At 41.7% G+C, this 60,948-nt stretch overlaps 2 long non-coding RNA genes across 3 annotated transcripts; both read left to right on the top strand.

Annotated features, from left to right (window-relative positions):
• The first annotated feature begins 7,805 nt into the window (after nt 1-7,805).
• Nucleotides 7,806-10,043, top strand: LOC123627423. The gene is made up of 3 exons (XR_006731281.1): nt 7,806-7,927; nt 9,795-9,871; nt 9,975-10,043. It is a non-coding gene; the product is annotated as an uncharacterized LOC123627423 (long non-coding RNA).
• A 2,479-nt stretch (nt 10,044-12,522) lies between these two features.
• LOC123627424 lies at nt 12,523-22,003 on the top strand. Of its 2 annotated transcripts, XR_006731283.1 has the most exons (3): nt 12,523-13,235; nt 19,230-19,338; nt 21,931-22,003. It is a non-coding gene; the product is annotated as an uncharacterized LOC123627424 (long non-coding RNA). The 2 variants fall into 2 exon arrangements; XR_006731282.1 differs by lacking the exon at nt 19,230-19,338.
• The last annotated feature ends 38,945 nt before the right edge of the window (nt 22,004-60,948 follow it).

Below are 60,948 nucleotides of genomic sequence, written 5' to 3'. Positions count from 1 at the left end.
GGATCATTCCTGTCAGCATGTAGATATATATGCAGCATGTAGATACTGCTATCTCCCATCTTTAAAAAACCTTGTTCACATCTTTCTTTAGTTACTACTCTCCAGAAAAGTTGGTATTTGTGGTCTTCAGTACTCCCTCTCTCTCTTGGATCCACTACAGTGAGGTTTTTTTTCTCTTCTATTCTACCATAGCAGCTCTTTTTTGAGGTTACTAGTGACCTCTTTGGTGAATTCTAAGGTCAGTGAATATAGCAGCAATAACAGCATTTGATGTGGTTGATAATGTTCTCTTGTTTGAAACCTTCTTTCCTTTGCTTCTGGGATATTACTGCTTATTTTCAGTTTCTTTTGCTGGTTCCTTTTCATCTCTCCAACTTCTAAAAAATGAGGCAGTGTTCCAGGGATATATGTTTGGACCTCTTCTGTATTTATATTTAGTCCCTTGTGATCTCATCTAGCTAGAATTATATATTTCTAACTAAAAATTTTATCTTTAGTCTGAATTTCTTTCCTAATCTCCAGACTTGTATGTTTGTCTGCTCACTCAACATTTTCAGCTAGATGTCTAATTTAACTAGACATCTAGATCCCAAATTTAACATGTCACAACTGAACAACTCGTCGCCTCCTCCTTCTCTCCCACCCCCTCCAATAATAGTTTCCATTCCATTCTTCCTCATCTTTTAAATGTCCACTCGCTCTTGCAGTATCTCTGGCCCCAAACCTCATAGACATCTTGACTGCTTTCCTTCTGATACTCCCACGTCTAATTCAAATAATTATCATGAAAGTACATTCTTTATATACTTTAAATGCTGCCATAACTATAAATGGAACCACAATTTGCTGCCACCACTGCAAGCAACCATAATCTCTTGCTTGTGTTACTTTCATAGTCACTAGTCTCCCCGCTGCTTCTGTACTTTTCTATTCTCAACCCAGCAACCAGGGTGATCCTTTTAACATGAAAGTCTGATTATTTTACTCTTGTGTTCACACCGTTCAGTGGCTTTCTATATCCTTGAGAGTAAAAGCCAGAATATTTACTGTGCCTATAAGAGCCTCTGTTGATCTGTACCTCCTGCCTCTCAGGTTTTGTGTCCTACACAATCAGGTTTATCCTTGGCTTCCTCTACTCTGGCCCCCAGGCATCCTCCAGGTTTCTTGAACCTGCCAAGCGCAGGCTTGCTTTCATGCCCTCAGCGATAGAGCATTGTTTTATTCACTGCAGAGTCCCCAGGACCGTGGCTGGCTCTTGATGGGCACTCACAGTTCCTGAATGAATGGCTGCTTGTGTTGTTACTCCTGATTCTGGTTACAGCCTATATGCATGTTTCTGTAACAAAAGTATTTGAACTTCACCTAAAACTGTATAGTCCTGTAAGAATTAAGTAGAAACAAATTTAGATACAAGAATATAAAGTAAGTTTTAACTCAATTTTTGTGTATGGGAAGTGAAAATACACAGTGAAATGGTAAGGAACAGAGGAGGTGGGAAAGGAATGAAGAGAGCTAAGGCAAATGAAATAAAGAAGAGGAAAACCTGGTTTGGAAATAGGGTGACAACATGTAAAAAATGTATTTTGGGCTTGCCCCGTATTTCTTTTAAGTTACATTTCTTGAGTTCTGAGTGTTGGTGATATTCATGGACTAGACACTTCAAGTTGGACTATATGATACCCTTCTTTTTATCAGGGATGTAGGCTCAGGTGAGATCAGAAGCCAAAACTTCATTGTTCTTCTGTGTTTTGCTCAACTCTTTTTGTTAAAGAAAAGGAGAAATTACTGAGAAAGCCTAATGGTATTCTTAGCAGTTTTTATTTTTTTTGTAGAAACCTCCAATAGAAGTCTCATAGTTTTAGGGAGGAATTTTCAGTGTACAAAAATGTATTGGTATGCCTGTCCTCTTGGTACTGTGCCGCCTATTTAGTCCCCCCTTAAAAAAGGAGAGGAATATAAGTACATTTATTGTTTTGCACAGTAAACTAGCAGCTGGCTACAGTAATCACAAGTTTATTGAGTAGTATTAAATGCATATACTTATTTGTGCTCTTAAATGAAAAAAAAAATGCTTGTACAGACTTAAATGCATCGTCTAAAAATGCAGTTTAACTGATATTTAGTTGGGAAATGAAAGTGCAAGGGGAATTAATGATATGCAGATTTTTAGTATTTCATTCTGCTAAGACAAGATTTTTTTCTTTTAACCTTTTTCCCTGAGCTATAGGTCTCATTTCCTGTTGGTTGATTAAAAAAAAAAAATCTTTTAGATAAATTGTTGAAATGAGTAGCTCAGTAGTTCCTGAATGAATAAATAATTTTATGTGCAAGTATAAATTCTCCTTAAACCAGTCTCCACAGTTTCCTATTTTTGTGTAATATGCAAAAATTTGTCTTTATTGACTTGGGGGACTTTTATGTGGCCATAATGTGGACTTGGTTTTCATGGCTATAGGGAGTGTGGGTGTATATGTGTGTATTTCTTTACAGTTTTTGTAATATGAACATGTAATTTAGACTGATAGGCTGATATTTTACTTTAACTCCTAAGCACTAATTTGAACCAAAATTGGATTTGGTATTATATTTTTCTTTCACGTTAAAATAAACATGACCTTTATAATTCTTAAAAAGTCTATTTACATACCAAATAAAATGATTTTGGATGATACACTAGAAGTGTTTGCCTATGGTTTTGAAATAATCCTAGCCTGAACAACATAGTGAATCTATTTTATGGACTAATTAGGTCATCTTCATTAGAATTCAACATTGATGTACTTGAATTCATATGTTAGCATTTCACATATGAAGTAACCATCTTGGGTTAATAAGATCCTTATTTCTGAGCTGGTGTGTAGTCCTACCACTAAGTTTATTTCAGCTGTAGTCACAGTTTTTTTTTTTTTTTTTTAAAGAGACATAGTTTTGCTCTGTTGCCCAGGCTGGAGTGTAGTGGTGTGATCATAACTCCTGGGATTTTTGTAGCTAGCTACTAATTTACCATGCAAAACAATAAATGTACTTATATTCCTCTCCTTTTTTGAGGGGGGGCTAAATAGGCAGTACAGTACCAAGAGGACAGGTATACCAATACATTTTTGTACACTGAAAATCCCTCCCTAAAACTATGAGACTTCTATTGGAGGTTTTTAGATTGGCAATCTCCTGCCATTGCCTCTTGAGTAGCTGGGACTACAGGCATGTACCACCATGCTCAGCTGAGCAGAATTTTTTTTTTTTTTTTTTTTTAGAGATGGGGTCTTGCTCTGTTGCCCAGGCTGGTCTTGAATTTTTGGGCTCAGGAGATCTTCCTGCCTCTGACAACCTCTCAGACAATCTCACCTTTGCTCATTACACTCTATCCAAGTTAGTCTGTTCAATTTCTCAAACATGCCACGCTTGGTCTTGCCTTAGGACTTTTACACTAGTCGTTTCCTTTGTCTGAATGGTCTTTCCCAGATCTTGAGCCTGGCCCCTTAACTTTAAGGTCTCAGCTTAAGTATCGCCTAACTCACCACTCAGTTTAAAATAGCTTCCCCATTACTGTTTTAATTTCTTCATGGCATTTCTCAGTCCTTGAAATTATATATTTTTATATATATTTCTTATGAGAGCAGGGACCTCCTTTGTCTTGTTCCCTGCTGTCCACAATGCCCAGAACGCTACCTGGCACCAAACAGGTGTGCAGTAAAGTGTTGAATGGATGAAACCGGGTACCAGTCTCATCTGTTCTGTTATGAATGATCTTAGTGTACTAGTATTTTAAACTGTCAACAAGCATATTTCTTCTATCCTGGGGAAGACAGAAACTGGATCAGTCAGACAAAAGCCTGGTTTTTAGAAAAGGGTGAGACAGTGTGGGACCTGCTCTGGTCCTCAGCGTGTCCCGTGGAGCCAGTGGCGCTGGCATCGGTGGGTGCCTGTGCCTCTCGCTCCGACTCCGCGGCCGGTGCCTCGTCTGCAGCTTGGACTGGCCGTGGGGGGACGGTTACAGCACGGGAGTGGGCCAAAGCTGCAGATCAGGGCTCTGTCTTTCAAAAGAGGTGGTGGTTCAGTATTTATCAGGAGACCACTGGGTGGGCCCATGTGAAATTGCTGGGTTTTGCTTGAATATTGGCAATTTCTTATGTTTTAACCTAGTAGAGTTACTTGGTTTGGTTTAAAGATAATTTCTTCGTAGGAGTTAGTGAAATTACCTCAGTGCTTTACCTTTTTTCTTTTCCAAAATTATGTTTCCTTCACATCTGATGATTACTTGAGATTCATTTAATGCATAAAATTAGCTATTTATATGTTTGTATGTTAATTATTTAACTGTATATCTAATAGTTTAGCTTATTCCAAAGCAGGCACGAAAGATCTTCAGATTCCTCTGAGAGTGTTCTTGGTTTTGCTGCTGAGCAGTAACTAAGCCTTTTGAAAGGTGTTCCTTTTCTAGTCAAGAAAGCAGATCCAATTCAGTTAGTGATACGGCATTATCTACCCTTTTTTTCCCCCCAGAATGATTTACATAAATACGTCTGAGTTCAGTTCTTTGGTTTTTTTTTTTTTCTGGCTTTTTTCTTCTTTTGCCCATTATTACTCTTGAAGTGCTTGCTTACATTTTCTGATCATTTACTTCTGCTACTCTGTGATTTCTTCTACAAATAAATGTCACTAAATCAATGAAATGATTTTGTCTTGTTTCTCGAGTTTTTTCCTGTTATCTTTCCTGTGGTTACTTGGACATTCCAGCCCATTTCCAACCCTCCCCCCAGCTCTCCAGTAAAGAGACATGAAATTACAGGCATTATTTTCTTATCTGAGGAAGTTTATTGTTTAAAAATTGAACTTTGTTGGCTCAGGGGAATTTATTGGTATTTCTTGAGCAACATTTGCTTTATGTTAATTCCGAGTAAGTGGATTTGAACTGGTGGTATTGAATTATTATAAAATATGACACCCACGTTTCCTATCCTTTAACTCAAATTGTTCTCTCTGTTATGTGCGTATGAAAAAAAAGTGTTTAATATAGAGCATCAGAAAGTACATATAAGGTAAAGAAGAAACCTTTACTCCTACCACCGCAAGATAACCAACCACTGGTAATATTTTGCTGAGTGTCCTTCCAGATAAATCAGTGAATATATGCTTTTTCACAAAAGTAAGATCTTATTATACACACTATTCTATAACATTTTGCCTTACCAAATGTTATGATCATGTAAGCATTGCTTTTTATTACTTCAGTTTGAAAGGGTCTTATTGGAAAGTGAAAATTTTGTTTGACAAGGGTAAAGCTGTCAGTAAAGTTGTGATTAAAAACAATGGTGTTTATGGAGAGCAGAATGTGGCAGTCAACTGGAGACAAGAATTACTTAAGCAGTAATTTTTTTCTTAAGAGCTCTCTCACCATTGTACAATAGCCTGATTGTTTTATACTAGCTAACAAAAACCGTTCCTGATTCTATGTAAAGTAGAATTATTTTAAATAGCCGTATGGTGAAATATGAGCCTGTACCTATGTTCATATTTTTTAGACTGCCCAAGTCCTACTGATGTCTTAATATTAAAAACTTCTAGAAGAAAAATGTGTTTTTTTGACAGCCTTCATCTATGTGTAGTATGACAGTATTATTAGATATTGCTACCCTTTTTATGTGTTAGAGTGAGGGAGTTCTTAGAAAAAGAAAATTTAGCATGTAAGAATTCTTATGTTAATGTTTGATTTGACTTTTGTTTTATGATTGTGAAAATTGTTGTGGAAGAATTGCTGATATGTATTGCTGTGTTGCATTCTTGGAAATTACCAGTCCCAATCTTGTCAAGTAATTGTTCAGATCTTAAGGTAGCAATTTTTTTTTTTTTTTTTTTTTTGGGACAGAGTCTCACTCTGTTGCCTGGGCTAGAGTGCCGTGGCATCAGCCTAGCTCACAGCAACCTCAGGCTCCTGGGCTCAGGCAATCCTCCTGCCTCAGCCTCCAGAGTAGCTGGGACTACAGGCATGTACCACCATGCCCGGCTAATTTTTCTGTATATATTTTTAGCTGTCCGTATAATTTCTTTCTATGTTTAGTAGAGACCGGGGTCTTGCTCTTGCTCAGGCTGGTCTCGAACTCCTGAGCTCAAACGATCCACCTGCCTCGGCCTCCCAGAGTGCTAGGATTACAGGCATGAGCCACCGTGCCCGGCCAGCAATTTTTTTTTTGAGACAGCTCTTACTCCTTTGCTGGGGCTAGAGTGCTGGTGGAGTCGTCATCTCTGCAACCTCCTACTTCTCGGCTCAAGTGATCCTCCTGTCGCAGCCTCCCGAGTAGTTGAGACTACAGGCATGCACCACCATGCCCAGCTAATTTTTTCTGTTTGTGGTAGAGATGGGATCTCACTCTGGTCTTGAACTCCTGAACTGAAGGCATCCTCCTCCTTCGGCCTCCCAGAGTGCTAGGATTACAGGTGCCAGCCACTGTGCTGGGCCTAAAGTAGCAATTTTTAAAGCCAATCAAATATCCTTTAAGGGTTTTATAATTTAAATGTTTTTTCCTTTGCCACAGGAAAGGTACCTGTTACCTAGGGTAGAGTAGGCTGTTGATGTTTTGCCTTGTTTTTAGCTGTCATTTTCTGTGTTGTATTACTGCTTGCTCGCAAGCTCTTGTAGTCTTTTTCTGTTCAGTAGCCATTTCTCTTACCCCGCAATGCTACATCCTGGACGGTGCATGTGTTGCAGAAAGCACTTCTCACATGGTAAAGAAAAATAAAAAGCAGTGTAGTCAATGTGGACTTTTTTACTGAGAAATGATGTATTTCTTGTTTAGAGACTGGCAGTGTAGTCACTAAAAAATGTTTTTCATCCACATTATATGTTTGTGAATGGATATGCAGGCGTCTCTGTTTGTTGGAAGGTAAAGTGAATCTTGAGATAAATTCGAGAAAAGTGTTTAGAATTATTTCATACATTTTGCTGTTTTAAAAAAATGTCATTTTTTAAAAAGTTTCATTCCACAGTGAGTTTTTAGCCTCTTCTTTTTACATTTATTTTGTTTTTGTAAACTGTTCTAAAGAAGCTTAGAAACTAGTCACACAGTAAGTGGCAGAACTCACGTTTGAAGTCTTTTCTGATTTTTCAGAGTCAGTAAGCTTGGGAAGCGCTGTACAGTGGCAGAAAGAATATGGACTTTGGAGTTAGACACACCTCAGTTTCATCCCTAACTCTGGCACATATTTGCTGCATGGCAAGTTCTTACCCTTGGTGATTTTTATTTTTCTTTTCATTTAAGATTTTTATTTTTCTTTTCATTTAAGTGAGGGTAATAGGCTAATTAAGATTAAATGAAGTAATACACATAAAGCACTTGGCTTGTAGAAGATGCTGATAAATGTTTCATTTCCTTTCTGCCACACCTTATGGTTTTACAATATCTTGGGAGCCACTTGGACGTTTCACTTGAAAGTGAATTGCAGTCAGGAAACTGGAAATAGACGTAACCCAGGTGGACTCGTATTGTAGTGACCCTCTTAATTTCCCTGTCTGAGAAGCAGAGTGGTTCTTACAACTGTTCAAAATATTTGACTTCAAGTCAGGTTTTATTGTTAAAAGCTGAAATGGAACCCATTGGGATGAGTTAATTATTGCTTGACCAAAATGGCGAGAAAGTAACTATTTCTACATTTCCTGAGAAATTGAAGCATTTGTGCTGTATGCATAAAGATGGTAAATTTTAAAGGCTAAGAACTGACCCTTTGAAAAGAAATATATGATGAAAATAGGAGGGGAAAGTGTTTAACCAATAATAAAATTTTTTTTATCAGATTTAAGAGATGGTGCTGACTCAGACATGTGCACAGTGACACAGGTGCTAAATGCAGTGCTGGAGGGAGTACAGATCTGTGGAACCTGTTTCAGAAGCACTTTGGCAATGTCACAGAGCAGAACTTAGTACTTCCGAGAGTACGTCCTAAGTAACCGATTTTTCTGTTTTGCGGGAGTGAGGGGAGAAATTATTTTTTTTACTGTAACAGCCTTATTGAGATTACTCATATAGCATAATCACTTTTTTAAAGTACATAAGTCAGTGTTATACAGCCCTTGCCACTATCTAATTTTTCAATATTCTCATCACTCTCCCCCCCTCAAAAAAAGAAATTAGTAGTCATTCCCCGTTCTTCCCTCTCCTCAGCCCCTGGCAACCACTAACATATTTCGTCTTTCTAGATTTGCCTCTTTGGATATGTGGTATAAATGGAATTATATACTGTGTGGCCAACTGGCTTTTTTTCATTTCACATAATGTTTCAAGTGTGATCTGGACAGTGTATGTCAGTACATCATTCTCTTTTATGGCTAAATATTATTCCATTGTAGGATATACAACATTTGACTTATCTATTCACTGATGAATAGATAGTGAGTGAGTGAACCCAAACAACTATGATGAACAACACTGCTATGAAAATTCACGTACAGGTTTTTTTGTGTGGATATGTTTTTTTTTTTTTTTTTTTTGAGACAGAGTCTCACTCTGTTGCCTGGGCTAGAGTGAGTGCCGTGGTGTCAGCCTAGCTCACAGCAACCTCAAACTCCTGGGCTCAAGCAATCCTTCTGCCTCAGCCTCCCGAAACCTGGGACTACAGGCATGCGCCACCATGCCCGGCTAATTTTTTTCTATATAGATTTTTAGCTGTCCAAATCATTTCTTTCTATTTTTAGTACAGATGGGATCTCGCTCTTGCTCAGGCTGCTCTCGAAATCCTGAGCTCAAACGATCTGCCTGCCTTGGCCTCCCAGAGTGCTAGGATTACAGGCGTGAGTCACCGTGCCTGGCCATCAAATCTCAATTTAGGGAATCTTTTTTGATTTCAGACCAGGTTCCCTTCACAATATTGACTATGAGATTGCAGTCTAAGAATTTTGAATTTTTTTTTGTCAAGCAAGAAAAAAATTACCTATAATCCTCATATGTGTGGTTTCCAAAATCATGCTGTCTAACTCAAGTAATTTGTCTCCTTTTTTCGTATGTGCTCTTAACATTATCACAAGCTATATAATCCCTGCTGTTGATATTTGTCTGATTGAAAGGTTTTCCTGGTGCGCTATTTCCCCAGCAAAGGAATGTGTGTAAAGAGGTCTCTGAAACCACTAGCTCTAGCCAGTGCTAACACTAAGGAGTTAAGATCCTGTACATCCAGTGTTCTCATAGCACTTCTCTGAACCAAGGAGAAATGACAGACTGTTTTAGTCGTGATGTACAGTCAGCCCATGGGTTCTGTATTCATGGATTCAACCAACCTTCTTGTCATTATTTGCTAAACAATGCAGCATAACAACTATTTACATAGAATTTACATTGTATTAGGTAGTATAAGTAAGCTAGAGATGATTTAAAGTATACAGGAAGATGTGTGTGGATTATATGCAAATACTGTGCCATTTTATATAAGGGATTTGAGCATCCTCAGATCTTGGTATCTGCAAGGAGTCCTAGAACCAGTCCCCCAGGGATACCAAGGGACAGTAATCAGCTGTAACTGATTACTCCTTTTAGATGTAATTTATTTATTTGAGCTATGAGAGACTTAATATTAACTAATCCAACCCATTTATTTTTTAAGATATGATTAGGACCCCGAAATCTTAGCACTGTACTCCAGGTTTTTGGTCTTTAGTCTGGTCATGCTGATATTTGCTGATAACTTTATAATAAGCTTTGTGATAGTAAAAAGAAACCATGAAATATTTAGCAATTTTTCATTTCCTTTTAAACATCTCAATACAATAATGATCATTTCTGTGGTATATTGTGTTTTTCTACAAGCAGAAATGAATGCTGAACCCTTACGAAGAGATAAAGGTTATTTGGTACATATTGGTGGTCTCTGCCCTTCAGTATCTGAGGTATGCCAAGATTTCTTTTTTGAACTTCATTTTTAAATTTGTTAATTGTTCATATTATTATTTGTTGTGTTTCTACTTTTCACAAAGTTATTTCTTTTTTTAGGCTGATTGAAGGTCTCATTTCCAGAAATACCAAGTTTCTGAAATTTCAATTTATGATTCTTCTACTAATATTACAGGTGTGTTTCCCAAATTCAGTCAAATGTGCATTGCTCTGTGCCTGCTGTTCACTAGAGGTTCTGTACCAGACATCGGCCACAGTGGTGATAAAGTCAAAGGCCATTCCCACAGGAGTGTCCCAGGCTAGTATAGGGGGACACGTAGACAAATAGTTGCAGTCATTATAGACAAATAGTTGCAGTCATTAGTTTGTGCTGTTCTTAATCAGATCTTTGGTTATTAGAGTGCCATGGGCTCCAGAAATAGATAACTTTGGCTCAATTCCCAGGTCTGTCAGCAACTTCATGAATAAATTTGGGCAATTTACTTAACCTTTTTGTACCTCAGCCTCCTCTTTGTCTATATAGTGAGGTTAATAGTACTGTCATAGTGTTGTTGTGAAACTATGAGTTAAGTATGTAAAGCACTAGGAGTAAAGCCTGGCACATAGTAGATGTGCAGAAATAGAATAAAATTGTATTCTATGATTTTTAATTTTAATTGCTTTTTAGATTATACTTTTTAGGTAGATAGGTACATCATCTATGTATAATCTCTTCTAATATATACATTGCTACTTTCTATTTTGTGACATTCTCAGATCATTCAAATCACAGTGGTGATGGAAATACCTTTACTGTCTTCTGATAAAAAGTGATGGCTGTTCATTTCAAATATGAAAATCTTTATCAATTAAGAGAATCCTGTTTGTAGTTGGGGTTGAAATTTGTTAAAAAGTAGGTGTTTAATTTTATTTAATGGAGTCACCTAAGACTATGTGCTTTTTAAATTTTACTCACTAATGTGGTATTAATACATTTCACTATAGTAAAGTACTATTATCATTCTAGTAGTATTACTTGATGTGAAAGAGTCTTTCAGTATCTTGTTGAATCCTTAAAACAAACTGTGGGTTTTTTTTTCCTTAAGTATTATACATACTGTGTGGAAATTTAGAAAATACAATTAAATGCAAAAATATAAGGAGGTTATAAAAAATTATCCATAGTCCCATCATTTAGAACAACCACTGTTCAGATTTGGTACGTATCCTGCCACTGTCTAGGTCTGTGCTTTTGAAGGAATAGCTCTTGCCCGGCTGTCTCAATTATATGGCTAAAATTCTGATTAGATGTTCCAGCTCTTTTTTTGGTCTACATATTTCCCCACAACAAGGCCATAAAGATATTGTCTTAAATATTCTGGTAAATGTTTTAAATTTTGACGTTCACATTGCTAGCCTTTGAGTCATCTGGAGGTTAGGTTTGAACATAGGAATTAATTTTAATCTTTTTAGTATAAATAGTCCCCAGATTGCTAATCTCTGCAACTTTATCATATATCAGCTTTGCAAATATTTTACATTAAATTTTAGTATAAAATTAATAGGAGATAATTCATGAGAAATGGTTACTATCTTTTATTTCTCATCTTTAATTTGGTTTTTATTTAGTTATCCTAAATAAACATTCTTCCTGATTTCAAGCTAAGTATATCAACCATTTTTTTTTTTTTTTTTGAGACAGAGTCTCACTCTTGCCCGGGCTAGAGTGCCCTGGAATCAGTGTAGCTCACAGCAACCTCAAACTCCTGGGCTTAAGCAATCCTACTGCATCAGCCTCCCGAGTAGCTGGGAGTACAGGCATGCATCACCATGCTCGGCTAATGTTTTCTATATATATATTTTAGTTGGCCAGATAATTTCTTTGTATTTTTAGTAGAGACGGGGTCTCGCTCTTGCTCAGGCTCGTCTCAAACTCCTGACCTCAAGCAATCCACCCGCCTCGGCCTCCCAGAATGCTAGGATTACAGGTGTGAGCCACCGCACCTGGCCAGAGCAATGTTTTTAATAAATGTACCACAAACCACATGTAATCCAACTCAATGAAAAAAACCAACTGAAATCTCAAGGTATTTTGAAACAGGAAGGAGAAAACTTGCAAATATAAGGTTTTCCCAACTAAAGCAGAGAAGGCAAAACAAATGAACCCTTTGGAAGGTATTAAAGAGGCTGTCACAATCTGACTTGCGAAGCAAGGTCATTGTCAGTCCTCAAATGCCCTTGGTCTCTGCCTCCCAAAAGAAAAAAAAAAAATCATTTTTTCTAAGTTACAATAGTCAAGCCTGTAAATAAATATTTTTAAATTTCTGAAGCTGTATCTCCCCACTAAAAGATGCTCAAAATTAGAAAAAAAAAATAAATCAAAATATTTTTTAGCTACTTTTGTCAAAAAGCTAAATGTTTCATAAGGTCTTAGTATCATGTTGGCCCTCTCTTTATCACGCTGTAACACACCATCTCTCAGGTTTCGCCGTGACAGCTTTCAGGCTCTCTTCAACGCCTCCAGGCTCCCTTCTCCAAACCCAAAAGGAAGAAGAAAACTACAAATCCCCATCTGCCCGCCCTGCAGTTCCTGGGAAGAGACGGTCCTCAAATTGTTCCTGCTTAGACCCCTGAAGCCTGGAGAAGGAGATGGGGACAGGGGTGCCAGCGGGCGAGGAAGGACGTCCAATGAGGGGGAGGAAATTTGGCCGAGGGGACAGACGGGAGAAGGGACATGGAGAGGAGGGGTCAGCGGAGATAAACCGCTGAGGAGGGTGAGAAGGAAGAGCAAAAAAACAGGGAGAAAGGAGTGAGGATCACAGGAGAAAAAGATAAAATGGAAGAGAAAAAGAAGGAAGGGTCAGAGTTAAAGGACGGGGAGACGGTGGCAAAGAGAACGCGGAAAGGCTGTCACTGGGAAGAAGGGAGGTTAAGGGGGTGTCACCTACAGGGCTTTACCCCAGCGGGTGAATGGGCTGCACGGGGAAGGGGGAACTGGAAACCGAGTAGGTGGTAACAAGGGGCTGTGGGCGAAGGCAGGAGCCTGAGGGGGATGCCTGAGCCAGGGAGCGACAGGCCCGCCAGGGACGTGGGGGTGGCGGTGGCTGGGGTGGGTCCCGCTACCTCACTGTGGCTGAGCCGGCCTGATCCTGGGCGCAGCCTCTGCCCCGGGTGCGGCGGTGGCCAGACCAGAGCCCACACCCAGGCTGAGCCTTGTCTGTAGGTTTCCTTCATAGAACTGCAAAGAAATGTCAAGCACATGAACACAGCTAGACAACAATCCAAGGCAAGATGAATGCCAGAAGATTTTGGCATCCTGGAAAAAACTCACCATGGACTTTAGTTATTCAGAATTAGCTACTTCTTCTGTAAGGCTATCAGGTAAAATAAAATAGTAGTGATAACAGTGGTAAAGTATACCTGCCAATCCACTTTCACAATAAGATACGTAAGAATAATAAATCAATATAGATTGAAAGGAGAATACAATGAGTAATTCCATGAAGAATCCTTGGAATTACATAAGCAGCATAATAACAGGTAGTTTTTCAAACTAACTTAGGAAGGGCCATTCTCCTCCTCTCTGAGAGAGAGAGACATAACAAACTTTAACTTACATAAACAGTTCCTGGAAATTGGGCTTCAACAAGTTAAATTATAATACATAAAAAAAGAAGTAATATGTACCTAGTTGCAACTTCAAAGTCAAGCTACACACAAAGAGGACTTACAGTTTGGGCTTATGTATATCTGTAGCAACAGGAAGAACTCCAGGAGAACTCAGAAATTTCAATGCCAAACATGTCACAAGAGGTCAGAGGTCACATTTTTCTAACTGGGGTTTGACCCTAAAGTAAGCAATACATGTAATTATTGGATGCCCTATTCTGAAACATTAACTTGAATGGGACTAGTCTACCAATCCGCTGTTAGTCTAATCATGCTAGTCACAATGTGATCACCTCTAAAAACACAAAGTCAAAGTTACTCAAGACAGAAAGGAAACATAGGTTGACTATTTTGATTGCTTTTTCCTAGTAGTCAATAAAAAATAAGTTAACCTCCCCAATCACACTGCCTAGCTAATAATGCCAGTAGAGACTAGTAAAAAAATCCATATCTGTTCCAAAAGCATGTCTTTAAACTATAAATATTACTTAAAATAATTATAAACTTCTAATGCCATGTTATAATTACCCAAATTAGATGTGCATAATTTGGATTAAAGAAAAGGAAGTGATATATGTAACTTGATTTTATTGGACATTAAACTATACATGGCATTTAGAGAACATGACAATGAGTTATGAATCATATTAGGAATCTGCATGATTGAAAGGCTTAAATTTCACTTGTTACTGATTCTTTGTTCTTTGATTCTTCACCCTTTACATCTTGATTGGAAATCTGTAAAACAAGGGCATCATGTGAAGCATAAAAACATTTTATAAATATTTAATAGAAATGTTAAGTAACTGAGTATTTCAAAGCTTTAATGACACCTATCCAAATTACATAAAAGTGATGAATTAGTGTTTACAGACATTTAAACTGAAAAGAGGACTATTATCATGCATATCTTCGTACATTTCCTTTTTTAATAATAAAATGACTCAATTGTTTCAATTTTATGATGACTAAACATTAGAAGACATCCTTCCATTTCTAGAAATGTAAAACATTTTTACTGAGAGGCCAAAATTCGTGCTTATTTAGTTCCCAAATGAAGTCATCTATAGAATTTATGTTATTAATTTATAAACATGAGCTGTAAATCAGAGGGACAGCTTCACTATTAATCAAAATATCAGACTTAATCCCAGATATGTATTTTGAGCTCATATTGATCTTTTTAGTAAAAACATTTTCCATAGCAAAATAATAAAACTTGTGAAAGAAGTTTCCCTTAGGTATATTTTTTTAAAGATTTGAATTACTGAATAAATCTCAGCAGTGATTCTGTAACTTACAGCACCTTTCCTACTTTCTCGGATACAGCACTAGCAGTTCTTTTAAAAAAGGAAAATTAAAAGAAAATGGTAAAAAGGACTCAGAACACTCTTTTCTGGGGAGATATCATGGACAGGTACTGCTATGAACTCTGAATGTTGGATATCATCATACTTAGGTGGAATAAACATCTAGAATGAACACAGATACATTCTCCTATTTTGTTATTGAGATAAGAAGATCATTAGTTCCAATTAGCTGGGCATGGTGGCACATGCCTGTAGTCCCAGGTACTCGGGAGGCTGAGGCAGTAGGATCACTTAAGCCCAGGAGTTTGAGGTTGCTGTGAGCTAGGCTGACACCACGGCACTCACTCTAGCCCAGGCAACACAGCGAGACTCTGTCTCAAAAAAAAAAAAGATTATTATTAGTTCCTAAGAGTTCAATCAATTATGAGGATCTGAGGCTTAACTGCTTTAAAAGGCCACAAATTCTACTCATGGAATTTCCTTTTAAAATTGCAACGTAAGTCTTACTACATTCAGGATCCTGTATTTGATGATGATGATATTGCTATGGATTTTGAGGTGTCCAGTGTTATATACAAACACGAAGAACATGCCTTGGGTTTGTTTCTGCTAAAAAGGGATTTTTTAAATTGCTTTTAGCTCTGCTTTTGAACTTCAGAAAATATCCAGTGCCTTTAGTAACAACTTTTTTTTTTTTTAAAGAAAAATCACAAGATTGTTGTCAGCTGGGAAGATGGTGAAGGTAACAGTTTTAAACTCGCCCCCGAACCTCCTAGACAGAGTTACTGGAAGAGAAGCAAACACAACAAAGCAAAAGGCCCTGGGACAACATATACAGTACCAAAAAAATTAAGCGATAAGGAGTCCTGTGAATCCCAAAATTTGAGCAGTCAGGACAAATCTGCAAGAGCTACAGTTGCAATCGGTACTTACAGCTACGGAGGACAAGGAGGGACACGGTGGGGAATCTAGGGGAGCTGAGCACAGGAAGACCAACCTTGCAGCTGCAATGGACAGGGTGAGACACCCTCACGTGAGACGATTCACAGTAACGCACGGATCCACGGTAAAGTCCTCAGGAGCTGGAGCACAACAGTCCTCTGGACACCCAAAATTAGGCAAAGCTCCCTTCCAGGACAAAGCTCCACATTATAGAGAAATGTGAGGAATTAAAGTATCAAATACTACTGGAGTCAGTTAAAAAGACCTTTAGTATAAGAAAGGGTGGTTCAAGGAAAAATGGGGGAAAGAGAGAGAAAAACCTAGGAAATCTCAAGAAATATGAGGCCATATTTTTAGCACTTCATAAAACTCGCATAAGAAGAGCATTAGAGCCATAAATCTAGTAAAAGGATTCAGACCCACTTCTCCCTGCTACAAGTTTGGGAAAACAGATTTTCACACCAGAATGACAACAGGAAGGACTGCGGCTCACAGGACAGAGTGACACCCTTACGATGAAGGCATGTCAGAAAGATATGCCTGCAAAACAGAGGAAAACCAGGATCCACTGTTTCAAGAAATGAGAAAAGACATTAAGAAAATGACATAATAGGAATGCTGTAAATCAGAATTAGAAAAACTCAGGAAGGAGTTAAACATTTGAAGTAAGTGGAAAAGAAATCACTTCAGAAGTGAAGTCTAAACTAGAAGCTACACAAGAGTGATTATAACAGCAGATAATATCAGATAAACAGAAGTTGCAAAGAATGAAAAAATTAAAAATCACAAAGAAAAAAGATGAAAAGAATTCAACTGAAAATTACAAACACAGAAGACAGGAAAAGAAGACTGAACACACGAAGACAGGCCTCAAATAATAAAAACTATATATATAATAGTAATATAATCATAACTATATATAATATAATTTTAAGTTTCTTATCCTCAGATAGCTGTGTATATAGTGTTGCATAAAATATTGACTAATTATATGATATTCTAAAATTTTATTGTTCATGATATCCACAATTCTCACCATGTCAGAGAGGAGGTAAGATTTTAGATAGAAGAGATACATAAAACCCAGTAGCCATAAATTTCAATGGAAAATATCAGTATGAATTAATGAGGTGTCTTTATCTTTTAAAAGTATATTGATTTCCTAACTCTGTCCATTCCAAGGCCTAGAGAGACAACACAGTAGCAACACGGAGTGGCCAGAAAGTATTCTTGAAATACAATTTCAAGCTAAAAGAAACCGGAGCCCCTGGAAGAAACCAGTGGTTGAGGATGTGTACAAAATGGGCCTTAAACCTTGTCACCCGAGAAAGCAGGAATGAACTTTGGGATCCAACACAGAGGCTCCCGCTGGTCAAAGATGGGAAAAACCTCAGCATCAGAAAGGGTTTTGTCAAAAACGGACTCAAGTATCAAGTGTATTTAAGTCCATGGATTGCAAATGCCAACTAAAAGAAAAAACCTAGCTGGTTACCACTGGAGGATGCTATTTTGAAAACTGGTAAATACATAAAGAGAAGGAATTAAACACTTCTACTTTTCCCATGTGAACCATACCACAGCATAACCAAATAGCAGATAATGGGAAGCCTATGTCCTTACAGAGGCATTCCAGTTAGCCAAGGAAAGAAAATTAGATTACCACCATTTTGCAATTCTTAATGAATTACTGGATCTAGCATCAATAGCTACATATATCACAAAACGAGACAACTAACACACGTGCCTCCTGAAAACACAACTTTCCACAGCCTGTGCAACAGCCTCGACCCACCCACAGCCTCTGGACCAACCATCAATTTCCAGGAAATACAGAGGACTGAGCAGCAGGTCAAACTGGACCACAGTGCTGCGATCCTTGAAAGCCAGACTACGAGAAACCAAATGACCCAGTTTCCCCAATCAATAAATCCCAAATGAAAGCCACAACAAAAAAGATGGATGAGAAATCCATGAATCAAAAGAACAGAAACAAGCAGAATGAAGCCATTATATCAAAGTAAACAATAATGTTTAGGACGCAGGATGCAGGACTGCCTAAGAGGGAGTCACACCAAATCGCATAACTTTGAATGCATGACTCAAACTATGTAGCTTTCAATTTTTTTTATAAGGGAGTCACCAGTCAAAGAGTGAAACTTAATGACTACATATGCAATCCTAACAATAATTCTTCTGCAGCCTTCTGTAACTTCAGCCATTTCTAAAGTTTAAAAGACACCTCTATGTTCAGACTTACCTGTAAATAAGCAGAACAACTTGACTTAAAATGAATCCAAGGCTTGACAGTGCAGAATAGGAATATCAGGCTTTACAGCAAAAGATCAGACTTCCTGTCCTTGTCCCATGCCACTTCCTAACTGACCTCAGGCAAGCGCAACAGGCAAGAAAGTTGACATTAGCCAGGAAGCAAAGGCACTGGGTCAGGCAGTTCTGTGCACAGACCCCCCTGGAGCCAACTGTCCAGCAGGGAAATAGTTACGACTGTGACTGATGTTGGGAAAAAAGCACAGAGCGCTCGGACATGAGCCACTGCGATGGGAGGAAACACCACACAGCTCTCAGAGGGGACGAGGCAGAGGACACACGGGGAACCAACCCCTCATGAGCACTTAACCTCGGATTTTCTTCCTTTCTTTTCGTCCATCTTTAGATGACACTAATAAAACTAAGACTATTTACTAGGTAAAATAAATTTATTGACATTTAATTTAGGAACTGTGGACCTCACAACATGAAGGAAAATAAGCCTTGGCATCATTTAAGGCTATACCGATGAAGCAAGGAGAGAAAGGAACACTTACCGACAAGCCGCGATACAAAAGGAGAAGGTGTATGCAATGCTGTTTAACAACCTTCGCATCTTTTGTCACAGTTTAACTTGTGCACACACGTACACACATAAGTGTTGCGATAATCCAACAGATGTCTGCACCCGGCATTGTGGGGTTAATTCTCTGCGGCTCACACAGCAGGTGGTCACAATCTAACAGCAACATTCACTAGGAGAGTCTGACAGCTTCTTAGGGAACATCCCTAGAGCTTCTAGAAAGATGCTACATGTGAGCTCTAGAAAGATGCTACACGTGAGAAAAAGGAATAGTCTGAAAAACTGAAATGTTTCAGTCAAGCTTACATGATTTTAATTTTTAAAAACAAATCCAAAGAACAGTATTTTATTTCAGCAGTCTTCTTTGAGCAATTTGATATACAAAAACTGTTTTGTTAAAAGTCTCAACCGTAAGAAAATACTACTTTTTATTCTTTGAGATTTTTTTAAATGTTTTTATCAACATCACCTCTCTGTAATTTGTATTTAGCTACCACACCTCAAATTATTTGCTTTAATTAAAACTATAATAATTAAAACAATGTACTATTTATTTTATTCTTATTTTTCATACAGTATTCTTTTGTTCCTTCCGCTAACCTACAGTAGCTAAGAGTTGAACATGGTCAGCATTAAAGTATTCTGAGGGTGAGTGTAGAGTCAGAGCCACACAGAGCCCGAACCCTTTCTCCATCTTCTGTTCCTTCCCTTGCAGGTAATTTTATGATCTTCTTCACCACAATACAGGGAAGGGACAAAAATATATGGAATTCAATTTTATTACTTATTAACAAAAGCCAACAAAAAGCCTTTAAGTGAGCTTTTGTAAATTATCTGTTTTCCATTTTTACACATAGCATTTAGAGAATATGGAGAAATAGATATAAAGAAATTTTATCTAAGTTAACAACAACAAAAAAAAAACAACCTCCAAACATTTAAAAAGATAAATTTGTCTTTTTTTTTTTTTTTTTTTTTGAGACAGAGTCTCACTCTGCTGCCTGGGCTAGAGTGCCGTGGCATCAGCCTAGCTCACAGCAACCTCAAACTCCTGGGCTCAAGCAATCCTCCTGCCTCAGCCTCCTGAGTAGCTGGGACTATAGGCATGCGCCACCATGCCCGGCTAACTTTTTCTATATATATTTTTAGCTGTCCATATAATTTCTTTCTATTTTTAGTAGAGACAGGTCTCACACTTGCTCAGGCTGGTCTCGAACTCCTGAGTTCAAACAATCTGCCCACCTCGGCCTCCCAGAGTGCTAGGATAAATTTGGCTTTATTCGTTTAAAAATACCCAGAGAAACAAAATAAAACCAAGTTCTTATTTTAAGTCATCCTTATAATTAGTATATAACAAGTAAATAGAAGAGTCATGAATTAGTTTGATTTTTCTTTTGTATCCTGAATCTTTGTCTACCAATATAAATAGCATTAGAAACTGGGGTGGGGAGGAACTTTCTTTTTAAAAACTGAGTGGTTTGGCCGGGCGCAGTGGCTCATGCCTGTAATCCCAGCACTCTGGGAGGCTGAGGTGGGTGGATTGTTTGAGCTCAGGAGTTCGAGACCAGCCTGAGCAAGAGCGAGACCCGTCTCTACTAAAATAGAAAGAAATCATATGGACAGCTAAAAATATATATAGAAAAATTAGCTGGGCATGGTGGTGCATGCCTGTAGTCCCAACTACTCGGGAGGCTGAGGCAGGAGGATTGCTTAAGCCCAGGAGTTTGAGGTTGCTGTGACCTAGGCTGATGCCACGGCACTCACTCTAGCCCGGGCAGCAGAGTGAGATTCTGTCTCAAAAAAAAACAAACAAAAAAACCAAAAACAACAACAACAACAAAAAACTGAGTTGTTTATTTAATAATTTCTAAAATATAGAATGAAATTGTTAAAAATTCTGTCAGTGGGCTATGACCTAATACAATTTTGCTTTGTTTTGTTTTGAGGGTCTTTGAGGGGCTCTGTGGCCCCAGTTAGAGTACAGTGCCATCATCATAGCTCACTGCAGCCTCCAACTCCTGGGCTAAGGTGATATCCTCCTGCCTCAGCCTCCCAAAGTGCTAGTATTACAAGCATGAGCACACAGCCAAGATGTTATTTACTTACTGCACATACCATGCTTGTCCTGTATTACAATGAGTAATGAACAGTATACTATTTTTAGACAGCTTCACTACATAAAAGCAAATGATTAACTAAAAGCCATTTTAATAGAAGACCTAAATAAAGTTACCAAGAGTTAAAAATTCTGATAATTGCAAAACTATTATAAATAGTACATACTGATATTTTACTTATGTAATATTTATTTTATAAACACAAGTTGCTTGTGTATGTTTTTGTATTTGTTTTTCTAAGAACTATATATTCCTGCAAGAAAAGTGACTTCAGTCCTTTGTAATATATGTTGATTAGCATAATAAAGTATTTTTGGACTTTTCACCAAGGTCTCACATGAAATTTTACAGGGATTTTTTTGTTTGTTTGTTTAAATTTACTTACTTTGTAATACAGTCAATGTTGGCAATTTGCTTCTGGTTCCGTATAATCTCAATGGCTGCCCAAAGATGCTGGATAGCTTTTGTATCCGCCTGTCATCTTTTTGTTAAACGTGCCATGACCTGCTTACTTCTTCAGCTGTAGTAATACATAAAAACATAAGGGAAAAAAAGATTACAAATTGAATTATTATCAACACAAGTGAGTACCATCATCAGTGCCTCTTGACTACTGATCATACCAAGGTAGCAGGTAGCACTGCCAACTTTCTGCCTCATTCCCTACCATCCACCTCACCACCTTCTTCATACAAGTTACCATTTGCTTCGTTACTTCATAAAAAGTGACAGTCTAAAAATGAAAGGGTTAAGGTTTTCCCAAGGAGGACAAATGGCTACCTTATGCCAACATGTTTTTTTAAATAAATTTAAGTTTTATTCTAATGCACAGAAATATTACAAGACAAAATTTCATTTATCAATAATGCATTGTTTGTAATTTGATCAATATAAAATGGAATTTAAATGCCCTAATTGTTTGTACTTTGCTGTATTATAATCATGGCTTAAAAAGCCCAATTCTGTATGTATATATTGATAAATGAAAGCATTTCAATAAAATAAAACCATGAACAGAAAATGCAAAAAGTATTAATAGTTACTTCTGGGGTAACATGGGAAAAGCTGCCAAACAGGATACCAGAGGGCCACAAATTATTAGGAACAATCATATTCTTGAATAGATGTTAGTTTCAGGGGTATTTATTACATTATTAAGAAACAACATTGCTATTTTATTCAAATTTCAGTATTCTGGATTAACAGAAGAAAATAGCCACCCGACCTCCAGATGATTTTCCACCTGTGCCTGGCAAGACTGGGGAAAACCCTGGGGCTACTACACTCGGGTGTCTGATGACTGAGGGTTTTACAGAAGAGGCCTCTCCTGACTCAGCTTGGAGGGACTCGTCTGTCAGGAACAGCGTGAGCCTAGGAAACCTTCACTATGAACTTGTGTTAGATCATGAGTCCCAGCATTTGGCAACAACTGAAACATATCTCTAAATCTTACAGATTATAGTACTAAGTTTAAAATCTAGGCCTTAAAAATACAGTAAACGTTAAAGCTTCTGGGATTCCTAAAATCTCTTTGCCTGGACCTTTTCTGTCCCCTAAGGGAAGAGAATGAGCGAGGGAAGCTCATTCTCGGCACTTCACTGTGTTCCGTGATTGCAACTGAGCCCTGTGAATCTCCTCTTTCTCCACCTCCACACTTCCTTTCACAGCCCCCTCAGTCCTCCCTTTCCTTGACAAACCCAAGTAAACCCCACAGTTGCCATCAAAGCTTATTCTGCGAAGATCCACTTCCAGTTAGTCTCGGGTCAGTGAGGCGCCTAGAATGAGATGGTTTTCAGAATTACACTACCGACAGAATACATTTTGAACATGTTTTAAAAGGTATTCTTGAATATCCTACTTCTTCACACTATTACTTATAATAGTTCCAGACTTTGCTCCAAGAAAATAAATAAAAAATGATGCCAGTATTCAAATTTAAAGAAAACTTAAGGAAAATCAGTTGGTTCTGTACAAACTTAGATGTAAAACAAAAAGATAATAAAAATTACAATTAAGGAACACTTCTGTTTTAGAGTAATCACTTTAAGAGGAAAGAAACTTCAAGATGAAAAAAGACAGAAACTTCTCAGTTTAAGTGCACTCACAGAGGAGTGCCAACTTTCAGGATCTGATAAGTCGGACAGTAGGAATTCAGTGGTAAGAACATATGTTAGAAAGTGACATCTAATGGTGAACTGTAATAATACAACTTAACCCTGTGAGATTATACAAAGACTCAAACAAAACAACAAAATTTCAGTCATTCCTACACACTTAAAAAAAAAAAAATACATAGTTGCCCACTTTGTGTAAGGCACTGTGCTAAACATAATGAAGTATTGAAAAATGTATAAATAATGGCCAGGCATGGTGGCTCATGACTGTAAACCTAGCACTTTGGGAGGCCAAGGCAGGAAGATTGCTTGAGGCCAGCAGTTCAAGACCAGCCCGAGCAAAAGCAAGACCTCATCTCTATAAAAATTAGGAAAAAAAAAATTAGTCAGGCATGGTGGCACATGCTTGTAGTTCCAGGTACTCAGGAGGCTGAGGCAGGAGGATCACTTGAGCCCAGAAATTTGAGGTTGCTTTGAGTTGTGATGACACCACTGCACTTTAGAATAGGCAACTGAGTGAGATCCTGTCTCCAAAAAAAAAAAAAAAGTAAAAATACTGATGCTTGCCAAAAAATAACCTAAAACCAGTAGAGAAAATTTGGCATGTGCATGAAACTATGAATTGTACAGTGATATATGACATATAAATTGTCCACAATATGACAATTTGGATGGCGAGACATTACTTCTAGCTTCAGTAAAAATTAAGCAGAAAGAAAGATATCTTCTGCAAAATGGTAAATATATGGAAAAATATAAGAGCCAATCTTGTCCTTTCTTAATTTCTTTAAAAGATAATTGGCTGCTTAAAGCAAAAATAAAAATAATTGGTAGGTGTCATTAGGTTTATAATACATGTAGAAGTAAAATACATGAGAACCACAGCAAACAGATGGGAAAGGAGGAATAAACAGAATTATACTATTGCAAATGTCTTACAGTTTTTGTGAAGTGGTATTATGTTACAATGTTATATATTATATATTGTAAATGAATTATATTAATTCATGGGAGACTATGGTACATTAAGCATGCATATTGTAATTTCTAGAACACTAAGGAATAATACAAACAGGTATGGCTAATATATAATGAAACTTATAAGTTTTTTCAAAATACACATGTATAAAATTATACATAATTTATTCAGAACTATCAAATATGAAGCAGCAAAGCTAACATTTCTAAATAATATTAAAATAGGAAACACAACTATTTATAGAATATAACAAGCAGAAGAACACAGTGGGAACCAATGGCAAAAACTCTAAAAGTGATGTCACATATTCCTAGAAATGATTAAAATCGAGATTAAAGAATGATGCAATGCTACACACCTCAGGAAAAGAGATGTAATGTTAAAATCAAAGATTTGTGAGCTCTGCCTGAATCAAGACACACAAAGTAGATACACCTTGCAATACAATACAGGTACGCTGTGGGGAGAGTCTAGAAGCCCAAGTAGGGAAGTAAAAGCGACAGGGCCAGGAGGTGGCGGAGAAGAGCGACCTTTTCACTGCTGCCTTCGCGGGAGCGAGCGGCGTGGAAGGTTCTGCAGGGCGGGGAGTCGGCATCTCAGCTCCGGGGGCTGCAGAAACTTCAAGGCCGCGGTTTTGTTCCTGGCCGCCTGCGGCCCGTGGCGGGGACAGGAGACGCCGGCGCGGCTGCAGGCGGCCCTGGCCCAGCGGCGCCCAGAGCTGCAGCCCAAGAAGCGTTTCGCTTCCAAGAACCGGAGTCGGGATGGCGCTTCCGCCACCTAAGTGGATGCGGCTCCCGGTGCCCCGGCGGCCAGCAGCGTCCTGGCCCCTCCGCGGCCCTGGGAGGAGGAGAGAGGCTTTGGCTCCAGCTGGGTCTGCGGCTTCTCCCACCTGGAGTCCCGAGTCTCGCAGAAGGAGGCCGATGAGCCGCGCCGCGCGAGCCCTTTTGGCCGAACTGAGTAACACGCGGGTCGAGCCCCGTGGTGACCCCAGCGCCCTGCGGCCGCCCGAGGCCCGCGGCTGCCAGCTGCTCTGTGGCCCTAGGTCCGCCCCCATGTCCCTGCAGGACCGCAGCGACTGCGTGCTGGCCGCGGCCGGCGACAGCCCCGCATCACGGCACAGGAGACTCCCGCGTCTTCCCGCAGGCGGTCAGCGGGGCCAACGCGGAGAGCCACAGTGGGACCCAGGCCGCCCCTTCCACCTGGACCTCCCCGGGGGTGCACAGAGACCCCGAGGCTCTGGTTTAGACAGGAGCAAAAATAACTGGAACGACGCTGACGATTTCAACTGGCTGGCCCGGGATGTGGCTTCCTCACACCAGAGTATCCTTCCTGAAGACGAGCGAGGATCCGGTGAGACTAAGCAGTTGCCACTCTATTCTTCGCTCCTACCACACACTTTCCACGTGGACCTGGCTCCAGCGAATGGGGGCCCTAAGTTTACCTACTGGTATCACACTGTACATGTATTCCGTATTTTAAAGCTTGAGATTGTCACAGGCTCCTACTTGTAGTTTACATTAAATTCCTGACAAGTAATAAAAAAAAAAAAAAAGCCCAAGTAGAGCATTACAAAGAACACAAGGGAAAGACAAATCCAAGTGAGGTGAATACCATGAAGTTTGGGGCATACTATAAAAGTATCTAAAACAGCTAGGCCGGCACGGTGGCTCACACCTGTAATCCTAGCACTCTGGGAGGCCAAGGTGGGTGGATCGCTCGAGGTCAGGAGTTCGAGACCAGCCTGAGCAAGAGCGAGACCCCGTCTCTACTAAAAATAGAAAGAAATTATCTGGCCAACAAAAATATATATGGAAAAAATTAGCCGGGCATGGTGGCACATGCCTGTAGTCCCAGCTACTCACGGGAGGCTGAGGCAGGAGGATCGCTTAAGCCCAGGAGTTTGAGGTTGCTGTGAGCTAGGCTGACGCCATGGCACTCACTCTAGCCCGGGCAACAAAATGACACTCTGTCTCAAAAAAAAAAAAAAAAATCTCCAGACAATATGTATTCATTAACTTTCCAGTGCAAAGTCTGGCAGACATCATCTTACCAAATGATAAAAGTAAATTTCATCAGCAATGGGACAAATCAACATCATGTGCCTTCTGATAGGATGCATTGAGAAGAATACAGCATCACTTCTGTGGTATTCCTGCCAAAAATGCATGTCCTGAGTACATTGGTGGTATAATGGTGAGCACAGCTGCCTTTCAAAATGCATGTCCTAAATCCAGTCATGAGGAAACATCAGGCAAACACAAACTGGTGGACATTCTGCAAAGTAATTGGCCTGTCCTCTCCAAAATATCAAGGTCATGAAAGGAAGGAGAGACTCGGAACTGTTCCAGATAGAAGGAAACTAATGAGACATGACAGTTAAATGCAACATGTGATCCTATATTGGATCCTGGATCTATAGAAGACTTTATTGGAGAAAATCAGTAAAATTTGAATGAGGTTTGTGGATTAGAATGTGCTATTGTATTAATTTCCTGATTTTGATGGGCATAATGTGATTCATGTAGAAAAGTGTCTCTATTTTTTAGGAAACAGACACTGAAGTATTGAGGGGTCCTGTGACATCATGTCTGTGACTTACTGTCAAATGGTTCCAAAAAAAATGACTTGTGTCTACACAAAGAGAAAGAGAGTGATAAGGCAGATATGGTAAATTTCTAACAACTGGGAAATCAGGCTGAGGGAACACAGGATATCTTTGTACTGTTCTTGAAACTGTTTTGAAGAGTTTAATTATTTCCACTTTAACAGTTTTGAAATATTTTTAATAACCCTATTGTAACATCCCCTTCAGCAATTTAATTCAAAATCAGTATAAAATAAGAGCATGAAGCTAATAAGAAATAAGTCATGCACAAAGAAGAGAATTTATAAAGATAAATAGATAAGAGTTACTAAATATATTAAGACCTATAAATCTTGGATGCTATTTTTTAATTGCATATTAAATTTTACTGTTAAAGAGTCATGGGGGGCCAGAAAAGTCCTAAGAGGTCTTTTCTTCGTATATTTTTATATTAGGATCAAGAATAAAGTACAGTGATCCCAAGAGGATTATGTATCAGAGAGTTCTTCTGGAGTTAACTCATATAAGGTTTTTATTTTATTTCATCATAAAACAAGTCAAGCAAAAAGAAGCCTAGCTCTCTTTTTCTGCTGTGACAATGGGTCTGGTTGTCATCTGTGGAGTATGTATCACACTCTGTAAACCTGTATCTTGCTCTTGCCCTATAATCCTATCTTTCTCTCCTCAATGAACCTCATTTCCATGCTTCCCTTACAAAAAAAAAAAAAAGCCTAGAGAAAACATCACCAGGACTTAATTTTGGACGGGGAATGAGGGAGAGGCAAGTCTCAAGGACAAAGCTTCCATTTCCGACTTACACGGGGTACTGAAGTAAGGACTGTGGGATGAAGACTAAGTTGGCAGAAGGCAGTAGTGTGTGCGTGTGTGTGCTGAGTTCAGTTTGGGGCAGACCAAGTTCAGATGCCTTTTAGAAATCCAAGGGAAGATGCCAAGCAGCTATGTGGAGATATAGCTGGGGAGTTCTGGAGAGCACATGCCGAAGATCTGTGAGACACCCAAGAATAGCAACCAAAACCATAAATGCAGATTTGACTTCCCCAGGACAGAATATGGCAGAAAGAGAACTAGGCCCCAAGAACTAAGAGCAAATCCAGGAGAGCTATCCTATAGAAATCCAGTGAAGATAGGGTTTCAAAAAGTGCAGAGTATCACTGAAAAGTCAAAAAGCAAAAGGAACTGAAAAGTCCACTAGATTTAGCAAACTGTTGGTCACTGATGACTTTAGCAAGAGCAATATTATTTTGTTGAAATAATATTGTTCCAAATCAGATCAGGGTGGGTTAAGGAGTGAGTGACAGGTGGTGAAACTGAAACAGAAATAGAGCTCTTCCCAGAAGACAGACTGAACAAAGGGAGGAGGCAGATGGGAAAGGACCTGGAAACAGATGAGAAGGCACAGGAAGGTCTATGGTTATGCAAATTTTATCCTCATTTTAATTCAAATACGTACATATGATTTTTCAAAAATCAAACAATCCCAAACCCTGTACCCCTATTGCTGCTACCCTATGGTAATCCCTGCCCTCTATTTTAGTTTTGTTTTTTGGTACTTATCTCTGTATTTATGAGCCCCACCCTTACCTACTGACATCCTATCTCAAGTCAATTAATCTCTTCCACATACACCCACCCCCAACACAAATGCACATACACTATCCTTCCTCTTATCTTCTCAATAAAGTCATACCCCACTTTCTAGTTAAACCAGCATTCACTGTATGTATGTATGTTTTATTTATTTATTTATTTGTTTATTTAACAGAGTCTCGCTTTTTTGCCCGGGCTACAGTGAGTGTCCTGGCATCAGCCTAGGTCACAGCAACCTCAAACTCCTGGGCTTAAGCGATCCTACTGCCTCAGCCTCCCAAGTAGCTGGGACTACAGGCATGTGCCACCATGCCCGGCTAATTTTTTCTATATATATTTTTAGTTGTCCAGATAATTTCTTTCTATTTTTAGTAGAGACGGCGTCTCGCTCTTGCTCAGGCCGGTCTCAAACTCCTAACCTTGAGTGATCCACCTGTCTCGGCCTCCCAGAGGGCTGGGATTACAGGTGTGAGCCACCGCGCCTGGCCCAGCATTCACTGTTTTAATTACCAGGACAACGTGCTGACACTCACAACTGTTCTGAACTCTTATCGCATCTCCAGTGCCCCAAGACCCAGTCAAGACATTTTCCCAGACACAGAGCAGGGCAACTGTGGGCTCATCTCCTCTATTTACTTCCTCTTGGGACTGCAGTCTTATACTGCCTATTGCCCAGTACTGGAAAACAACAGTCTCGTGTATTTTACCCAGTTTCATCATGGATGCTGGGAATGTAAGTCCATTAGTAGTTGCTCTGCCATGGCCAGAAGTCCAAGTCTAGACTGTCTCCTAGTACCCCTGTTTGTAGAAGGGCATCACCCACTTTCAAGACAGTCTAAATGAGAACTGTTCTCATTTGCCCTTTTCAGAAAACACACCTCAAGGCTTTTGCAGTATAGAAAAGGGGAGTGAGGTGGCTGCAGGTGCTGGGGAAGGACTCTGCACACGTAACTACCACAGACTGGGAACAATCACCCTATTCTCAGCCCCCTTCACTTCCCCACCCCCAGAGGGACCTGGTGCCTCTAATTCTTGAGATTTCTGTGGTTTTGAGGCTCAGACTGGCATATTCCTTGACCTTCTCTCTCAGGCACTTACCTTTCCTGCTAAATCAAAAGACACTTCCACCACTTTCTTTCCAGTTTCCAAAATGTCATCTTTTCTACACTCTAGTCTCTCATTCTTTTTGTCTCTCTATATGGATTCACACACACACACACACACCAACACTCATTTCAATAGGGTTTCAGGAAAGAATGCACATTCAGTTAATCATGTTTCAACAAAGGATTCATTTCAAATACTAAAGGCTTCAAAATGCTTGAGATCCTATAAAAAGATTCAGGTGAGAGGATGAGGTTGACTATATAAGAGAGAAAAGACATAAACTTTTTTTAAAACCAGAAGATCAAATTCAAGCCAGAGAAAACATAGTTTTTAATAACAAAAAAGTATATCACATGTAAATTAATAACTTTGGCCATATTTGAAAAGATTTATTAATATTTATAAATCTAAAGAATCCTGGCCGGGCGCGGTGGCTCACGCCTGTAATCCTAGCACTCTGGGATGCCGAGGCAGGTGGATTGCTCGAGGTCAGGAGTTCAAGACCAGCCTCAGCAAGAGCGAGACCCCGTCTCTACTAAAAATAGAAAGAAATTATCTGGCCAACTAAAAAATATATATAGAAAAAAAATTAGACGGGCATGGTGGCGCATGCCTGTAGTCCCAGCTACTTGGGAGGCTGAGGCAGGAGGATCGCTTAAGCCTAGGAGTCTGAGGTTGCTGTGAGCTAGGCTGACGCCACGGCACTCACTCTAGCCCGGGCAACGCAGCGAGACTCTGTCTCAAAAAAAAAAAAAAAAAGAATCCTAAGGAAAATAATTATCTTCTCCTAAATAGAAATTCAGGAATATGCCATAAAATTATTGAAATCAATATAAAAGAATAGTGAAAAGAAAGTATTCAATTTTCTCCTGCTTAATCATAAAAAGTGGGGAACTATAAAGGGCTTCTCTGTTAGCCTCAAGTATTTGATGCATAAAAATGTCCTATGTACCTATACAACCTGCACTGTACCTGCCAGAGCACAGCACAGTTCCCATAAGAGTTAGTTTGTTTTGACACTTTCTTTACATTCTGTGGGACAGAGACCCTACACCATTCTGCATGGGATCCATAGCTTAACATGGAAAAGTCTGAGTTTAATAATTCCAAAACACTGTACAACACTGTATCCTGGGGAAGCAAATAAATCTATATAAACAGAAATTTTGGGTGCAGATTGCATAATTCAAGTTTTTGCTTTCTTTCTTTTTTTTTTTGAAACAGAGTCTCACTCTGTGGCCTGGGCCAGTGTACAGTGGTGTCATCACAGCCCACTGCAACCTCAGACTACTGGGCTCCAGCGATTCTCCTGCCTCAGCCTCCTGAGTCGCTGGGACTACAGGCGTGCACCACTACACCTGGCTAATTTTTCTATTTTTTGTAGAGACAGCATCTCGCTCTTTCTCAGGATGGTCTTGAACTCCTGGCCTCAAACAATTCTCCCACCTCAGCCTCCCAGAGTGCAAAGATTACAGGTTTGAGCCAAATTTTTGCATTCTAAACATGTCAAAAATACTATCACATACAAAAATGACCTAAAGCACAGTTTTGCTGTCTACACATTTCTCCATAAAAATGGAAGTCTGCAAAAAATCATAAATTATGGAAGAGATTTGAGTTGTAATAGCTTATCAACAATTTACTACATTAAAAAGATGAGTATATCACTTTGATCTAAAAATTTTAGAACTACATTATGAAACCTAGGCTGTTAGTTCCTCTACTTGCTATAAATTATTTTGGTTTTATCCAAAGTGGGTTATGTGTCCAAACCTAACAAATATTAAATTACAAACTTCCTCCATTAAAAACCCTAATATTTTACACTTCTAATAGAAAGCAGCCTATAAATATATAAAGCTAAAATTTCAAAATGTAAAAAATTCTTTATTCATAGGAAGGAAAAACTCTTTCATAAGGAAGAATGTCATTTACAAGCAAAAGGGAGTAATAATTATTAGTGACTATTCATTTCTGCAGGGACAGAAAGAACTAGAAGGAGGTTAAAAGGGGTTTTTTTTTTTACATCTTGTCATGTAAAATTATGATTAAATATAACATAAATATCTCCCTATTCAGCAAAGATAAACAAGTATTCTCATAAAAATATAGCTAAGAGCTGAAAATATTTGCTGTTAGACAATGCTACTAATTTTGCATCATTTTGCACTCCACGTTGTTGGGCCAGCGAAGTTTTTTACCAGTGATCTAAATCAATACTGCAATTGGAAGTTTATGGAATTATAAGCATAATACATTGTATTTTTGTGATAACTTTCTGGTTTGTATTGATTAATGATGGTCATTTCTAAAGACTTTTCCTAAAATGTTTTTGAATACTTAAAAATTAACTCTATTACTATCAAAGAAAATTACTCTCAGTTGTCTATAGCAATTCATATGAAAAGCACACCTAATTTTGTTTAATGGACATTAAATAGGAAAAGGGCCCAGTTCTATTAAAGTGCGTATTCCCGTTAGTGGGAAGTGTAAAATTTTGCTTATTTCAAAAATTAACCTAGAATCATTCATCCAATGTTTTTGAGCACCTACTATTTGCTAAGCACTGCTCTAGGAACTCAGGATATAGTGGTGAATGATTCAGAAAGGTTCCTACACTTATATGGCTTACTGTTAATATTTGAGGGTATTGGGGGAACAGACAATAAATGTGAAAACAAAAAGATGATTTCAGATAGTGACAAGTGCTGTTAAAAAAAGAAAAGAAAAGGAAAAAAACAGCAGGCAATGGGGAGGGCCACTTTAGATTGGGTGGTCAAAGTTGCTGTGGTGGTCGGTTATCAGTGTTGTTCACTAAATACTTCTAGTTGTCCTAAGCATCAGCAGTATTGCACTTGTAAAGGAAAATCAAAACCTCAAGACCCTCCAACTCCTTATGCCAAAAGGGAAGGTCAAGCCCAGATGCTGAGTCATGCAACACCCTCTTGCAAATGAACAGCTGTTACTAACACTACCGGCCAGATTGCCACCGAAAGGTAAAAGGCTTCAGGCATCCCATAAGAACACTGTTTGCTGGCCTCCCATCAAAGAGGACATGCAAATTGTAACTTCTGGGTCTGCAGGCTAACTCTAGCTCCTAAAACTAAAATCCACTTCGATTCCACACTAATAATGTGGATTACAAGTTTATCTTCCCAAGTGCAGAACAGAGACAAGACCATTTTTTCTTCCAGCTACCCAGGGACATCTGCATAACCGATTCTTCCTTTACTCCCTTTTCTCTTCAAACATTTACCTAATCTTGTGTAAAATGCAGATTTCCTGGCACTAACACAAGAATGTCACCATTTGCATCACGTCCCACCCTCTCCCCTTTTTTCTTTCTATATGTCCTCACTCTTTAAATACTGAGTTTCCAAATCCCTCTTCAGATAGCACAGGTCACAGATGCTTCTGTGGTTTGTGCTTGAACTTTGGCTTCGTAACCCTCCACTGATTGAGATCTTTGCCTGGCCACCTATTTGGGTTGTCACACTTCCCCACAACCCTAAAAGAGTGATTTATGACACTTGGCATTTGAAGATTCATGAATCTTACTCTGATTTGCTATGCTTTTTCTATATGCCACAGGCAATGGCAACGCCCCGATGGTGCCTGCTGTCAGCCTCCTACCAGAATGAGGGCCATTCGAGGCAGAGCTCCCACTAACCCATGATGGATGGGTAGCATGAGCATGACCCATTTTTTTGAACCACTGAGGTTTGAGGTTGCTTGTTTCAGAGCACAACCTAACCAATCCTGCCTATCATAGAAAGTTAAGGAGATCATAAATGAAGTAAAACTTAAATGATGAAAAAGAGCTGACACACCAAGGGGAAAACACATGCAAAGACATAGCTGAGAAAGGACAGTGGCGGGAGTGTGGCGAATAAGGAGAATCAGTATGAAGGAGGTGGACAGCTGTACTGAGATCAGGCCACACAGGACTGAAGGCAGACTGTGGGCAGATTGGGCTTAATACCATTTCTATAGGCGAGCAAGGTGGGGATTTTAAGCTGGAGTGGGTGGGATAGGCATCGAGGGGCTTTTAAGGGAAAAGCTACCTAATGAATCATGAACAGGTAAAGTCCCTTTCTACCACCAAATTCCAGATGCCTGATCTCAGGCTCAGACAAGAGACCAAACAGTACCTTTCTGGAGAAATTAAATGATCCCAGAGAAAGAATTTTCAGACACTGACATTTGAAGGAACCTAAAAAAAAAGCCATCTGACCACCTGACATCCCAACAGTAAAACCCACACAAAGAATGTCCAATTAGCTTCCCAATGTCTCACTCATAAATACAAACAGACAGCCAGGAATCACCAGACATTTGAGACCAGCTTCTCCACAAAGGAGAGAAAGAGGCCACATGGAGCAAACAGAATACATATAATTGATATCATGGAAAAGTAAGAAATGGAATCGCACGTATAAACCATAAATAGGATACTCTAAATAGAAATATTCAAAAAACTTTAAAATATGATAAACAAATTCAGTTAAAGGGTTAGAAAATAAAGTTGAGGCAATCTTGCACAAAGTAGAAACAAAAGACAAGAAATGCACAAATAGGAGATAAGAGAAAAAACCTTTGTGATACAATATCTGAATAACAAGAGTTACAGAACGAAAACGGGAAAAATTATTCAAGAAAAGCACCTACCAATGAAAAATAGGCATCTGCAAATGGACAAAGACCATGAAATGCCCAGCATATCAATGGAAGGAAGCGCAAAGCACATCCACCTGTAAAGTCAAACACTGGTGGTAAGAAGAGGAGGTGAAAGGCTCCACAGGGTGGGTGACAGGAGAAGTCATAAAACAAACTGGTATCAGATTTCTCAGTAGCAACCTGGAAGCTAGAAAATCATGGAGAATGCCTTCTAAATTCAAAAAAAAAAAAAAATTGGAAGATGAAGATGTGACTCAATTGCCACAATCACAGGATAAAACTTTAACACATGAGAAGTTGCTTCTTATGAATGAGCAAAGAAAGTGGTTTCTTGCAATAGAATCTACTCCTGGTGAAGATACAGTGAACATCATTTAAATGACAACAAAGGATTTAATAAATTTAATTGATAAAGCAGTAGCAGGGCTTGAGAAGACAGACTCCAGTTTTGTTTTGTTTTGTTTTTTTTGGAGACAGGGTCTTGCACTCTTGCCTGAGCTAGAGTGCAGTGACATCATCATAGCTCACTGCAACCTCAAACTCCTGGGCTGAAGCCATCCTCCTGCCTTAGCCTGTTAAGTAGCTTAGACTACAGGCACATGCCACCCCACCCAGATAATTTTTCTATTTTTTATAGAGACAGGGTCTTGCTATGTGGCTGAAGCTGGTCTTAAACTCCTGACCTCAGGAGATCCTCCTGCCTCACCCTTTCCTATGAATCAAAATCCAGAAACAAAGCAAGTGAAAGGCTGAAAAATGGGACTACCACCACATACACACAAAAACACAAAAAACCCCCACAAAACCTGAAAACAAACAAGCAAAATTAAAACCTTTTACATGTCCAAAGGACACCATCAACAAGGGGATGTATAAAATATGTATAAAAATATACATGACAAATGGGATAGGTAAAAGTAAAACAAATTTTTGCAAATTAAATTATGAATTAAGGGTTAATATCCTTGGTATGTTAAAAAAAAAAAAAAGAAACCTCTAAAATTTCAGAAAAAGCCCCAAAAACCCAATGAAAAAAATGAGCAAAAGATACGGACAAACAGAAAGCACAACACAAAAGGTCAAGCTATGGAAAGACAATTTCTCTTTGGGAAGACCAATTTCTAAACTACATCTAATATAGCATTTTTACTTAATACCTATCAGACTAGCAAAACTATAAACAGGGATTCTCATACAGCAGTGGTGTGAACAGAAAATGTCCCAGTCTTTATGGAGGGGAATGTGGCAATAACCACCAAAATTACATATGCATTTTCTCTTTGACCCAGCAATCCCACTGGCAAAATCACAAAATGATATACATACACATTCATGTCTTATAGCAGTATTTGCAATAGTAAATCCACAAGGAACTGGTGGAATACAGTGCAAGGTATCTACACAGTGGAATGCAAACAAACTAGAAAAAAGGGATCATATCATGTCAAAAGGCAACCAAAGAAAAACTATTAATGGATAAAATAGACTATGTCAATATGAAAAACTTTTGTTCTTCAAAGGACACCATCAAGAAAGTGACAGCCAGAGAATGGTCAAAAAGACCTGCAAACCCTACATCTGATAAAAGACTTCTACCCAAAACACATAAAAGGTTTTTACAATTCAATATAAAAACAACCCAACTAAAACATGGACAAACGATGTGAACAGACATTTATTCAAAGAAGATCAACAAACAGCCAATAAGCACAAGGATGCTAAACATCATTAGTCATTAGAGAAATGCAAATGAAAATCACAGTGAGATGCCATTCCCAACCACCAGGATAGCTATAGTCAGGAAATCTGGACAATAACAAGTGCTGACAAAGATGAGGAAAAACTGGTATTCTCATACATTGCTGGTAGGAATGTAAAATGGTACAGCTGCTTTCAAAAGCAGTTCAGCAGTTCCTCAAAAAGAAAATAGAGTTGCCACGTGAACACAGCAATTCCACTTCTATATATATGCCCAAAAGAACTGAAAATGTATGTCCACACAGAAACAGGTACATGTATATTCACAGCATTATTATTCATAATAGCCAAAAAGTGGGAAAAACTCAAATGTTCATCAATGGATGAATGAATAAACAAAATGTCTTACATCTGATGGAATATTATTGACACAATGAAACATTATTCAGCCATAAAAAGGAATGAAATAGTGATACATGCTACAACATGCATGAACCTTGAAAACGTTCTAAGTAAAAGAAACCAGACACAAAAGGCCATATATTATATGATTTCACACATATGAAATGTCCAGAATAGACAAATTCAGAGACAGATAGTAGAATAGTGAGTGCCAGGGGCTGGGGTGAGAAGAGAATGGGAGACGACTGATATTGCATCTGGGGTTTCTTTAAGGGGCAGTGAAAATGTTCTAAAATCAGATACTAGTAACAGCTGCAAAACCTTGTAAATATACTAGAAACCACTGAACTGTATATTTAAAGAAAAAAGTCACTGGAGCCAATTTACATGTCACTTTGTTCGAGTGCGGAGTCAGCAGAAGATTATTTTTGTAGCTTCTATTTAAAATTATCAATTTACAAAGAATTTTCAATGATTCCTGATTTTTCCATGTGTCTCCCCTTCCTTTGAGACTTTCCCCCACCCTCTAGGAAAGTTTTCATCATTGTTACTGTTACTATTAACTTTTAAAAAGTATCTGTTATGGACATTTTTCAAGCATACAAAAGTAGAGAGAATTACATAAGCCTTTTGTGCTACAAAAGTTCATTAACATGTGCCATGTATTTTAAATCTAAATTATTTTCCTGAAATTGCCAAGACCCAGGCCACAGCCTGAGGCATGGCTAATCACTCAAACCTGCCAGGATGGTGCTGGGCCAGTCATGTAACGCTTTCAGGCTAACTTTGGGTGAATTCTGGCAAACTATTTCCTTCACTCACAATGACATTTCTCAAATTTCCCCTTCACTATCTTTGAAGATAGGATGGGCAAGGTAACTAGTGACCATTACATCACCTAAGGAGCAGGGTTCCATAAAAAAGGAAGAGAAAGAAGAGTGAAAACTATGCACGTCGTTAGACTGTTTCAGCTTTTGTCCTTTCTGACAATAAAGTGCCCTTCTCCTAAGTGATATAATGTCTAGTTAAAGTGTAAGTCTTGATAAAGTATAAAATCCATCCCCATATACACTAAAACATACCCAGAATGTAGAGTACAAATATTTAAAATGTAAGGTAATTGAATATATTTAGTTATACTTTACTAGTGTGTTGCTCTTCCAAATGTAAACTATATTTTTAAAATAATAACCAGTTTACTGCCTTGAAGCAGTTCTCAGGCCACAGTGCAAGGACAGAGAATCCAAAAGGAGCCTGAGGACTGAGTTGCGGAGACAGAGACCAGAGACTGAAGTGGCCAATTTTCAGTTTAGCCTTTTTTCAGAGAATTCAGATTTTTCAAAGACAATTATTTTCTATGATTCATACTTCAGATTCTTTTCCTTTCCTATTATTTACAATATTTAGGGTAATTCTATGAAATGGTACCTACTTAAGAATACTGACTCACAATAGTATAGCCACCTAACATTTTCTACTCTGTTCAAGATCAAATCTTATAAAAACATTCTTTGAAATGCAATTCTAACAGCAGCAATTAAGAATATAATTCTTGACTGTATCTGATAATCTGAAACTGGGAAAATTATGTGTATTTAGAAAATTTGACTGAACACACTTTAAAAACACAGAACTTTGTGTGTTATCCCCGAGGCAAACTGAGAAGACAGAACACTAACACCACTGGGAATCCAGCCCCCTGGGGAAGGGTCACGTCATGCAGTGGGAGAAGCAAATAAAGAACACAGACCAGACTCTGCTGAACACCCTGTCAATAGTACCAGGCCCAGGGAGGCTTCCCTGTCACTTCCCAGATGTCCCTCTTCCTTTAAAACCCATCTGCCATGCACCTTGACTTGTGAAACTGGTGGAGAATTATGAACCTGTATTAAAGAGGAATTAAAGAAACTTGTGGAAATTATCACAACTGCCTAGGTCCTAGGATCACTCTGAAGCCTCCAAATGCTTGTATGAGAAATACAGTTAGTGAGGAGTGAACACAGATATTGTCCAGTAGTGGCTGAAGCCACAGTAAGTCTTGCAGCTCAAGGACTTCTTCCCAGGGCAAAGGAAGTAAGTCATAATCTTCTAGAGCTCAGCTGAAAGACTTTGAGTCTCCTCCTCTGGATGGCCATACCCACTGAACCACCTGTAGGTGGAAATGCCACCCCCAATCTGAAGGGACAGGAAGAGTCATCTGAAACCCAGATAAAGGCCTGGGAAAAGAGGGGGCTAGCCAGAGAGCAGGACAGAGCCTGGAAGACTTTCTGAGGTTGTCTCATCATGGACTGCAGATGTGACCCCAAGACGGCTGGTCTGACCGCCCTAGGGCAAGGCTTCCAAGCTTTTCTGATTTTCATACAGGATTACGAGGAATCCAGAGCACTGAGGGCAGAAGGGGCAGGAACACCATGCTGCTGCTTTTCAGTCCAATTACTGGAATGCCCAGACATTCAAACTGGATGTCAGCCTATCTCCTGAATATTACCTACCTCGAGATATGGTACATATTTACCTGTGATTATAGCTATATCTGAGCCCATCAGGGAACATCAGTCAATGGTACCCTTGCTATCCATCTTACCTAGCAACACAGTAGCATTTCCGAGGAATCTGAAAAGACTTAAGGCTTTCTTCCAGGATGCACTTATTTTTCAGGTTGTGTTTTTCCCCCCCAGGTTGTTTTGATTATCGTCTTTTTTTCCCTAGGAAACTTAATTGATCTGATTCTTGAAAGAGAATTTCTGAGATTTAGAGCTAAAGGTCTCAGGGTACACCATCTTCTATAATCTATTCCAAAAAGAAATATTTAAAAAGAAAGCATGAATACCACTTAGAAAAATAAAAAATTTGAAATGTGAAACATTTAAAAAAGTGTAACTTTTAAAACTTAGAGCTTAGATCCATCCCCAGAGATTCTGGTTTAATATTTTTATAAAACAAAATTTAAAAAGCAATTTAGATGCTCAGTCATGATTGAGAACCAGCATGCTAAATATTGTTTCTTTGTAATGTGACTTGTGTAGCACTGTCACCTAAAATCCCAAAGAATTCATTTAAAACAATACGGTACAAATACTACTGTAACTAAGGCTTACAATAGTACATTTTAAATCAGCATTTGTCTAAAAATGCAGATGAACCAACAGAAAGTCCAACTTTATGTTAGACTGCTGGTTGTTTGGCTTTTAAGTCACTTGAAAGTAACTGGGACTGGCCAGGTGTGGTGGCTCACACCTGTAATCCTAGCCCACTGGGAGGCCAAGGTGGGTGGATTGCTCAAGGTCAGGAGTTTGAGACCAGCCTGAGTGAGACCCTGTCTCTACTAAAAATAGAAATAAAAATTATCTGGACAACTAAAAATATATATAGAAAAAAAATTAGCCGGGCATGGTGGCGCATGCCTGTAGTCCCAGCTACTCAGGAGGCTGAAGCAGTAGGATCGCTTAAGCCCAGGAGTTTGAGGTTGCTGTGAGCTAGGCTGATGCCAGGGCACTCACTCTAGCCTGGGCAACAAAGTGAGACTCTGTCTCAAAAAAAAAAAAAAAAAAAAAAAAAAAAAAAAGTAACTAGGACTAAAACTAGTTTTATTTGAATAGTCCTTAAAAAAAATAAAATTTAACTTTCAAATGATTCAAATCGCAGTTTCTTGCCTGAAACAAACCAACATGAATATTAATTACAAGTAAGAGGCTTCTTAAGATTGTGTAGAACATGTATGTGAAGAGTGGTAAATAAGTAGGTATTTCAAAAGAAACATTTCAGGTATGTTGATATTAAGTGATATTAAACTTGGTATTTCCAAACGTATAAGAGAAATGATAAATTATAAGTACAGTAGAAAAAAATTACTTTAGACTTTATAGTCTAAATTGAATTTATCCAGTAGAATACATTATAGTCTATAATTTAAAAAGACAACATCTCTAATGGTAAACACACCTCCTCCCAAAACCTATTAAATTTGCCATCAATGGAAACCCCAAATAAATTATTCTTATTTTTTGACTGGGCAGTTAAAATAGGCATATTTTATATTAATTGGGGAAGTGCCCCATGTCAAAATTCAATGGAAAATTTAAGGACTTGCTCTCTCAAACAGCATTTTTCAGATGCACTTCTGAGATAGAAAAAACAAACAATAAGCAAGTAAATCAAGAATCTACAAAAAAAGTAAAAAATTCATAATAGCTTTCAAGTTGAGAGAGCTTCTCTATACTTAGCCTTCGTTAAAAAATTTCTTTTTAAAAATCTTTCCATAGCTATCAAATATGAGAAAATCATTTAATAACCCACTGGAACATTGCTATTGATGGCTGTCAGGATGCTCTGGATCTGTGGATGCTATAACTCACTTGGTCTGTTACTCTCTTCACCACATGCTTCTCATGAAAGGGTATTTTATTTTAGATGACAGTGCACACCTCATGGAATTCTGAAGCCTTAGCATTTACTGCAGCTTTCAAGAAATTAGCTATTTCAATCTAAATTGAATTTATCCAGTAGAAGGTATGTTAAAAGATTCCTCAAGACAATGACTTCCCCTTTGAAGACAAGAATGCTTTAATGTTGGAGTTAATTCCAAGTGTTTTCAAACATTTTTCTCCATTACATAAGTATTAAAATAAAGATCATAGGTCTCCCCACCTCCACTGCTCCTGCCTCAGGTTATCTTTATAACGTGAGCTACCATAGTGACAGCAAGAAAATGAGCCAATTATCCACACTTATTCTTAGATTGCCAGCTATCATCACCAGTGAAATTGGAATTAACCAGAATTTTATATATGGAATGTTTTGATTACCAGGAGTTTCCTAATATCCCTGCCTTTCCACCTTCTGCTTTTGTAGGTAGAATGAGCATAGTTTTTACATTTTTTTTTTTTTTTTTTTTGAGACAGAGTCTCACTTTGTTGCCCGGGCTAGAGTGAGTGCCGTGGCATCAGCCTGGCTCACAGCAACCTCAGACTCCTGGGCTTAAGCGATCCTACTGCCTCAGCCTCCCGAGTAGCTGGGACTACAGGCATGCGCCACTATGCCCGGCTAATTTTTTTGTATATATATTTTTAGTTGGCCAGATAATTTCTTTCTATTTTTAGTAGAGACGGGGTCTCACTCTTGCTCAGGCTGGTCTCGAACTCCTGACCTCGAGCGATCCACCCGCCTCGGCCTCCCAGAGCTAGGATTACAGGCGTGAGCCACCGCGCCCGGCCGTGTTTTTACATTTTGTTAATATTACACATACTTTTGCAGACTTACAAAGATACATCGGGAAGATGAAGGCATATCAGTACAAAGACCCAAGAGGTTGAGGGGTTTTAGGGAGACAGACTAGCATAACATACTACAGGTTTGGTAGTTATCATACACATGGATTGAAACCAATTTGATTATGTCTGTGTGAACTTGGATACCAGCAATTTAACTGTGTCTCTTCCCTTATTGTAAAATCGGTATAACAACATTCCCTTCATGATGCTGTTGTGAAGACTAAATGGAAAATACACATTGCCTAGTATGGAAGATGCTCAATGATGGACATCTTTTAAAAAAGATGGTAGTGCCACAGGCACTGTTTGCGATAAAACTTAGCTTGCTAGAAACTGCTTGCAAAGTGGACTTGCCAAGTGATCTAATGTGCATGGTCAAATTAAAATGTATATAAGTCAGATTCTCTTGGTATAAAGCATAGTATCTAACTGAATTTTTTTAAATAGTATTTTTAATCCCACTTAGGAGAATGTGACAAGCTCTCAACAGAAATCCATTGAAAAATATTTGTATATCTTGCTTTTATGTCCATATGATAAATGTTTAAACTAAGAAAGAAGATCCTACATTCTTTGAATTATATTTTAAATTTATTTAACATACAAGCTGACCAAACTGGAAAAAAAAGCACTAAAACTTTTAAATGGGTCTATGTTTCACTTAAATGCTCAGATAATATCTGGAGAACATAATATATGTTTGATATTTAATACAGGTCTACTTTTTAACAGAGTACTGTAAAAAATTAACATAAGAAAGTTGCTTTTAGGCTGGGAGTGGTGGCTCATGCCTGTAATCCTAGCAGTCTGGGAGGCTGAGATAGCTGGATTGCTAGAGGTCAGGAGTTCGAGACCAGCCTGAGCAAGAGCAAGACCCCAAATCTACTAAAAATAGAAAGAAATGATCTGGATAACTAAAAATATATAGAAAAAATTAGCTGGGCATGGTGGCGCATGCCTGTAGCCCCACCTCCTTGGGAGGCTAAAGCAGTAGGTTTGCTTGAGCCTAGGAGTTTGAGGTTGCTGTGAGCCAGACTGATGCCAGAACACTGTAGCCAGGGCAACAGAGTGAGACTGTCTCAAAAAAAAAAAAAAAAGAAAGAAAGTTGCTTTTAAAAACCCGCAGGTGGTTAATACGGTAAAATCTCAAAGTTACAAATTAGAATAAATTTTAAATCATCAGTGGTAACACCTCACAAATAATCTTAACTCAAATACAATGTATCTTACTTCAGATTCTGTTCCACAGTACCCTGGACTTACTCTCTTCTGTTACACTTTATTGTGCTTCCTTCAGTAATTGTGTTACTCTGAACTATAAACTCTGCAATGGCAAGAACTCTCTTATCTTGTTCACCTCAGCACCTAGCAAGTGTATGGCACATAGCAGAGTTCCAATAAATAACAATGTATTAATGAATGAAGTTAAGACATTAAAATTGCATATATTCTACTTGTACAAAAATGCAATTTTTAATGTGATTTTATGAAACAGATTTAATTATGAAGCAACTTGAACTATAAAAGCATTTATTTAAAATAAAACTAGCTTACCTACTATACTTATTATTCAGTTTAAAAAATAAAACTTTGTGTACAAGTTTTCAGCAACACATTTTCCAACTAATGTATAAGATAATGTGATCTGGAAATATATCACTCTCATCTCTGAAGAACATATAGATAAGAGTCTATATGACTCCTTTAAAACTCTGATGCAACAGTATTCTATTACCCTCATCATTTCTCTTTTTAATTTTACATAAAGACAAACTTTTAGCCATTTATGGAGCAAACACTCTGGACAATTGCTGATGTTACCAACTTTAAGTGCAATCTGCCACATACCCAGTGCAAACGTAACTTTCCAATGACTTAATAGTGTGAATAAATTACTTCAGCATTTGCACATAACGGTATTTCTACTGCTATCTGATCAAACACATTTAAAAGATCTTACCCTGGCCGGGCGCGGTGGCTCACGCCTGTAATCCTAGCCCTCTGGGAGGCCGAGGCGGGTGGATCGCTCGAGGTCAGGAGTTCGAGACCAGCCTGAGCGAGACCCCGTCTCTACTAAAAATAGAAAGAAATTATCTGGCCAACTAAAATATATATAGAAAAAAAAAAATTAGCCGGGCATGGTGGCACATGCCTGTAGTCCCAGCTACTTGGGAGGCTGAGGCAGGAGGATCGCTCAAGCCCAGGAGTTTGAGGTTGCTGTGAGCTAGGCTGACGCCACGGCACTCACTCTAGCCTGGGCAACAAAGTGAGACTCTGTCTCAAAAAAAAAAAATAAATAAATAAAATAAAAATAAAAAAAAATAAATAAATAAATAAAAGATCTTACCCTGCACCTTAATTGTGAAAATACATTCCAAGATGCTAAATTTCCCTTAAAAGAAACCTGAGTTAAAAATCAGAATACTACTCTGAAATAGAAAATATACAAAAAAGAAAGATTAACTAAATATCTAAATAATTTGTTGAATTGAGTTAAATATCTAATTTGCTAAATTTCCCTCCTAAAATATGTAATGGATTATACAAATACTAAAAAAAATTCCAAGTAATTTTTATTTTATAGACTATTTCTTTCCATTTGTAACTAATTTTGATATTAAAGCTTATATAGCATTTTCACAATACAAACTAAATAACTTTTTATGAATTTCCTACAGAAAAAACATAACAGCAGGTACCTACACACACATAAGCTCTTTCTTTAAAGCAATAATTCATTTCTGTATATGTTTTTAAAATTAAAGTTAAGCCGTGATTGCTCAAAAAGACTATTTTATTGAGTATTTAGATTTAGAATCTTATGTCCCTCCCATTATCTTCATTTCTATCATTTACCTCTTATTCCAGGGATTCTCAAACTTTCATGTGACATGGGTCACATTCTCTCTCAAAACATCTGATTCACCGACTTCTCTTCTGCGTGTGTGTTCTTGTTTGTCATGCAATGGGAGGGGATGAGGGGTGTGCTACAAGGAGGTGAACGTTCCCTAACTTAAAGGAGGACTGCTATGCTTTTAAGATGATAATACATAAGGGTTTTTAGTGAGATAATGTATGTAAATAATTGCACAGTGGCTGACATACAGTAGATGGACAATACATGATATTAATATATATCATCATAACTCATCTGTGTTATAAAATTGTAGATACCAAAACATTTCAGAAACCAAGACTACTGGGGGGCAAAACACTGATAACCTGCAGTGCAACCTCTGCACAGAGTCTCTGCACCAAAGCAGATTTATACTTGTTTTGAAATGTGACAGTGGTACTGCAAGTAACTAATTCAAAGTTATTACGTGACAGATACAGGTAGACACTGAACTCAAATCAGTTACTTTTTACTTCTTGTGAAAATTCCTAGTAAAAATGTTGGTAAGGGATTAAGGACGATCAAATGAAGAGGTGACAAAGATTTTCTTTACTCAAAAAGTCTGTTTCAAACAAATATAAAACATACAACCTGAAACAATTACAGACAGGGTGACAGATGTGAGGGGAAATATTAATTTAAAACTAATGGTTAAAATAAGAACTCTCACAATGTGTATTTCAGATTTTGTATTATTCGTCAAAGATTGACTCATGATAAAAAACATTAAAATTGCTTCAGGTAAACAAGCCCTCAAGAGTGTAAGGAATGCTTATTTTCCAACATTCTGAGATAACTACTGTGCAAAAGCAGAGATTCAGATGTATGTCATGAGAGTTAAATACAAATTAATAGGACAAGGCATATCATATGTGAATATGTCATACCATAATTTCAGATCTCATCCCTTTCCACACTAGTTTAATTACTATTTTCCTGAATTAGATTTGACTCATAAACCACTTTGAGTAAGTTCTATGTATGTGACAGTCCATTTTCTTCTTCCTTCTATTCTTAATATGACTTATAAAAAAATAATAAGAGCACATTGGGAAAAGCAAAGCAGAAACAAAGCAAACTAAACACAGAAACTGTCTAACTTCTATCATAGGAAACAACAGTCAAAATCAATGATGAATGAGGTTTTAGGTTATTTATGAATTTCATTTAAATCCATGCTTTGGGCACATGAGGTTTCAAAACCTAAGGTACATGGTACTTGAGCTCCAAATACTAAAACTACCATTTCTAATAGGCAACTTTTATACCGGCAGCTTTTAAAAAATAGTGACGGGCATGCATTACCCGTGTTCCTTCTCCTACTAGAATGAAGAAAAAACAAATAAATTTAGAAAGAATTCTTAAGGTTAGACTGTCACTGGGAACACAAGACAGCCTATATCAGAACACAGTACGGAAATACCTTTATTGAGACTACAGTTTGAGGGTCTGTGTTTCCTAAATCAACTTGAAAATAATGTATTGTAAGAAGGAGCTCAACTTGTGTTTACCTATCTTTGCTGTGCTCATTATGAGCCAGGCACTGTTTCAGGTGCTTTAAAAATGGTATCTCATCTAATCTTCACAATAACCCTATGAGTTTGCTGCAATTACTATCCCCCTTGTTTTTCATATAAGGAAACTGAGACAAGGCATGGCAAGTTAAAGTGATTTGCCCAAGGTCACTGTGCTAGTAAAGGACAGAGGAGAGATTCAAACCTGAGCTGTTGTGTCTCAAAGTCTGTGCTCTTCATCATTTTGCCATGCTACCTCTAATGACAAAGGAAAAAAAAAAAAAGCCAAATGAACAAAAAAACCCTTATCACCCTGTAAAAAAAATTAAATAGTAAATCCAAGTTAAGGTTTGCAAACAGTGAAAAGTTTTTAACTATCAAGGATAAGACTATTTTCTCCATTTTTTTTTTTTTAAGACACAGCCTCTTTGCTTAAATGTAATGATGGTCTCTGTGTAGAATTCAATTGAAGGACAAGGAAAACAAAGACAATCTGATATCAGAGCATTAGGGCTTTAAGTAAGCAAGTTAGAGCAGCATTTCATACTTCTACTACAAATGTTAAAATTCTTAGTTCGCTCCAGTTAGTGTCTCAATTAAGGTATGCCAAAGGGTATGAATGCCCGTATTATACAGTATCTGAACAACCCTAAAAAGAAAAAAGGGGGGGTTACAAAAGGGTAAGAGTTCAAACAAACATATGTCATTTACTGAAGCATGCAAGATGATATCTATTCAAAGCACCAACATAACCACATCCTAGGAATGTTTAGTATGAACTAAGGAGCTAAATTTTAACATTTTAATTGATTTTTCTTTGTAAAGCTGGAAGGACATGTATGCTTATTTAAATACCTCACAAATGGTAATTGCAAAAATAAGGTGCCCAATTTAGAGAATGTAAAAGGGAGATTCAGTTTTCACATCAGCAATTTCTACAGAAAACAAAGACATTGTAAAATACAGAAATCCTCTTAATCACATACTTAAAGAAGAAAAATATTGATTCTGTCATAATTACAAATTATATCTTCTGATCTGATTCTGTATCCTGTTCATCTTATAAAGATGAGTCAACCAAAAATAACGACTGTAATGTAATCTGCATCAATTAGTCAAAGACAAGTAAAATAATATGCCTGTACAGAAAATCATATTTTATCTCCTGCCTGTACAAATCAGACATTCAGAAGGATTACAAATATGACCTTGCCTACCAGAAAGCACTCAAACCTTTAAACTGTTAAAGTACAACCAACATTCTCCCTCTGATAACTTCAAACCATTAATTAGAACCAATGACCCCAAAATCTGAAAAGTTTAAACGTTCCATTATTAGTAAGCTGATACTACTCTGCTTCTCAGTTTAAAAGTAAACAAGTAAGCATTAATTTTCTGCCTGTGGACAAACAAATTAGATTATTTTTAAGAATTCTCTTGCCTCATGAGACACAGCTGACTGTGGGGTGCAGAATGCCACAGTGAGGCAGAGCAAGGACTCAGGACCTTCCTAAAAACCCAGCCTGCCTGTAGGATGCCTGCTCCTTGAGGGGGCCACCTGGGCATCACTTCCAACCTCACAAACATCCTTATTACCAGGGACAATGTTTACACTTTGTATGACATAGGGTACTACATACTCTGGATAGGACACTGGGGACTGTGTACACACTGCATCTGACAGTGGGTGCTGGGTACACAGCTTATGTGACAAGGATACTACGTACACACCAAATATGACATCAGGTACTAAAGACACACTATATGTGACACCAGGTACTGTGCTAGGTACACACTGTATGACACTGAGTACTGCATACATGCTGTACATGACAGCAGGGTACCTTGTACACACTGCATAGAGCATCAGGTACCGCATACACACTGTATATGACACTAGGTACTGCATGCACACTGGTACTGTATGTATACAGCATAGCACGCCAGATGCTGCACATACACTGTATATAACACTGGTTATGTACACTGGGTACACAGCAGAAGTGACAAGGATACTGTACACACCATATATGACAACAGTTATTACATATACAATGTATAGGATAGTGGGTCCTGCATACACACCGTATATGACAATGAGAACTGGGTACACAGCAAAAGTGACAAGGATACTGTGTACACACTGTATATAACACCAAGTACTATGTACACATTGTATGTGATGCCAGATGCTATGTATATAATGTATATGACATCAAGTAGTGTGTACCCAGCATGACAAAGATACTGGATACACAGCAGTCCTATGTATATGCTATATACGATACATTGTATACTGCGTACTCAGCATGACAGGGATACCATCTACACGTTATATGACACTTGGTACTATGTACATACCCCATGACACCAAGTACTATGTATATACTCTATTTATGACACTGAGTACCCTATGCACAGCATAAGTGACGAGAATACTCCCTACACACCATATATGACATGCGGAACTATGTATACACTGTTGTATATGACACCAAGTACTTCGTATACACTGTATGGGACAACAGGTAGCGCTTGCATACACAGCGTCACAAGGACAGTGTGTACACACAGTACAGAACACTAGGTACTATGTACACACTGTACATGGCATTGGGTACTGTGTAATACTCTATATGACACTCGGTACTGCATACACAGCTTAAGGACAAGGATGCCGTGTACACACAGCATGACTGAGTATACACCACATACAACCCCGCGTAGGACGCCGTGTAAAACACCAGGTGCTGTGCACACACCGCAAAGCGCCTCCACAGCCTGGCTCTGAAGAAAAGCGCGAGGGAGGACAGAGCAAAGGACAGTTCGCGGCCCAGCCGCCCCCAAGGAGCCCCTTCGTCCCAGCGCGGCGGGCAGCTTCTCCCCAGAGCTCCGGCGGGAGGAGGGCAGCGGACCCCACGGGACAGTCCCGGAGGCCCGCGAGGACCCGTTGAGGCAGCGGCGGCCTCACTCCCGGGGTCGCCCGCAGCCCCCCGGACACGCACGGACCCCCGCCTGGCCTCGGCCCGACCCTGCGCCGCGGCTCCCACCACCCACGGCGCCCGGAGACCGCGCAGCGTCCTCTCCTCTCCGCCGTCCACACGCCGGGCCCGCGCTGCCGCCGGCCCCACCGCGCACGGCCCGAGGCCTGGCCGGGCGGACGGCGCGGGGCCCGACGGGCGTGCTCACGCGACTCCGCAGCTTCCCGGCCCGACCAGGCCCCGCGCCGTCCTCCCGGGCCTCCGCCCCGCGCCGCCGAGCTTTCCCCACCGTCATCCTCCGGCTCCGCCGCCGCAGCGCCCGGCCCTCCCTCCGGAGCCGCCGGTTCCCGCCGCCCGGCGCCTCTGAGGCCTGAGCCGGAGCCGGGTAGGCGCGGGGGGCGCCATGTTGGCCGCGCGCCCGCACTTCCTGTGTGTCCTCGCCCGCGGCGGCCGCGGCCAGGCGGGAAGTTCGGCGCCGTCGCCGGGAAAGTTGGCGTCCCCACGGGCCGCCCGTCCCTGCCGCCCGGCCGTCCAGACGGGCTGTGCCCGCCGGAGCCCCGTGCGCTGCTCCTACCTCCGCTCCGTCCGGGCTCCCGCGCGCTGCCCGCAGCCGCTTCAGCGCGTTCCCGCGCAGCCGCACACGCCCTCCGTCCGCACTCACGCCGAGGGGCAGCCGGCTCCGCGGTCCGAGCCCCGCTGGTTCTGCGGCCTCAAAACCGGCCACCTGGTTCTAGCATCTTTTTAATCCGTCGTCAGGAGGAATTGCAGACAGGTGCTGCACTCCCGTTCCGTGCACAGGCAAACAGCACCTCAACAAGAACCGGACCAGCCCTTACCAATTTGGCAAGAGCACCGCAAATTTGCGTTCCAAGTAGGTTGTCTATCAGTCAGTCAGTCTGCATCTGACATCTAACGGGAGGAGACCCCGCACACCTGTGGTTTAAGAAAGTATCAGTGATAGGCATACTTTTATAATGCTCGCATATTTTCCCTCTTGTCCTCTCTCCCAGGAGTTTGGAAGGAAGACGTTTCGGCTAAGACGTCTTGCTCTCGTCATCAGTGGGCACGTGCACCTATACTTAGTTCCAGTTACCAGCAGTCAAGTGAGGTCTGAAAATAGGCGAGTACAGTACAGTAAATTATTTTGAGAGAGACCACAGTCACATAACTTTTGTTATAGTATTTTGTTATAACTCTTCCATTTTATTATTATTGTTGTAAATCTCTTATTGTGCCTAATCTATGAATTAAACTTTATCATAAACATGTATGTGTAGGAAAAAATCATAGTATAAGTAAGGTTTGATAGTATCCTGGTTTCAGGCTTCCACAGGGGGTCTTGGAACCCCCACAGCTTAAGGGGGGACCACTATACCTGAGGATCATCAGAAAGAGACTGTTCTAGAAATTTTGGGAATCTAATCCAATTTATCAGTTAGCTTTCATTGCTGGTCTCTAAGATTAAGTTAGAACTTAGAAACAGGTGGTACTTGAATAGGTCTATGATGTACATCAGTCAAACATGATCTTTCTTTTTTTTTTGTTTTTTTGAGACAGAGTGTCACTTTGTTGCCCGGGCTAGAGTGAGTGCCGTGGCATCAGCCTCGCTCACAGCAACCTCAAACTCCTGGGCTTAAGCGATCCTACTGCCTCAGCCTCCCGAGTAGCTAGGACTACAGGCATGTGCCACCATGCCCGGCTAATTTTTTCTATATATATTTTTAGTTGTCCAGATAGTTTTTATTTCTATTTTTAGTAGAGACGGGGTCTCGCTCAGGCTGGTCTCGAACTCTGACCTCGAGTGATCCACCCGCCTCGGCCTCCCAGAGTGCTAGGATTACAGGCGTGAGCCACCGCGCCCGGCCAAACATGATCTTTCAAACCATTCACAGCCCTTGTTCTCATACATCCCAGAGTTTTTGTCTATCTCAAAGACCATCACAAAATAATTTTAACTTATTTTGATTTTAAGGATAAATATATGCCATTAAAATTTAGTAGAGAGGTTAAAGAATGTGAGAAGAAAAGCAAGCCATAACTGGTTTGAACATTGGACTTCCAACAATGAAAATCTTTAAATGAATCGCCTTTTTTTTTTAAGTCTGGTACTTAAATTATAAAATAGAGGACTGTATGGTTCTATATATTAATATTTCACAGAGACCACTCGAGTAAGACAGCATCATATATGTGTAGGAAAGTAGTGGCCGCATAACTGCACATTTTTCTCCTCTTATACTTTGTGGGCACCATTTCAATTTTTGTACCCACATACCATCTCTCATTCAACCTAATGTAAATTAGGTAACTTATCTATGAATTTCTAAATGGTTTTGCCTAGCATTTAACCCTTGGTACTGTTTTCCCTTTACAATGGTTCTATTTATCTCTTTTGTCCTTCAGCTGAGTGAATGTGTGTGTGGGTCTGGTGGCCAGTGGCTGGAGGTTGGGGGGAAGTCCAGAAGACCAAAAGAGTTATTTCCATGCAACCTAATTCAGATTAGGTTGAATTTATGAATTTATCTACTAGATTGTGAAGAGAGGGCAAGGGACTAAGGTGGTGAGGGGAAGGAAGGGAAAGGGAGAGTAATGGGGCATGAGGTGTGGTTTTTCATCAAGTAGTTTCAGAGCCGGGACCACCTAGGGAAGGACCCCCAGGCATGGCCCTCCAAATTCTTCCTTGCCCCAACGAACACTCTCTCTGTTTCATAACACCTGACCAGTATACCACTTCTCCAGATTCTGCATTGAGAAATGTTATATAAATAGAGAAAGCATGGATTAGTCAACAAACTGGAGTGGAAAATTTGTCTCTGTAAACATTAAATATATCCTTACATTACACTACACTCCTTTTACAAAGTCCAAATCACTTAAGTAATACAACTGTAAAAACACAAGATTTTTTTCAAAAGCTATAAGAAAATATAGGCACCTGTTTATAAGATTGAGCATGGGGAAGAATATCCAAAGCCCTAAAGCAATGGGGAAAAAAATCACACACACACAAAGACTGATAAATTTGAGTATGTAAAAGTTTATAAATCCTATATGTGAAAAACAGGTATAGTCCTACGCTAAAATATGTCCATAAGAAGTTTCTTGTAATACCCTTTCTCCTTTCTTTGTATAACAAAGACCAACTCAAATTTCTTAGGACTTGCTAATGAGCCACGTGGGCAACTTGAGACCAAGGTGGATAATGATGAGCTAAAAGTTGTAGTGGAAATGAATCCATCTCAATGGACGCGTGAATGAGCCAGCAGCAAGGTTTGCTGTTACTGTTCCAGTGGCATTGGATCATTTGAAACAAATTGGCAAGGTAAAGAAGCTGGATAAATGGGTTCTACATGAATTAAATGAGTGTCAGGAGAGAAATCATCCCAAAGCTTGCTTTTCTTTGCTGTCACAACATAAAGATGAGCCGTTTTTACACCATATTGTTATGTGAGATGAAAAATGTATTATTTTTGACAATTGCAAGCATTCGGCACAATGGCTGGATAAAGATGCAGTGCCAAAACACAGTCCAAAACTGAATATTCATCAAAAAAAGCTAATGGTGCCTGTTTGGTGTCCAGCGCTGGTATTATCCACTACAGCTTCATGAAGCCTGGTCAGTGGATTACAGTGGATGTCTACTGCAGCCAATTGGATGAAATGATGAGGATGCTTGAAATTAAGCAGTGATATTGGTTGATAGAGACAGGCCAGTCCTCTTGCAAGACAATGCTCAACCACACATTGCACAAACAACACTGTTATAACTACAGAGGCTGGACTTGGAAACTCTGTCATCCACCATATTCACCAGACCTTGTACCAACTGACTACCACTTCCAGGGTTTGGACCACATCTTGTGAGGAAAAATACTCAATTCTCAACAAGCTGTGGAAAACACCTTTTGAGATTTCATTGCCATTCGCTCTCCAGGCTTCTTCATTGTTGGCATAAAGAAGCTACCATTAAGATGGCAAAACTGTGTCAGTAGTTTAGGCACATACTTTGATTAATTGTACTACTTCTTGTTTAAGATATAATAAACAATACTTTTGATTAAAAAGTCAGACATTTCATATTGAATGACTTAAATATGTCTGATAAGGGATTGATACTCAGAATATGTAAAGAACTACAACTCAACAAGAAAATCACCAAATTAAAAAATGGGCAAAGGATCTGAGTAGATATTTCTCCAAAGAAGATACACAAATTGCCAATAAGCACACAAAAAGGTGTTCAATATTACTACTTATTAGGGAAAAGCAGTCAAAACCACAATGAGGACCGGGCGCGGTGGCTCATGCCTGTAATCCTAGCCCTCTGGGAGGCCAAGGCGGGTGGATTGCTTGAGGTCAGGAGTTCAAGACCAGCCTGAGCAAGACCCCGTCTCTACTAAAAATAGAAATAAATTATCTGGACAACTAAAAGTATATATAGAAAAAAAATTAGCCGGGCATGGTGGTGCATGCATTTAGTCCCAGCTACTCGGGAGGCTGAGGCAGTAGGATCACTTAAGCCCAGGAGTTTGAGGTTGCTGTGAGCTAGGCTAACGCCATGGCACTCACTCTAGCCTGGGCAACAAAATGAGACTCTGTCTCAAAAAAAAAAAAAAAAAAAAACCACAATGAGAAGCCAGGCACTGTGGCATGCTCCTGTAGTCCTAGCTACTCAGGAGGATTGCTTGAGCCCAGGAATTCAAGACCAACATAGATAACATACCAACACCCCATCTCAAAACATACACACACACACACACACACACACGCACACACGCACACACGCACACACTATGAGATACCACTTCATACGCATTAGGATGGCTATTACCCAAAAAAGAGACGATAATAATGTTATGGAGAAACTGGAAGCTTTGTGCATTGCTGGTGGTAATGTGAGATAGCACCACTGCTGTGGAAAACAATATGGCAGTAGCTCAAAACATTAACATGGCATTAATATATAATCCAACAATTCTACTTCTGAGTATATACCCAAAAGAAGTGAAAGCAAGAACTCTAACAAGTATTTGTACTCCCATGCCGGGATCCCAGCAGTGTGGGGGCAAAGTTTCCATGCTGCCCTTCCCTGCCAATCAATCGGTGTCTGCCAGTCAATCTTTGTGCAAGTGCTCTCAGCTGGGAAAAATGCCACCAGCCTGCAGGAAAGGCAAGGGGAGGGACATCGGAGGGTGCAGCCTTCCCAGTGCTCAGGAAAAGACAGGGGCAGGTCCCAGGGCCCGCGGGGTCCTTCCTTCTCCTAGGGAGACTTTGGCGGGGGCGCTGTGCTGCCAGTTCCCCAGGAACAGGCTGTGTCCCTGCCCCAGCGTGCAGGCTTCCTGGAGTGCCTCTGGGGCCCACAGGGGTCTGCTGAGCCCAAGGTGTGGGGCTGGGTGTAGGGTTGGCTCCCGAAGACACTGGAAGCCCTGCCTGGCCGGACAGTGCTGGTCCCTCTGTCCCCACCCATGGGGGAGGGGAGGATGACCTCAGAGCCTGGCAGCAGGTGAATAAGCTGTGCCCCCACCCCCACCCCCACCCCCTGGGGGCCACGCTGGGTTCCACTCGGTATCCCTGCAATGCCAAGACTTCCCAGCAGGACTCAGGCCTGGTGTGTCTTGGGGTCCTGGCACCCTGTCCTGCCTGGACTCTGGGCAGCCTGTGCACCTCCAGGGCTGGAGCCATAAGGGGCCTATGGTCCTTCCATAGGGGACAGCACAGCAGCCGCAAGCCAACTCAGTCTGGGAAGGGTGACTGTGGGCCTTGAGCAGCCCTGGAGGGACCCCCACTCTCTTCTGCAGACCCATAGGCCAACAGCACCCCCAGGTCCCCGGCAGCACCTACCGCAGAGAAATCCCCTGGAGCAGTAGGTGCCGGGGGGCCCTGGGGTCTGACATCACCCTCAGAGGCCTGGTGGGCAGCTCAGAGCCCACCTGTGAGCAGGGGTCCGCGCCAGCTGAGATTCTGCCCTGTGTCGGGAGCCCCCCACTCCTGTTGGGAGCTGGGTTCTTATGCAGATGGGGGGCAGATGGAGGGACCTCCCGACAGGCCCCTGGGGCCTTTTCCCCTTTGTTCCCTGCACTGCAGTGTGTGTGTGTAGGGCCCTGTCACCCTCCCTGGAAACTATACCCCCTCATTGTCATGTGGGGGCTGAGCCTACAGACTGGCTGCCCCCCAGGTGGATGGGACGTCGGGACATCTGCATGGGACATGCACACCGGGAGTGTGATGGTGGGGTCCCACCAAGGCACTCGCCCTCTCCTGGGAAGATCTCTGTACCCGCCTACCCCACTCCATGGTCAGCCTGTCGCCCTTGATGGTTTTCAGGGGACAGAGACCTCTCCTGGGGGGCTATAGCCCTCACCCGCAGGGAGCCACTCCTGTGGTGGGTGGGGGTGGAGCTGCCCAGTGCTAAGTCCCTGGGGGCTTTGGGGGGCACCTGTGGCAGCATGAGCTCACCCCCAGCCCCCAGCCCAGAAGGACCCTCAGCCCCCAAGAGTCTCTGCTGCTTCAGGGGCTCGTCCCAACAGGCCTGGGTGATCTGACGAGCTGGGCCCAGCATATGCTGTTGGGCTGATGGCCACGTGTGCGCCTTGGATGCAGGCATGGGGCCAGCGGGGCCATCATGGGTGTGTGCAGATGTCCATTTGGGGCAGTGATGACCAGAGAGGGGATGCCCAGGGCCGAGGGCGGGGGTGGATGGGCTGCAATCAGGGAGGGCTTCCTGGAGGCAGTGTCCAAAGTGCCCTATGAAGGCTGTGCTGAGGAATGGCCCTACGAAGCCCCAGGCACAGGCATAGGAGATGGCCCAAGATGTGGTCCTCCAGCTAGAACAATGAGAAATAAGGCTACGGGCACCTCCCTGGGATCAGGCAGGGCCGACATGGGGAGAAAGCAGAAGAGGTGGCCCAGACCCCTTGGGCAGGGCCTGGGGGTTCCAGGTGCATCTCGAGGAACAGTTTCCCTTTGCCCTGGGCCAGGGCTATCCTATGAGCCCAGGGCCACAGGGAAGCTGCAGTCCCCAGTCCTGGGCTAGTGGTGCCTCCCAGCTTGGCTCAGCACTAGAAGGGCCCATTTGCCAGTCTGTCTCCCCCCAGGGCTCTGATGGCAGCACTGGGTCCCAACTTGCTTCATTCTACCTGGCCCGGGACTCAGTGGCTGGGGGCCAGTCAGTGGGTGACAGGACAGAGCCCGTCTGGGACGGCACTGACTGTCAGATGTTCTGGGGGCTGGACTTGCTTGGTGGTGGCGGCACTGTCTGGCCACCTGTCCTGGCCAGACATCATGCTGTGGGGACACTGGAATGTGCTTGTGTCTCCACCCTGGCCAGGCCTACTGCCAGTGAGCCCTGTCTGCAGCCACAGAGCCTGAAGGATCAGTGTGACCCCGAGCTTCCGGCCAACGCACCCCAGGCTCGGGAGGGGGTTTCTCAGAGGGCTGGTAACTATCTTCATCACTGTCCACAGTGCAGGCCTGTCCCCTAGGTCCTTCTGTCCCTGGCAGGCAAATCCACATATGCCCCTGTGGGGCACCTGTGTCTTGCGTCACCTGCTGTGGCCCTCCCGATTGGCAGGGGCACCTTGACACCCTTGGTCCCCACAGGTTTTCCACGTGGCCTATGTGCTCATCAACTTTGCAAACTTGGGTAGCAGGGCTGCTGTGACCATGGCTTCTTGAGGTCTCGGTCACCAGCCCGGCCCTCATGCCCAACCCCTTTGTGGGTCAGGACCATCTGTGTGAGGACCGAGAGGCAAAGGGGAATTCATCAGGTCACCCCCGACTTTCAGCACAGCTAGGCCCAGGGGCTGGTGGTGGCAGGAATCTCGGTGCCATCTCCTGGCTCCCTCTGCGCTGCCTTCATGTTTGACAGCTCCCTGTGGTGGTGACACAGGTCCCTGGTGGCTCCCAGCTGGCTTCCTCCCAGCTCAGCTGCCTGTGTCAGGAGAGCCGGGTCCTGGAACTCACTCATCGGTGCCTTTGGCCACCTGCCTCCCTGACGGGTCAGGTTGGTGGGATGGGGATGCTCCAGTTTGGTGGCCTAGTCACGTGTCCCCCAAAACTCCCTGGCCCGAGAGTGGAGGAGGAGCAGTTCTCTGACAGGCAGTGGGGGACTGCCCCAAGGAAGGACATGAATACAGTCCTCCAAGGGGAGCGGGAGACACCTGCTCTCTAGACATGTCCCAGGGAGAGGCGTGCAGGGGTGTGGGTGGTGAGCCGGTGCAGCTGTGCACGTCCAGCGTGGCCGGCGGGGCAGGAGCTCCTCCCTCAGCAGGGTTCAGTGACCTCTTCCCCAAGTCCTGCTGGCTGGTGGAGCCTTGGCTGGGTGACCCGTCGAGGGCGCAGCATTCCCACCTCAAGATGAGGTGGCCGGGCTCAGGCTCAGGTGACCAGTCCAAGAGGCAGCCTTCCAGGTGCTCAGGCTCAGGGAAGTCAGGGATCCCAGGGGCCCCGTCTCTGGGCCCGCGGGCTTTTCTGATGGCCTCAGCACTCCTTTTCCAGCCCTTTCCTGCTGCCTCCAAGAGGGGCTGCCTGGAGCGGTTTGGGCCACGGACGCTGGAGCCCATCACGTGGGATGACGACGCCATCTGCACCACTGAGTACTCACGCATAGTGTCCCTGGAGAATGGCAAGGTGAGTCCGAGGACAGCGTGGTGGTGGGTTCTGCCGGTTTGCTCCTGGCGGCCACACCTGGCCTCACCGTCCACGCCTTCTGCAGATCGTGGTGTTCCTGGTGAATGGGCGCCCAGGGGCCATGAACTACTCCTACTCGCCACTGCTGCCCAACTTCACCAAAGCCACCAACATCCGCCTACGTTTCCTGCGCACCAACACACTGCTGGGTAACCTCATGGGCAAGGCGCTGCGGGACCCCACAGTCATGCACCGGGTGAGCCCACCCTGTCTAGCATGTGGGGCAGCCCCTGGTGGACGGGGGAGGAGCCGGCTCTGAGGGCCAGCCGGGACCTGAGGCCCTGGCGCTCAGAGGCCTGCAGTGCAGTATTATTACGGCACCAAGGACATCAGCATCGGCAGCCGCTGCATCTGCCACGGCCACGTGGTTGTCTGCAATGCCAAGGTCCCTTTGGACCCTCTCAGGAAAGGCCGTTTCAGGTGAGGCCCTTTCAGCTGAGGCCACTCTCAGGTGAGGCTGCTGTCAGCTGGGGCCCCCTCAGGTGAAGTCCTTTTCAGGTGAGACCCTGTCAGCTAGGTCCCTCCAGCTGAGGCACTGTCAGGTGAGGCCCCTTTCAGTCCTTTCCAGGTAAGGCCCCTTCAACTTTGGTCGCTTTCAGGTGAGTCACCTCTCCGATGAGGCTCCTTTAGGTGAGGCCTCTCAGTTAGGCCTGCTCAGGTGAGGTCCTCTCAGTAGCTATGTCAGCTGAGGCACTAACAGCTGAGGGCCCCTTTCAGGTGTGACACCTCTCAGTTGAGGCCCTTTTAAGCTGAGGCCCTTCCCAGGTGAGGCCCCTCTCAGTTGGGGACCCTGTCAGGTGATGTCCTTTTCAGCTGAGGGACGCTCTCAGCCGAGACCCTTTTCAGCTGAAGCCCTTTCAGCTGAGGGGCCTCTCAGGTGAGGGATCTCTGAGAAGAGAAGAGGCCCCTTACAGGTGAGGCCCTTTCAGCTGAGGACCCCCCCGGGTGAGGCCCCTCTCAGGTGAGACCCACTCACCCGAGAACACTTTCAGTGCAGGTCTCTGTCAGGTGAGTTCCCTTTAGGTGAGGCCCTTCCAGCTGAGGGTCCTTTCAGCAGAGGCCTCTTTTACATGAGGCCCCTTTCTGATGAGACTCTTAAAGGTGATCCCCCTCCCAGGTGAGACCCCTCTTAGGTGGGGCCCTTTCAGTACAGGCCCCTCCCAGGGGCCTCCCTATTTTTCTGAAAGACACAGGACAGTGAGCCCATCTGAGTTTGCATTTCCAGGTCCTGGCTCCAAAGACGCTGAACTTGGATTTTAACTGCTTCTCCAGCAAGGCCAGGAGGGAGTGCTCTCTACCGTCCCCCCCATGAGCACCGAGGGCTGCAGGGCCGGTGCGGGCTGGCAGGGGGCGGAGCGCCCGTCATGCCCCGCGGCTTTGCATGCAGCGTTGCAGGTGGCGTGAGAGGACGCAGTGCCGCCATGTTAGCATTCCCAGTACGAGCCATCTGCCGCTTGCTGGCCAGGCCTCAGACCCCAAGCGAGTGCGACCTCCTTGTCCTCACTCAGACGTGAGGCCCCGAGGGTGAGTTCAACCTTCCTGTCCGAGCCCCACGGGCACCGCCTTCCTGTCCGCAGCCACCTGCTGAGGGGCGGCCAGTCCTCAGAGACCCGGGAGGGGCTCCGTGTGGACATTTGGAAATGGGGAACCCACAGTTGTCACGACACTGAGGTCCCCCACGCCCAGGATGTGGTGGCCACTGGTGTGACGTCCACGCGGTGGTCTCTCCACCCCAGTCGGGTATCAGACTCTGAGCTGGATGTGGGTCTGGCTCAGCCTCTGTGAGGGAGTTCGTTGTCATCTCTGTTTTACTGGTAGGGTGTTCAGGTGGTTGTTCACAAACGTAGTTTCCCTACAGGAATTTCATCCTTCCAGGCAACGTGCCTTCGCAGCGCAAAGTCCTCTGTATCCCGCCTTCAGAGTCTCCAGCGTCATTGCTGTGTGAGGTCTGCTACTTCACGGTAAGTACTCCCGTGTGTTTTACCATGTGTTTTGCAGCAGCCACACGCTCCCAGGTAATCACCGTTAACCCCAAATCAGGAAATACACCTTTCTCCCTGACAGTCCAATCCACCAGGCCCACTTCACCACCATCCCCAACTGGGAGAAAAATGTGTCTTTCCCTTCGGTTCCAGTTTTCTTTTTCTGGAACTGTTTCTGAGACTGTCCCTCAGTGTCCCAGTTCCACCAAGGTGATTTAGGAAACCTGATACTTCGCATAGATGAGCCCTGGTCTGTAGACCAGTCCCCCCAGGGATTTAGGGAACCTAGGACAGCCCACATATGAGCTCTGGTCCTTAGGCCAGTGCCCCCAGGAGATTTAGGGAACTTCAACAGCCTAGAGATGAGTCCTGGGCTGTATAGAGGTACCCCCAGGGATTTAGGGAACCTGGTCCAGTCCACGGATGAGGCCTGGTCCTTAGGCCAGTGCCCCCAAGAGATTCAGGGAAACTTAGCAGCCTAGAGATGAGCCCTGGTCTGCATACAGGTACCCCCAAGGATTTAGGGAACCTAGGACATCCCACAGGTGTGCCCTGGTCTCTGGATCATTCTGACCAGGAATTTAGTGACCTGGGACATTTCACAGATGAGTCCACGTGTGCAGGCCAGTCCTTCCAGGGATTTAGGGAGCCTGGGACATTACAACATGAGCCCTGGTGAGTAGGTCACTGCCTCAAGGAATTTAGGGTATATAGGAAATCCTAGAGATGAGCTCTAGTCTGTACGCCAGACCTCCCAGGGATTTAGGCAACCTGGAACATCCCAGTGGTAAGCCCTGATTTGTAGGCCAGTACACCAGGGATTCAGGGAACCTGGGACATCCCAAGATGAGTCCTGGTGTGTAGGCCAGTTCCCCGAGGCATTTAGGGAACATGGGAAATCCCACAGATGAGCCCTGGTCTGTAGTCCAGTACTCCCAGGGACTTAGGGAACGTGAAACATCCCAGAGTTAAGGCCTGATTTATAGGCCAGTACCCCAGGGATTCAGTGAACCTGGGATATCTGAATAGATGAGCCCTGGTCATAAGGCCAGTCCCTCCAGGGATTTAGGGAACCTAGGACAGCCCACAGATAAGCCCTGGTCTGTAGGGCAGTCCCTCACTGGGATTTAAGGAACCTGGGACAGCCCACCGAGGAGCCCTGCTCTCCAAGTCAGTCCACCCCCCAGGGATTTAGTTAACCTGGGACATCCCAAAGATAAGCCCTGGTGGGTAGGCCAGTCCCCCCTGGGCATTAGGAAACCTGGGACAACTCTGGTCTGTAGTCTAGTCACCTCAGGGATTTAGGGAACCTGGGACAGTGCACAGATGAGCCCTGGTCTGCAGACCAGGCCCCCATGTGATTTAGGGAACATGGGACATATCACACATGATCCGTGGTTTGAAGTCCTCCCTCCAGGGATTTAGACAACTTGGGAGAGCCCACAGATGATCTCTGGCCTGTACACAATCCACCAGCAATTTCAGCAACTTGGGACACTGCACAGATGAGCCCTGTTTTGTAGAACAGTTACCCCAGGGACTTAGGGAACCTGTGACAGGCCACAGATGAGTCCTGGTCTACAGACAGTCTCCCCAGGGATTTAGGGAACCTGGGACAGCCCACAGATGAGCCCTGGTCTGTAGATCAGTACTCCAAGGGATTTATGGACCTGGGACTTCCCACAGATGAGTCCTGTTCTTAGGCTAG

The sequence above is a fragment of the Lemur catta genome, chromosome 25, assembly GCF_020740605.2.
Source record: "Lemur catta isolate mLemCat1 chromosome 25, mLemCat1.pri, whole genome shotgun sequence".
Lineage (NCBI taxonomy): Eukaryota > Metazoa > Chordata > Mammalia > Primates > Lemuridae > Lemur > Lemur catta.
This window is presented reverse-complemented; position numbering and strand designations above follow the sequence as displayed.